Source organism: Liolophura sinensis, chromosome 9, assembly GCF_032854445.1.
Source record: "Liolophura sinensis isolate JHLJ2023 chromosome 9, CUHK_Ljap_v2, whole genome shotgun sequence".
NCBI classification, from domain to species: Eukaryota; Metazoa; Mollusca; class Polyplacophora; order Chitonida; family Chitonidae; genus Liolophura; species Liolophura sinensis.
The window spans coordinates 13,204,636-13,276,724 of NC_088303.1; the positions used below are offsets into that span (position 1 = coordinate 13,204,636).

Genomic DNA, 72,089 nt, shown 5'->3' on the forward strand with positions numbered 1-72,089 from the left:
CCTGATTATTTACAAACTGCACTCGGCCTTCTTCTGGGTTCTCCAGGGGGTCGATTATAGCCTCTGATCGATGAGGTATTTACGATGTGATGGCGATCAATGGTGTCTCGTTTGTCAGGTATCTGGCCAGGCGCGGCTGATTCATACGAGTTCTGTGATATAAGTGAAATATTCGAATGTCAATACATTCGTATACCAGCCATCCACCAAAATGTATGTCAAAAGTCAATAATGGTGAGCCCAATTAACACAAACCACTAAAGAACTAATAAAGTATATAAGTACGAAATTAAGAAGGAATCATGCGAAGAGAAACAGTTAACAGTTCTCAATAATTTTGGAAAGGCCACCAACGCCAGTCAAAAAAATTTATTCAAACAACACCAGGTTGTTGAGAGCTTATATAGATGTATTTTTAATCGTAAGAGTGAACTGTTATTACTATTAAAACAACCCGGCTTTACCAAAATAAAAATACGAGTAGCAATGGTAGATACCTTGAGTTTGGGCCTATGATTATAGTAACTGCCACTGATACTTTTATTGTTACTGTTATTGTGACAAAACTGGTTTATTTTAATGGTAATAGCAGTTCACAATTCGGATAAACGTACAGGTATTTAAGCTCTCAACAGACAGCTGTTGCCTTGTAAATAATCCTGTTCCTGACCAAATACACGTGGAAATATTGATGTTTGCCAACGATGCATTTTAAGTTCTTCCTCGGAGTAAGCAATGGTGATGACCAAAATAAAGGTCGAAATAATGATTTTTGCCAACGATGCAAAGTTCTTTCTCGGAGTGACCTGCGTACTTTACTACGTGATGTTAATCAGTGGATCTCATGGATACGTCAAGACATAAAATCAAACCACCATTATTCTGAAATTGGTTTTAATAACTCCTGTATCTTTGCTATTATTCGTTCACAAGGACTCCTTAAAAACTTAACGTCTTTATTAACTAACGTCTACATGTGTGAAATTCATGATTAAATAACACGTTGAATTATCAGGCAACTCTGTTTGTTGGCTTTAGAATTGATGCCATCCCTAATTGTGTGAGACATATGGATTGGCATACACAGCGTAGATAAAGTTCCCGATGATGCTGGCAATCTTCTGATTACAGAATTGTGATGCGGCCCGAAAACTACATGACGCGGCGGTCTCGCCAAAACTGCAAGTGAAAAACAGTAGAGGCTGTATGAGGTTGTTACTAATTAAGTAGTTAAATGACCACTTACAAGACCATAACTGATGTAAATTGTCAAGAGGCCAGGTTTCACCGGATAGTATCACCATTTTACAGCTATCATATTGTTGTTGCCTCTCTGGTTGTACTCTATGGTGTACAAATGGAATGCTTAGTGCACTTACAGAATCATGGTTTATGAACACATTATACGTATTATAAAATACTTACAACGTAGAGAGTAAAATCGGTTAAAACTAGCGATGACAGTGTGATAATTGGCAAGTGGTCACACGTAACCACTGAAGTATGGCCACTTGTCAATTTAGCAGAGTTAGGGTTTTATTCTGGCGTCCGCGTAAATGCTTAAATAGTAGCAACTCTTACAGGCCTCATATAGCACTATGGCTTAAGCAGAATGAGGTAAACAAATATGTGCAGCGATCTTAATCGCAATATTCTAGAGGTCACTGGTCTAGAATTACTCATTGTTGTGCTGTCAACACATTTAATATAAAATACATTAAAACAATGCAAGGGGATCCGATTTAGTGGACGCTTATTCGACCAGCAGAATCCCGGTTTACGCAGGAATATAATATAAAGGCTACAACAATGATAATAAAACCACAGCAGCATCGCCAGTGTTACCTGGCAAATAGTCACACGTAATCAGTGAAATAAGGTCTGTTGTCAGTTTAACTTAGTTTGGGTCTTATTCTAACTGTTTTTGTGAATTCTTAAATAGTTACATGTCCCGTAGCAAAACTGTGTACAAAATAAAAAGACTCAAGCACAGCGTGTAAAACCGGAACAGCGACGTATGGGGGACCAAATTAACATTTATTCGAAAATTAACGATATCGATAAATAAAATATCAATATCAATAAATATTTATAACTATCGCTAATTCATTTATCGACAGAGACACAGTGGCACGAGTGATACACGTGCTGGTATAAAACCCTGTCCGTATAATACAAATTTTGCAAATTCCATTCGTTTTACTCGATTCTGCTAAAACTTCCAGTTAACATATTACGAGATGTCATCAAGGAGCAGTAATTATAGTAGGGTTATAAAGGCGGAATTATCGATATCACTAAATCGCCATATTTATCTATATGGCTAATTAATTCATTTATTGACATCGCTTATTCATTTATAGATACAGCTATTTTTTTTTATGATTTCCTTTATCCATATCGATAAATGATTTATTGATATCGATAATTCTCGTGTTAATTTGGCTCCTCATACCGACGACGGTGTGAACTGTACACGTCTTCTCTGATCTCTTCATAATGTGCAGAGCGGTTCTCAACATTTTGTTTATAGTACAAACTTATAAGAGCTGTTCTTTTATATTTATATTATATATTTACTAAGTCATTCTAAAATTAAAGTAGTGAAGATATCATAAATATTAAAACATACCTTTTTTTAATCCCAAGTTCTTGTTTATCTGAAATGGTCGAGACTGTAAAGAAGGAGTCTCGTATCTTGTCTGCCTCGTACTGGGCGTTCAGCAGACACTCCTCTATCTCGCTCTTGGCGCTTTCGATACATCCAGCGTTTTTCTCTAAATCTGTGGCCAGGACAAAAAAGATGCACATATAATTAAAGAGGTACAGTATAGAGAGTAAAACCAGACAGTGTGATAGCTGGCAAATGGTCACACGTTACCGCTGAAATCCGGATTTTTGTCACGTACCACACGTAAATCATCTAAGAATATCATTAAAGACGTACAAGGTCGAGAGTAAATCCAGAGCCGTGACGACAGTGTGATAATTGGCAAATGGTCACACGTAACCGGTGAAATCTGGAAGTATCACCTTACACGCTTCCATGCACAATGGCTTGAGGAGAATTAGCTTTAAAAAATTCCAGTGAAGGCAATTACGATGTAAGTAGTTGTGGCTCTTTGGTCTCTTGGAACATAGTAATACCTCTGTGACTTAAACTGCATCATTTCAGACCTTGACATCAAATACGTCTTCTTGGTATTAAAATTGCGCACATTTATGCTTCTTATCTTTTCTTCTGTTGATTGGATATTTCGTAGGCCGCGTGGACCCGAGATTTCTTGGTGATGCTCACAGCAAACGGCTTACTGACAGCTCTGACACATTTGTCGAAGGCAGTTAACTGCATCAACAGAGCGTGCTCTTACGTTGGTTTGAGTACATTCTTGGCCGAACAAAATTCTGCCAAACCTAACGTCAGAGCAATCTTGGAGTAGTTTTACTCTCGTTTTATATTGGCAAGGATAAGGTGAATAGCTCTTTATGATTCAGATACTGCATTCATTTTTAATTGTGTGATCTTCTAGGTGGATTTAGTACACTGCGGGGAACAACCCTTTGTATGTATTTGCTGCATTGTGTTTTCACCTACCTTGGGCCTGGGAACAAAGATAAGTGTAGCCTGGCTTAACGATATTCATCTCTGTCATGAACTCCACCCGGTCATCTGCAGTCCACTGGCCATTACATGGCGACCAGGCTTGTTTAACGCACTCCATGGGATCAGCACTCTGGGGCAAACTTCAGTGAGAGAACAGCCATTTGTTAGATGAGGCCGTATATACCCAACATAGTATGGGAACCCCAGACAGAGTGAAGAGGTGAAATATATTGACTGCCACTTTTAAATGATGTCCACCTTTTATCAACAGAAATGTGAACCTCGTTTCGGTATTTTGCTATATTAGTTAAAAATTAAAATTTTAAGTTCATTGAGTGCTAAAAACCTGTTGTGTATTATAGATTACCTAACTATAAACAGACTTTTAAAAACTTTAATAATAATCAATAATAATATCATTAACTAGCTTGGCTGGATGGACTGACAATGACCTTTTGCATTCATCGGATTTCCATACCTACAGAATTCGACCAAGGCGCGGACGTTGATGAAGGGGTGCCCTGGCTTGTATGAGAGGCCAGTCTGTCGGTAACATTCTCTCAGGTTTTCAGTCAGGCTGTAGCCAGCCGGGCAATCCACACGGTAACCGGAAACTACAACTTTCACAACACAGTTACCCCCCTTAAGTTAACGGCGATAATCCACGATTTCTGGGTCTCCAACCACGTTGATCGAATGGATACAAGCTCGTTGGCAAATATTTATGAAACCATGCGTCGAAACAGACATTCGTAAACAAGCCGTCAACCAATAAGGATGTTCCAGGTCAATAATCGCAAGGCCAATTCCCAAAACGACGTATAACACAAACCACCAAAGAACGAATAAAGTGTATAAAGTACGAAAATAGGACTGAATGATGCAACGAGAGGCAGTCAACAGTTTTCAATGATGTTGGACAGACGCAAGGTATGTTCTAAGCGACTGAGTGAAAGGTATGTTCTAAGCGACTGAGTGAAAGATGTTCAAAGAGGATTTGACCGACACTGAGCTATGTAAAGAGTGCAATTTCTCTTAAATCCTGAGCGTAAAACAACTACAACTAATCGCACAGTAAGGGTATTAGCTGGTTGGGGGAGGTGGTATTTTCTGTCCCTTTCAGGAGAATGAAGAATGAAGGCTTTGAAGGTTACCACCAGGTGTGTATAGCTTGATGGTGGGCTAAATATGCATGTGCATTTTTGGAAACTGTAATATGTAAACGCTAACATTTCTAAGCCGCTATTAATTTTAGGAGAATACAGAATATAAATATAAAATTTACACTAACATGCTGCATATTCGAGGGGTGGGGGTGGGGGGTGGGGGCGCTTTTATCCATGATGTTCTTACTGTCAAATAAAGATGAGAAAACAAAAACGTCGACACAGACCGAACGCAAGATATGCTAGAAATAATTCTTAAATACTAATTAAAGGTGGTAAGGTCTCCAGGTCTCAGAGGGAAGCAGTCATCAGGTTCCAGTGATACGTGAAAGACAGTCGTTATTCTTGGCATTACGACAGGCATGGCTTCAATTGTGACATTGTAAATTATCCTTACTTGGACAGCAATATACCTACGCATACATATTTTGCCTATTAGCATTCGTTAAATACTGTGTGTTATGTGACGATTCAATCAACGTCACACGTCATTATTGCAAAACAAAAGTAGTGTATCAAGGCTATCCCATCAAACACCTTCACTTTTCTTAAGTTTCTTAAGTTTTGCAGTGACTGTAGTTCTCTCATGGGTAAATATGGAGCGTCCGGAATCTCTGGCGCTCTGCTTTATGATTGTGTCTGGCTCCGCATAGCCGTAGCCATAGTGCTGGGGATTGTATATTCATCCTGTTGTATCAGAGCACAACGGAGATACTTATATTATTACTATTGACACGTATACTGGCATGGTACACGATTTGAATACTGATTTCACTCATTCGCCTAGAACATACCTTGAACTCTTCCAACATCAATGAAAACTGTTGAGTACTTCTCTATACTTCACTGTTAGTTCTTTGGTGGTTTGTGTTAGACGACTTGGAGAATTCTTGAAGACTTGGACCTGGAGCATTCATACTGGTTTACGGCTGGCATTCGAATATCTGTTTCAAGGCATAGATCCAATTCAAATTTCTCCTATTCCGTGGAAAATTTTCACGTCGAATACAACCTCTGTTGTGCTTTGATTAGAACTATAAATTCACCAACTTCATGTAACTAGGATGGAGGCCTATACAGCCGTTAGCCGCAGGTTAAGTGCAATTAGATATAGATATGACACAGAGATTCTGAAAGCTAACAAGTGTTGTAAACTCGCTGTAAAATTTTAGAAACATATACTGAAGGCGTTTGATGAAGTATCCTTGACAGGTTTTGAAGCACTGATTTGACAGACAGTTTTTCAGTCAATCATCAATATTGAGCCTATATCCTTGACAGATAGTATTTGAGTCAGTAACATTTGATAAAATATCATCGACACGCTAACTTTATAATTTTTTTTATTGAGATCGTCAAATATCACCAGGAAAGGTATGTACAGGACTCTTTGATGTATTCTTGTTTAGGTAGGAACATGTAAGAACATCATTAAAGTGGTCCAACATGGAGAGTGAAACCAGAGCGGCGAGGACATTTTGATATCTGGCAAATGGTCACACGTAATCCGAGGAATAAGGTCTCTTGTTAATTTACTTCAATAACAACGTGAAAGTAGAAAGTGTTACTTAAGCTTGAAAGGAAACCGTTGTTATATTTGTACTGATACCAATCTTTTCAAATAAAACAGATACATACAAACCTTATCCAAAATTAATAATAATAAGATTCCTATTGTTTAGAAAAAATGGATTTTTCAGATTTTACTCAGGAGTATCTGTAAATATCCAAGACTAATTTCTCACAAAACTAACTGTATTTAACTCTGCACAGTGAATATTTTTTAAATGACAAGCTGTGGCTGTCTAGACCTGTGGCATACCTGTAAGATAGGTGACGGTCATCACCAGCAGGGTGCACGCTGATGTTGAAGTCACGGTCACCATAGTCAGACAGTTCACAATGTGCTGTAGAGTTGGACTAACTCCGCGGCCGTACCTCGGTTTAACTGTGTGTAACCGTGGGAAAATTAGCCAAAATATAACGCAGTAAACATCTATTATGTCCTAATGATATGCTCATTATCTACGTCGAGCAAACAAGAATACAGTAAAACAGATATCACGTGAACTGTGCGTGAATACCCATATACACGTAGGAGACGCCACATATAAAATTGTCCTTCGTGCCCTTGACTGAAAATAGAATAATCTTTTTCTCACATTATGTGGCATATTCACGTTTTCTCACATTATGTGGCATTTTCACGTTTTCTCACATTATATAGCATATTTACATTTTCTCACATTATATAGCATATTTACGTTTTCTCACATTATATAACATATTTACGTTTTCTCACATTATACAGGATATTCACGTTTTCTCACATTATAAAGCATATTCACGTTTTCCACAAAGTAACAGTTAATCCCTTGTTACCATACTTACTTGCTTGTGGCATTTACGGTGTTCACACACATCTCTTTACATCTGTGTCATATCTCCAACCATTTTTCATTTATTCAGTTTGTTGGTGCATAACAGCACATTGACCAGTTGTTGTGTTATATGATGGACGTGAGGTTTATGCATGAAGATACTACGGCAAACTGTACTGCAAAATGTAACACCGTGTGTTTCAGTCCTTAAAATACAAAACAATCACGAATTTGCGACCATAAGGTCTGCCATCAGACTCAGTAGCGCGAGACAAACTCACTTACAACTGTAACATGTCATACAGATAGTTCATGTAGACTGATGGGATATCAGGAATTATCATATCGATGACATGAATGGGGTGCAAGAGTTGAAACTCACGTGTCGAGAGTTGTCAATTCCTGATATCCCATCCCCTAGCATGCACTGTTTATTTTATTGTATCGAAAAAACAGGATACATGCTCAGTTGGTACTTTAAATCGCCCAGTTTGTTGTGACATTACAAGCGAACAGACGTCAGATGTGCATACAGCGGGAGGTAACTGCAGTGGAATAAACGTTCGTGTTGTTCAATATTAGAACTGGATCGTTGGCTATTGCCTCATGAAAGTGGGATGTTACTTGTGAGTTTGACGATGCTTTGAACACTGTAAATCATGTTTTGCAGGATATTATAGGACCATACATTTACCAAGGATTACACTATATGAGGCGTAATAATTGTTGCTGTCTAAAGATTCATCTACAGTTGGTAATTGAGCTTTCATTCCTATGACATTTAGAATGTATAGCAATGCAACAGGATTGGATACACTCGGTCTGGTGATCATTTATAAAAAAAATTATATCGCTACTTTTGATGGTATCAGGGTGAAACATACATCATAACATAAAATGAGCACCTAGGCAGATTGTAATTATAAAACATTTGATTTGTTTTTGAAAAGAGTTGAGAGTCATTTTATCAAAATTGATATTTCACAGAATGTTAATTATCCCCGCTTGTTGCGGTAAATCTGATTTTTTGTATTATTTTGAAAATGTTATCGTGGATTCCAGAGTGCACGAAACGACTCTCGGTTAGTTAAAGCGGTGAAAACAACTGAAACAGAAAATAAAAAGAAACTGATTAAAATATTTGTAATAGGTCAGAACCATTTTCCTGACATTATTATTTCCATTTTTTACAAAGAGTACAAACAAGAAATGCCAACAAATTTCGTCGTTTTGTTCTGTGACAGCGGTTGTGACCAGAAGTATATACGCCTCATTCATACCATGTTTAAGAAATTTACGGTAGTTATGACAGTCAGATTAATGCAAGAGTATGGCTATCTGCATGGTATTTACGCATGACTTATTGTGCTCCAGCATTCCAAAGAAGAGTTGTCTATCAAAGAAGGACTTTCTACCATGCTATTGTCCTGGTTAACAGTACAAGCAATGGTACGGTAATTCTGTACAAAATATCGCACGACAGATGTACGGCTAAAATGTCGTATGTCTCTTTGTGAAACTGGGCCCAGATCCAGGATATCAATATTAATCGTAATGTTAAACTGCAAAAGCTTGTTTCTGACGCCAAAACACTCAGGTGTGATGTGCTGAACAATGGGCGTTGAGAGTAGTTTACTCTCAATACCATCTGTCAGAACAAACTGCAGACAGTAGCAAAACTTACACCACCGTCTCCGCGAATAGACTATATTGTTTCTACAGCAAATTCGTAACCTTGAAATCAAAAGCCACGCTGCCGTGAGATCATATATGAATACCTGAGAAAGACAGTATATTTAGAAAAAACAGAGTACCTCATTGTTTGTCAGGCAGTGGCAATGGGCGTCTAGAGTAATTTGTTTTACAACTGGTGTACCAACATGCCGAAAATTCATTTCATCCACTATGTTACAGCACATTCATCTTCACACCATGTATGTTTGTCCTAAAAGTTTAACAATGGCATCGTTTAAAACCCAATGTTTTCACAGATCCGCTGGTCCTTCTGTTTAGTACCACTAGTCAGTGTGCCTCAGTACTGCTCGTTACGTCAGTGCATCGTTAGATCAGTTCGTACGGCTAATGGCTTATAACCCTGTAATTGCACTGCACAACAACAAGACCTCTTTAAAACCATGGGATCTTTTTTGTTGTTATGGCTGTTTCCTCGGATATGCCAAAGTTGAAAGAATAAGATGGCTCAGTAATGTTTTTTCTAGAGTGAATCAGACATATTGCGCAGAGAGGCGGGCTCATACATTTCCATGGCGTCCACCTCATTACCTGATAATCTTACCTGACCATCGTCTGCGTCCATTTCGGGATTGTAAACTCCAGGCTACTCAAAACACTAAGATTCCCGTCGTCAAATGGCGAACTTTGACGGCTTGTGTTGCTCTTAGCCTGCCTCAATCCTGGTCACATTGTTCCCCGACCCACCGTTGTTGTTGTTGTTGACGACGTCCTTGTGGCACAGTAATAGAGACAGAAAGACGGTCGGTTCGCCAGAGAGCACGCTGACAGTTGACTGACCAGCATGACTGTATTGACTATACGAGAAATACTTTACAATCTAAATGCCCAAACATTTGTGTCTTCTAGAAGATGTAAGATGCCTTTCGAATAATCTTTTCGAAATGCCGTAACATTGTGTGACAAATATAGATCTCAACGACAATCTGAAACGTTATAGGCCTCCGGTTTGTTTACACCCATTCAAGTATTATTTGGTTGAATTATGTTTAGACATTGTCGAAGGGTGCTATAAATCGTGAGTTATATGGCGTCCCTTATCTCACAAGACATGTAAGAGAAGATTTTGGGAGGGCCAACATAATAATTCGCCAGCTTTACAGCAGATTCTCAGTCGTAAAGGCATTAATGACCAGACAGTAATCCCCTGTGAAGATTCGACTAGAGTAACCCTACAGCGTTATATGCGATTAGTCAATTAACTCGGGGCCCAATAATTTTTTTTCACCATGTCACTTTTGTGGCTCCGTATATAATTTACACATTTACACATGAAAGCAAACTGGAGTGCGTGGAAGAGCAAACGGCCCGGAATAGAACGGTGCCAACTGAGAGGTCTACGTTCTTTGCCTGACATTGGAGTCAACAGCAGCGACGAACATATTAAAAGTACGCTGAAAAAATATGTGGAAATATACTAAGTCATCATTCATAAGGAAAAGATCTAGTACCAGAGAGCACGGAACTGACATCAGAGACGTACGATAGGAAGGCGAGAATTTCAAAATCTCAGCACTGTTCTGTAAATTTCCGAATCAGAAGCATAAAACTTGGAAGGGGTCCTTTTGAGAATACAGTACAGTGAATTAACGAAATCACTGTGGAGAACAGGTAGTACTTTTAGAAATAGTTTGAATCCTGTTGTTTTTTTCTTTGGAAACATAATTTTGTTTGAGTAAAGATATACGCCAAATTGTATAAAGAAGTGTTGCCATGAATTATTGTAAAGCTATGCTCATACGTAATATGTGGAAGCTACTTGTGTATCGAAATCATACATGAATCTTGCTTTAGAGCACACATGGTAGTTTATCATTAATTTGTCATGCTATTGTCATGTACAGCATAATTAGATGTATTTGATTGGTGATGTTCGCCGTACTCAAGAATATTTCATTTATTCGACGGCAGCCAACATTGGGTGGGAGGAATCCGGGCAGAACCCGTGAGAAGCCCAGGACCATCCACAGGTTGCTGGAAAACCTGCCCACGTAAAACCGGAGATCAAGCCAGCATGAACTGGACTTGAACTCACAGCGACTACATTACTGAAAGGTTACTGGGTCATGGCGACACACTGACACGCTAACCACTTCGCCCACGAGCGGAGTTACATAAGGCTGAAAATAACATTTGTAATATATTTATTTTTTCATTCGTGTTTAAGGCCGTGCTCAAGAAGTTTTTAGAAAGACACATTTGTGCTATACAGTAATAGCCCCCACTCTGCAGTGATATTTCTGTGTGTGACTCGAGTAGGCTATCATTTTTCTTTTTTTTTTTTTTGACCTAAACATCGCTAACGCGAATGTAGACTATCTTCAGTAAATGATTGGAGCTTTAAATCGCGCGAAAAAGAGGTGTGAAACGGAACTGAAAAAGAAATGGCCTTAGGACTGAGCGCAGCTGTCAATTACAGTATAGTCAGTTAGGCTTATTGAGGTGCAGATTTTCTTGCACTGGGGCCGAATCCTCGAATTACCATACCAGATATTTTCTTGACATATAAATGACACGAAAGCCAATCGATACAACCTCCTACAAAATGGCATCTTCATAGTATTTTGCCACCTTGGTACCAGTCAAATGCAGTATTCTGATGTCTTTTAGTATGTTTCTACCAGTGCAATTTCCATCACCAGTGATCGGTGCTTAATTTCAGATGAAGTTAACCTTAAGTGGTACATTCAAAGGCGAGAAGGTAAGAAATACGAGTAACTACAAAATTGTTACCTTGTAGACGTGTTTGATCGATAATTTAGTGCCCAAATGTCCTGATAAGTTGCACATAAAAGTGGCCCATATCTTTTAAGAGGCTATTCTAGTAATTTTCTCCAATCATTTACCAAGAACAGGCATTGGTATTGCTTTTCAGTAAATAATAGGCTTGTACATGTATTATTTATTGTTTTGAAATGATTTTTAAAAGTTATAATGCGACTCGCTTTATAAATGTTAGGAACTTTATTTTACCAATGCTGAATGGTGACACGTACAAAGGCGGGACTGATATTTTATGAAAAGAAGTTAGATGGACTATTTTTAAATAAAAGGAAACATTCAGTTAGATTTGTTATTTTTGCTAATAATCTGCGGTATAGCCTCATTAAATAGCGCTTTCTGACGATGGTTTGGAGCATCCTTGGTCGAACTCAATTTTGTCACACCGATAATGTTAGGATCATCTCGTTCTGCTGTTTCATCGGCGACGATTAAATGATAGAAAACCAACCTTTCTAAAGCCAATCTTATGCGGATCAGAAGTCAGTATGAGCTGTGTAAAGGCATCACTATCGGAGAGAGAGAACTGGAAAGAAATGTCTTGTACAACTCCCAGACAGTGTTAATCCTCAAACAAGATCACACAAAGAAACACGAATACTCCTATATCAAATCAATACAGAACCGAATACTCTAAACTATGTAGTACAACATATATAGAGTATACAAACCAATGTAAGCAAAAAACAAAATACATAGTCTCTTGGATTCTCAATGGCAAGTCTCAGAATTGGGTAAGAATGTCCAATATTGTGAATTCTTCAAGTGAAAATTAATACTGACATCAGGTTACAGTCGATCTTACCCAAAGGCACTCTGACAATGGATTGTATTAAACCTCTATGCGAGCCACATCCGTTAGAAACTGGTATAACAAACCCTTAATCTTTCAAAATGGACTTTCCCGACAGGCGAAAATGACGACTGTAAACTGCAAACTAACACTCGCGAGCTGGGCTACATAATTACCCTCGAAAAACATACCAGAAACTTCTAGTTTATATGGCCATGTTTACAACAATTACAGCTGATTCTATTAATGACAGCTTATTTACTCTACAGAGACAGCATATATCCACTGTCTATGAGCATCCAGAAAGATCGCAAAAGCTGAGTTTAAACTGTAAGCGGCATCAGATCTAGGTGAAACAATCCTGGGTGAGTTCATTCATAACGCATAACAATGCAATATGCACAATGTATTATATACCGAGTCACAATAGTTGGACAGGCCCGTGAGGCATTGTGCTTTGCTATAGCTCGATAACCACTTGGCCACTTTTCCACTTTATACCTGAGGGTAGAGGGAGATATTTATGAAAGCCCGTAACTAGATCATCATGCACAAACTGTTTTGTCCTGTTTATCTTTTATTTTATTTTTTATGTCAGTATCATAAAGGCTCACAAATATTGATAAATAGTTTAAGCATGGTTTTATTAATTTATTTATTTGATTGTTGTTTCTCACCATCAGCTGTTTTATTTATTTATATATATGCAGTTAATTTGGTTGTTTCTTAGCTCCATACTGAACAATTAGTCACTTACAAGATGGTCGTCAGCTTTATAGGTCGATGAAACCGGAGTGACAAACTTTGCCAGGTTAGGGATTGACTTTTCCACATGTGAGATGTCCACAACATCTGGCCTCAATCACTCACTGACTCAGTGTACAATTGATTTTCAATTTACTTACATGTTAAGGATTGATCTCACAGCACTGTCCCAAATCTCCGAGCCCGGAAAGATTCGGGCATGATAATCCTCGTTCTCTGAGACTACTCCAGTCAAATTCCTGATAGAGGCCGACCGATGAAACCAAACCCATCCAGACAGAGACCGATGGAACTTTGAAGCTTCTGCAAAATGATACCACTAAACAAACAGAAGAAAAAATCGAAAAAAGTCAGCCCAAAGGAGGAGAAGAAAATATATCTAAATATAAGGGGGAGATCACATTCGTAGTTCCCGACCAGAAAACTTTAATTGTTGTGTTTATCCGTATGAATGGTTCTCGAGGATCGCTACATAGCGCGCCAGGCCATACGGGTGTCGTCGGCCACTTTTGGTCACCATAAGGTCCTACGAGCAGTGAGAGGGGGAAATGTAAAAATTTGAGCTGTTGTAAATGACTATTTGTAATGATTATCATAACATTTACGTTTAGTTGTTGACATTGTGGCTCTGACAACGGTTGTGACGAGAGGGTATTTTATATTTCAACGCAGGCCCGCCATGTTTAAGGAGCTGAGCGCCATCCTGATTCTCGGCCTGATTTCTCCAGGTACAAATGCTGTTATTGAGGCATGTCACACCATTTTTTCATAGACTTAACAACACCAAACAGAATATGTCGTAAATATTTTTCATTCGGCATTGGGAATATACTTACGTATTTCAACAATTTCTATTCAGTTGATTTATTCCTGTACTGTCTTGTAAGTTGTCAGGATAAAGTTTGAGTTATGTAACCGTGGGTTTACGACAACAATATAGGTGTCAGCACGATTTTTTACACGCTTCACGTACACAGTGTGCCCTAACAGAACTAACTGCTTCAACACTGCAAAGCTGGGCGTCTTACCATGCCATTCCGCAAAGCCATGAGGTAGTTTTAAGAGTGAGTCGGCTAATGTTGTGAACTATTACATTTATTTATTTATTTATTTATTTATTTATTTATTTATTTATTTATTTATTTATTTATTTATTTATTATGGTGGGTGATAGTTGTGCTCCACCCATACTTGCAATTATACTGAGTTTGCCACCAAATTCACACACACACTCACTATTAGGAAGCGATCCCTGCCTTACTCGTTGAATGATGGACAGAACGTCGGTGGGAAATAATGTCTTCTAAACTTTAGTGAACGAATAAGAACAGTGCATCTGGCAAAAACTGGACCCCAGCCACTTCTACTGCCAGAAAGTCACTGATAGTTGAGTATACGTCACTGATGGTCGTGTATACGTTACTGGTGGTTGTGTATACGACACTGATGGTGTATACATATGGTATATTCATACGTCACTAATGGTTGTCACTAATGGTTGCGGGCTTTATTATAATCTGTAACGTTCAGCTTCAGGAATTAAATAATGCCTATTTCAAATGAAATTTTCAGACATTTGTGCAGTGGCAAATGTAATGAATGGTTATTTCATAAACTGTCCTTCAAACGATTTAAGAAAAGAATTAACAGATTTTCCATTTGATCTTACTACCCAATTCAATCCAATAAAAAGGCATGGTAAGCCATTATTTGATGTAGTTTTCGTTCAGAGAAGTCTTTAGCTAGAAAATTTCTAAAGTTCCATCTTTTCCAGGGGTGGATTAAATTAAATCGAAAGTGAATAAATTAACTGCTCCACCAGTGACAGCACGTCGCATTGCCAGTTATATTTAATACTGGTATTAAAACCAGTCATTTCCGTTACAGTTGTCAATACATCAACAACTCTGCACACTTAACAGTTAACTTTATACAGATAATATGTCAGGGTTCAGACAAGGCTAATCACACAGCATGTCCCAATGAGTCAGAGAGAATTTTCACCAAACATGATGGGGATGCAGATCCATCTTTTCTGAAAATGACTCTCGACCACAATTGTACTTCATGTCTAGCTCATGCTGGCTTCCTTTCCGGCCTTACGTGGGAAGGTCTTGCAGCAACCTGCGGATAGTCATGGGTTTTTCCTGGGCTCTGCCCGGTTCCTACCACCATAATGCTGACCGCCGTCGTACAAGTGAAACATTCTTCAGTACGGCGTAAAACACCAATCAGATAAATAAATAAATTTTTGGTTTTGTTTAAATACCTTCTGATATTTCTTATGGAACTTTTGCAGCAGTTGTCCTGAGAAAAATTAAATGATAGAGTTTCACCGACAAACTTTCACACTTGTGACATTAAAGATGCGTAAACCAAACGGTGTCTAAGCAACTCCATGACATCACTCTGCCTGAGGTGCAGGTTACTGCGTCTGGTACGGGTGCGGTTACCGGCTAGCTCTGTCATGGGTGCGGTTTATCGTGTTTGTCAGGGGCGCGGTTTATCGTGTTTGTCAGGGGTGAGGATTACCGCAGCTGCCAGATGGGCGCTTATCCACTCTGCCTGAGGGGCGGTTACCCACTGTGCCTGAGGTGCGGTTACTCGCTGTGCTTGAGGTGCGGTTGCCCGCTCTGCCTGAATTGTGGTTTACCCAGTCTGCCTGAGGTGCGGTTTACCCTGTCAAAGATAAGGTTTACCAGTTCTGCCTGAGGTACGGATTTCCCGCTCTGCTTGAGGTGCGGATTACAAGTTCCCGTTCTGCCAAAGGAAAGTTTAACCGCTCTGTCAGAGGGAAGATTTCTGGCTCTACCAATTTTCGTTGATTATTATGTTATTAATCAAATAGCCTTGATAGAGCGACTTGATAATGACCCAGGAACCTCTCACCAATGCAGGCGCTGTGAGTTTGTCCAGCTCATGCTGGCTTCCTCTCCGGCCGTACGTCTGCCAGCAACCGTTGATTTCCCCAGGGCTCTGCACGGTTTCCTCCCACCATGATGCTGGTCGTCGTCGTATGAGTGAAATACCAATCAAATAAATAAATCATATAGTCTTGAATAATGGTAGTTGGAATTTGTTTGCAGGACTCGGGTACGGCCGGCAGTGCACTATTTCTGATATGGAATTATTTATTTCATGTTTTGATTCCTTTGGTTTCGCAAATGCAAGTCTGCCTGATTTAGCAACGCTGGTGTCATATTGCAGGTAGCTCAACTGTTTGTTTGTCCGCATCTGTAGTCACACTCTTCTCACACACTGTGTTCTGTCTGTGCCACTGGTATCAACCCCCAAAAATACACGGACCGGTAACTGAAATGTTAAATGCTGAGATATGAAGTCATAATGAAGCGCAGTAATGCTACATGTGTATTATTTGAGCCGTGTGTTTAGTAGAAATTTGTTTAATTTTGTATAATATTACGTGAGCAATAACAGCAGAGCAGTTCATGAGACACGTGTTTAAATACTGAAATACAGACACAAAACAAAACTTGTGAGAAAGAGAGTAATAAATAAATGTAAGAAGTAGGCCCTAAAGGGTTTCCTCCCAACATAATGCCGGTCATCGTATAAGTGAAATGTTCTCTAATAATGAAATAAATAAATATATAAATACAGTGTATATAGATAATTGATTATCGACTTTGTATATCAGGAGAATGTACCAATTGAAAAAAAGAATAATATCCCTTCACTCAAATGCTGCCACCTAAACAAAAAATAAAACAGAGAGTAACTACTTTCAAACGGCATAGAATATCCATAAGATTTATAGTCTGTTTCTTTTAGCCCGTCGCCTATATTCAACCATCTGTAAATCACACTCCTTACCAAAATTGCTTTTATTTATTTATTTATTTATTTATTTATTTATTTTAATTTTATTTGATTGGTGTTTTACGCCGCACTCACGAATATTTCACTCATACCACGGCGGTCAGCATTATTGTGGCAGGAAACCGGGCAGAGCCAGGAGGAAACCCACGACCGTGCAGAGGTTCCAAAATTCAAAAACATCACATGCTTTACACATGGATATTTTGAAAGTTAATATTCTTGCACAGAAAATTAACTTCTAATTCATAGTGTTCAACTACATATGCTCGGTCTTGACTGCAAGAACTCATTGCCTTGGATGACGTCATAAGTAGTCAAACACCTTTTGGCATACTTGATATTGCGCGGAGTAAAATATGTTTTAACGAAGGGCGACAACAGTTACCTAAACCGCCATCGACTTTGATCTACAAAAAGAAAACCTCTTTCTCATATTTGACAAGATTCGCACGTTTTAGTATAGTAAAAATCCATAAATGAAGGGGCCTCCGTGGCTCACCAATGAGGCCGCTGTGAGTTCAAGTCCAGCTCTTACTGGCTTCCTCTCCGGTCGTATGTTGGATGGTCTGGCAGCAACCTGCGGATGGTCGTGGGTTTTCTCCGGGCTCTGCCCGGTTTCCTCCCAAAATAATGCTGGTCGTCGCCATATAAGTGAAATATTCTTGAGTGCGGCGAAAAACACCAATCAAATAAATCAATAAATAAGTCATAAATGAACTTTATTTTATCTCTTGTAGTATATGATCTCACGGCAGTATGATTTTAGAGTTGGATGTTAAAAAATTCTGTTATAAAAAACAAGGAAGTCGATTCGTGGAAACAGTGTAGGCTGTGTCGCTGCGTGTAGTTTGCTCTAACCACGTGCTGGTGCAGATATTGTAAAACAAATTACTCTCCAAGCTCATTGTCCAGTTTGTCCAGCTTGCCACTGATTGTTTTTTAATAACTGTGACATTATGGAGTTTAACATTATGAAATAGACAAAGTATTCAAGCTGCAGTTTGTTCGCAATAATATAGACGTACAACATATCAATGTGTAGGCCTACAGCTTGTGTTGTTACGTGTCACGAAAAGGAATTTTGCTGGCAAGTATGGCTGATTTTACAGACAGATGAATATAGGCGACTGGCTAAAAGAGGTAAACTATAATACACTTAGCTGACGCGGAACAAACAGTTAAGAAAATTTGTTAGGGCATTATTCCATGACCGAATAATGTCTACTAATAAAGTGTAGCATGGCCTCCCTGAGCAGCCATACACGCTGTGCGGCGGCGCTTGAGAGGTGAGTTGGTGTGTGTCTGGAAGAAACCCAGCTGGTTCCACTCCCTGAACAAGTTCAGCTTCCAGTCGATAAAGTTTGAGTAGTTGTCTTAATTCTGGTTCAAATCCGCCATCCGATCTCATCCCAAACACGTTCTGTTGTGTTGTGTTAAGAGAGACACAGGCCCATAACACGATATTGGTGCCGCCCCCAGAAACTCCTCGGTAACATAGCTTGTGTGAGGGGGAGGGGCCTTGTTATCGCATGTTAAATGTGAAGATAACAAAGCATTTTGAGTACATGGACTCTTGAGCATCATTATGAACTTTGTACAACATGTTGACTTTTGTACAGAACAAGTTGTAAATTACTATGGCCATGTTTTTCAGTGAATATATGAGGACATGGACTCCTCGAATACCTGATGTATACAAAACAACTTGTGAAAGATAACGGTAATGTTCGTCAGGGAATATAGCTGTATGTGTTCTTGGGAAAAATTATGTATTTTAGAGAAACCAATCTGGAGAGAGTGAGTGAGTGAGTGAGTGCTTGGGGTTTAGTCTCCTTGTTGCAGGACGGATTTTGACCGCTCTTTTGATCCTGGATCTACCCCTCCCGCGCGGTGAGTTGGTGTGTGTCTGGAAGACACCCAGCTGGTTCCACTCCCTGCACAAGTTCAGCTTCCAGTGGCAAAAGTGGCAGTAGTGGCCTTAATTTTGGTTCAGATACACCACTTGATCTCAGATAACATGTGAAGATAACACAGCATTGGGAAAAATTATGTATTTTAGAGAAACAAATCTGGAGAGAGTGAGTGAGTGAGTGAGTGAGTGCTTGGGGTATAGTCTCCTTGTTGCAGGACAGATTTTGGCCGCTCTTTTATCTAGTGGTACTTCACTGAGACGACTTACCGAAGGCAAGTAAATATACCAAACCGATACAGATTACAACGCAAATTTTGCAGGATCAATATTGGGTACATAACTTGATGAGGGCAGCAACGTGGACTGTTTGCAGTATCTCGTATGCCCTAGCATGGGAAGGTGTTTCTACAATCTCAGAACAACACGTGGCACGAAATGTCCTCATAAACTTGTACGATTATATATCCAAAGTAATAGACAAAGAACACACTAGATGCGAGTTCGAAACCGGCATTTGACAGGGAATTTCGCTGTCACTGCTTGTGGGGCCAACGTGGCAATACGGGGTCACTCTCGTTTGGCCGTTTCCTCAGTGTAACGTTAGTTGAAGACCACTTGTCTTTCGCCAAAAAGGTATGCAAAAAGGTCTTTAACTTGCCAGAGGGAGATGGTTTACCATATGTAAAACAGATCGTTTTTATATAAGTTTAAAATCTTGAATATGGTGTTAAAGAGACAAATTTCCTACGGCGAAACAAGTGTGCTGTTATTTTAAACGTCACCGACATAAAGTTGAGACTTTCACATGCCTGCTGACATGTATCTGGCTTTGAGTGATCAATCGAATGTTCAGTTTCATCCGGGCTTCCCTTCGACCAACAGGGCACTCAAGTCGCTATATTTAGAAACATGGCCGAGCATGGACTTTTTTGTACGGGTTGCCTCCCATTGTAGTGTAAATAACCTGAGATGTTCTGGCTTTGAGTGATCAATCGAATGTTCAGTTTCATCCGGGCTTCCCTTCGACCAACAGGGCACTCAAGTCGCTATATTTAGAAACATGGCCGAGCATGGACTTTTTTGTACGGGTTGCCTCCCATTGTAGTGTAAATAACCTGAGATGTTCTGAGAACTTCACATTTTACTTCCCGTGTCTGTTCTCCATGGTACAAACCAAATCTCTAGCTGAGTTACGTCCCAGTTGACATGTCCGAATCCAGCTGTGCAGAGCCATTGCAAACTTTAATAAGGGTATTTATCTTGGTGTTGAGGGATAAATTCGGTCCGCTTCGTATCAGAAAAATATCCTCGACGGTGTTATCAAATTACAAACGCACCAGTGAACAAAATACCAGTAAATATTTTCCTTTACGTGAAAGGTGCCGTTTAAATAGCCGGGAACAGAACATCGTCCACAGTGTCAGCTGTACGACATTATGCTGCGTAAATTGGGCAGTTGTTTCCAATGTTTCCAGTTGTTTACATTTAAAGCCAATTTTTGTGTTGGAGTGGAGGACCATACGCACCGCTCTTCGGAAGGTACCTGACAGATCTCCTGACTCAAGGCTGCAACCAAACCATCGAGATTTTATTAGACACAATTTTTGGGCGGTGGTGGCATCATATAAGCGAAAGTTCTTGACTATAGTGTTCAGCAATCATCAGTCAGTTAATCAACATATCAGTTCCACGTGTTTGGTGTACATGTACATATACTTCGTTGAGGAGAGTGTTGGGTATAAAACTGTTTTTGGAATACGGTACAAGCAACGGTGTTATAGTTTAAAGGACAATGTAATACTTATACGCCCACTCATTTTGAGCATATACGTTCATTATACGTTTATAGCAATACGTTCCTTATTAACATTTATAACCTCGCATATTTGGATCTCTTTGAGAGGCAAATTATTTCCGATAGCTAGGACTAAGTGACCTGGCCTTTGCACTTACGCTGAATGCGCTCAGCTATGTTTGGTCAACCACAAATTGTTACCACTCTCGCCTGGAAAAGACGTGTTCTATGTTTCTTAGTCAACTGCTTACAACCATGTTGAAGGGAGTGTTGATTATCCTTATACTGGGCCTCGTGTATTCAGTTAAAGACATACAAGCAGGTAAGGTGTTATATAGGTGTAGAAATATTGGAGTCTCGAGTTCGAATTCGAGATAAAACAGTCCTACAATATCATGTGGTCTGCCAGAAATGTTAGGCAGCTATTATTGAGCACATTTACTGTAACTTGAGCGTCTGGAAAAAGTTTCAGAAAAGTTATTTAGAGTAGACGAACGATGGTGAACATTGAAAAGCTGAACGTTTGTGAAGTTTAGAAGTTTTCTGTAAAAAGAGGTGGCCATTGAGCCTCTGGTACACGATGAGACAGGTGATTGGTAAATTAATGTTAACAAATGTTGCCTAACATTTCTTAGAAGTCACATGAAACAGTAAAACAAAACAGTTCAAACTGGAAACTCCCTTATTCTTGAGTTAAATGTTTCTTAGCGGAGAAACTACTTTCGATGAAGTGACAATAGATATCTTAACAATTCATTTAGGCCTGCACAGGCTGCAAGTATCAGCTCATTTCTCAGAGAACGCAAGGTTTAATGGCTTATCGCAGAAGTGTGTTATTCTAAGAATCTGGTCAGATACCTAACCTTTGACACATCACTCACGAACTTTCTCACGTGTGACTTGCACATCATATTGGTGGAAGACAGGTGGCCCTCAACTTGCGCTTGCCTCCCAGCGTCGTCCCTCGCTTGTTGTAATCAAGACCCCACTGTGAGGGAACAAATTTTGTGTCCAAGTCCAGATTTGAAACCGCATATCGTGTTTTAACGACAGAAAGGCATACACTGTAACCACTAGACCAGTGTATTTTGACTTTGTTTTGTCAAGAGGTTATATGACGTTGCTAATGCTTCATATAAAAACGGTTCCATGCAGGAGTATTTTAGCCTCATCTAATATCTCAGATTCCCGGTTGCTTTCCATCATAATGCTGGTCACGGTCGTCAGACATTCTTGAGAACGGTACAGCGTAAAACACCAATCAAATAAATAAGTAAACAAATAATATCTCAGATTAAGCGCAATGTATGATATCAAAGTGGGACAGTCTACGTTATCATTGTGACGGTAGTAGCTCGTCATGTTCAAATGAAGGTGAGAGTTAAACGTATAATAGAAGTGTTCTTTTTTACTTCGTATCACGCAAGAATAAATTATAGTGCAATAAATTGTCCTCTGAATCAGGTTTGTTGTTTTACTTTCCTGCGTAAATCTGAATGTGAATGGAAATCTGTCACTGGGAAAATGTGTATGGATTATCGTAGATTATCTACATTCAATTTATGTACGCTGTGCAATACTTACATTTATCCCATGATTTGCTCGTGTCAGTGATATAACAACAGTAATGTAAATTTTCAGTATTCCACTTTGCCAAACCGAACTTTTGATTGGTCACCCGAACTTTTATTGACAAGCTTATCCAATGAACAACAAAGGGCCAGGCTGGCGTTCACTTACTACATTGTGACAGCGGTTTCTTGGTACCAAGACGTAAATATTTTAGACATTGGATAGGGATTTAAAATTTATCTTCATGAAATGTGAAAGATAGCAAAGGTCGGTGAAAGGAAATGAAGCGTTTGACGCTGTATGCCTAAGAAAAGTTAGGCCTCCTCACAAACACAAGCTCTACAGTCACGAAATTTTAGTTTACTACTTCGTAGAGCACCAAAGAGTGACTGGGGTTCTACTTAGTATTCAACAACTTTTCCATCATATGACGACGAAGGAATATTTAGGTTGTACGTAATGTGCCTTCTTGTTGCAGGACGGATTTCCACCGTTCTTTTATCTAGTGCTGCTTCACCGAGACGACTTACCGAAGGCACGTAAGCCGAGCTATTATACTGATACGGGTCAGCCAGTCGTTGCACTATCCCCTTCATGCTGAACGCCAAGCGAGGAAGTCACAAATTTTCTTTAAAATCTCCGACTCGACCCAGGATTGACCCTGGATCTACCACTACCGAAGTGGACGCTCTACAAACTGTGCTATCCGTGGCGGTGAGCACCAAAGAGTAGTGCATGAACTGGTCTGTAATTGATGTACCTCAAGATTATTGAATTAATCGGTATAGTCCATTCTATTTGCCGAATCGTGCACGATAAATGATCCCACCGTGACCTTTTGATCCAGCATCATGTCTACCATCACACGGAAAATCCAACACAGAACCAAAATCAAGCCCTTTGAAATATCGTATAGACACTGTTTTGTTGCACTCTCCAAGTTCCATGAGTCCAGTAAATAAGTTTTGAGCTGAGTTGTGCGCGCTAAAAGCCTAAATTCGAATATTTAGTTCAGTATGGTTTTCGAAATCACCGACCTGGATACATTTAGGTCACAATTTTGGAACAAACTGCTTCAATAATTGAGAAGTTATGAACGCTGATATTTTCGAAAAATATTAAAGCTCGCGATCTTATCGCAAACTAATGGATTGTGTTATGTTAAAACACAGATTTGCTCAATGTTTGTAGATCTATATTTAGTTAAATGTGTTGTTCGTGTTCATCCGTTTCACACATACAGAGATCAGCACAGATCTCATTTACATACTTGTCAGAAGAAACAGACGTTGTTTTCTCTATCAACCACCTAAAACCGTTTAAAATAAATTATGGGATAAATAGGATATGTAATTCGTGACCCATTATATCAAATTTTTGAACTCGTGGTGCAATTTTAATTTTGTTTAGAATTAACGCCATTCGTTTAATACAGTTGATATAATAGGTCACTCATTATATATCCTCTATTTATACAATTAATATACTATGGCTATAGGAAATGAACTTTAGAAAGTTTTTGGGATAAGACTTGCCGTCAGTTATCTAATATTCTTCATTGTTGGTGTAGTAATATACAGGTGATATAAATAAAATGACTCGAAATAAAAAAAAATGTACCTTGAAAAACACCTTGCTAAAATCTACAACAAACCTCCTTACTGAAATCTACAACAAAACTCTTCCATCTATGTCATGCCGTCATGTCCATAAAGTCATGTAGATTTGAAGTTAAGAATCATTCACAAAGATTCTTCAAATCTTTGCCATTTTGTTTTCAGGATTTCTTAGCGAGCAACGATGTACCTATCGGCTTGAAAGGTTCTTGTCGGATTGTTTTAGTTCCTTTGGCTTCTCAAGTACCAGCAGCTGGACACCTAACTTGGCCGCGCTTATACCATACTGCAGGTAAAGCAACGGTACACTGTGCATAAAGTTTATTCACGTCATGTAAGATGTATGCTTGATAACCAGGTTCAATTTTAATGCATTTTTTCATTTTTCATTTATGTATTTATTTGATTCGCGTTTTACGTCGGACGTCGCAATATTTCACTATTACGACGACAGTCAGCATTATGGAGGGATGAAACCTGGCAAACCCTGGAGAAACCCAAGATCATCCGCAGTTGGCTGCTAGACCTTCTCACATACGGCATTTTTTGTTAAAATAGGTATACAAGTAAACTGCAATCTATATAAGGTCTGCAAATAAAATTTAGGCACAAATTTACAAAATTGTCTAATGGACACGGCAGACACTGAATTATTCGGAACTTTCTTCGCGAAGACTATTACAGCAGAATTAGAAGCAGAAATCGTTTATTACCTGGTGTTTATCATTGAGCCCGTGTTCTTAGCTGCAAAGGTGCATATATCATGAAGCGAGATAGTTATCAAGATGCAAAGCGATATGTGCTTTGTTAACAAACTGTATAATACAAGTCATAATTTGTCTTTCATTTCCAAGCGCTCCAGGTCGCGCAAATGGCGACCACTGCGTGAATGAGTTTCCAGAAACTTGTTCGTTGGCCTTCCTCAGGTCTTCTACGTTCCGAAGACGACAGCAACTTATGTCTCGTGCCTTGGACTACATGTGCTCTAACATAGACGGTAAGGCTGAGAGACTTAATAAGCATATCTGCATTCATTATTCCAGGGAGGCTTCACAGAGTATTCACTTTAGTCATGGAATTCAGGAAATAATTATTACCTCTAACTCACAAAAATGGCTTAAAGGATACATGAAACGTTTGTGTTTTTATTTTTTAATATGCAGTTTACTATATGTATTATTTTACCCCGCTGTTAGTTGCGGGTCGTGTGCAATTATACATATTAAATAGAGATGACCTTTCAAACAACATCGAGTGTGTCACACAACACACCGACCCGTAGGTTTACCCCACCCGAGTAATATCATTTCATGCTGTTTATGTTGACAGATAAAAGAATTTTAGTTCGCTTACTTGTTAGATTTGCTTCTCAATTTAAGTTCGCTTACTTGTTAGATTTGCTTCTCAATTTATATAAAGGTAAACTATCGGAGTTTCCTTCAGTGATAAAAGTGTTACTTCGCACAGTTTATAAATATCGCTTTTGTTTTTACATGTTTTATGTTTAACACTTAGACGCCGTGACGTTAAAAAAGAAATATTTTTTCAAGACGTTCCAATCTGAGCTCAGCAGCTTAAGTATCGGAATTTCCTTCCGTGATAAAAGTGTTATTTCGCACAGTTCATAGATATAAACCAGAATCTCAGCATTATATATGCAGTTTTTGCAACGTTTTCTTCATTTTGTAGGGGTTGAATGGACTTAACACCTTCGTCTTGGTGTTAGCTGTGTAACCCTATACCGCAAAACTTTGTATGGTACCTCGTCATTTTCAGAGAATGTGCGTTCAGCGATACTGAGTTAAGATGGGCTTATACACAACGATTTTGTTTTCGATTTATACGTCCGATTTTCGGTTTGATTAAGTTCAACGGGAACCATTCGATTACCTTTCGATTTTCTTCGCGCAGACACAACGATATTACTTCCGATTTGTCGAATCGTTTCTATGTTTGTCTCGTGTATCTGCATAAACGAAATGGCGTCAAGTGATGTTTACAGCAGCGATGACGAAACTGAGCTCGCCCTCCCGTCAGCAACAGCGGCTACCGTTGTTTTCTCAAAGAGATAAGGAAAGCGAAAATGGGTGAGGGAGCCAAACTTGGGGTATATTCTTGCCTTTTAAAAGATTTAACTTTCGGAGATCCGTCAGCACTCAAAAATTTCCTGAGGATGGATGATGCGTTTGAGAACCCGCTGAGCCCTGTTGGGGATAAGATCCGGAAGGAGGACACCAGAATGAAAGAAACCATTCCACTTGGAGAGCGACTTGCCATCACTCGCAGGATATTGCGGAAGGTATGCTATACCAGGATACACTAAACTTGCTGCAGCATATATCACCAGGATCACAAAAACAACTCAATGAGCAATTTCATTCATCGAATATTGTACTACAATTTTACATGATGAGGTAAAGAACCTAAAATCAAAATCAAACACAAATAAGCCAGCAGAACAAAAAATTGTCTGAGTTCTATTTGTTTTATTACTAATAACATTTCTTCCAAGCTCAAAATACAGCTACAGTTAAGCTAATCTTCAAGGCATCATTCGTAATGTTGAATGTACTTCAGTTTTAAGAAGTAAAGGATATCAATATAGAGGATAATCTGTATTTTATACTTGGAATATTTATCATACATGTACAATATGGAAAACATAGCATTAATGAAGTTGCACAAAAGAACTTCGTTAACATAGGGTCAGCTTGTACAGTTATACAATTCACATAAGCTATTAACAAGAAGACATGTTACCATGTATCTTTACACCTCATATATTAGTACAACTATATTTACGTATAACACATTGAATAAAATCTGTACATGTTCTTGGCAGAAGAACTAAATTAATTTTAGTATTATCGATGAATAAATTCGTTCTGGTATAGTAATAACAATTTAGTCATAACTGACACCTATGCGTTAATTACAATGGAGTATATTTAATTAATCCAATAAAGTAAGAATCGTAAGTTATACAAAGGAAATCCATAAATGCTAAACAAGATTGCATACGCACGTTCACACCATTCAGAAATTGATGATTTGTTTGCATCAAAGTACGCAGACATTGTAAAAACAAAAATAAACATTAGATACAAGTGGACTAAAAAGAATATTTTTATGACCCGTTCAGCATATGAATCATCTTCAGATGTTTTCATTGTATTTAAGGATGTATTTAAGGATGTACCTTCAAAAGAACTAATGTACTTGTGTGGAGTCCTGGACAATACTGTAAGCACCATTGTTCATGATACATGTCGTGTCATCCACAACGTTCTTCAACCCATTCACCTCAAGGTATATATTTATGTATACCACATACATTATACATAACAACAGCTTTTACGTTTTTACATGAAGGTCGTGAATACAGATTTAGATAAAAAAAATATCTGGGGTCTCTCCTGATGTAACTAGAACTGGATAAAATGAAATTCTTAATTATTTAGTTTGTATTGGTACTTGTTATGTAATTTCTTCACTACGCAGTGAGGCCAGGTTGAAGCTGGACCATATTAATTAAGGTTAGAGAGGTCAGTATGTTGCATCAGAAATGGATGAAAATAAACAATTAGCTGTTTTGTTGTTTGCTGGATTATCTTAACATATTTAAAGGTTTGTAGAACAAATCCAGATTGAAGTATATGAAATAATCATTGCCAAAGTCAGTCACTGTATTTAATTAATTTATCAAGTATTTCTTTTTTTTTTTCTTTTTTTTTTTTTGCTATTTTGGCATTACTTGAATCCATTTTAGTCCTTTCTGAGGCAACATACTTTCCGAAAGCCGAAAATGAATTTGTTTGACAGTGTTTTCTGTTTTAAATTGATGAACTAGTTGAAGACATAAGATTAATTGCTTCTTCACTGGTAGTACGTTTGACTTTCTTCTTTGGTGTGTCATCGGTTGCATTCCTAATCGGGGTCTTATTTCTCTCCAAGATGAGCTGATCTTGTACTTCCACTTCAGGCATACTATCAGCTTGCACACATAGGAGTAGTGTATCTATGCCCTGCGATTCCAGACTTTGGTCAAAATGAGGGACCTCTGTAGATAAAGTATCTATACTGGACTCCTGGAATATAAAATATGTATATTGAGCTATTAGGTAAAAAGTATGTTGTCATATAGGGTTAGTATGATAACATAGTGTGTATACAGAGTAGAGGTTAGAAAGCTGTCAACATAACTAATGCACGAATCAAAATTAAAATAATTGTTATCTTTTTTGCCAGGTACCACAGTCAGAGGATGAGTGGTTTAAAGAAGCCCAGGACTTCGAGGAGAAGTGGAATTTTCCCCAATTGCCTCGGTGTCATTGATGGCAAACATGGTGCCATTGTTTTCCCTGAAGGTTCTACGTACTGGAACTATAACAGTTTTATTATTATTATTATTATTATTATTATTATTATTATTATTATTATTATTATTATTATTATTATTATTATTATTATTATTATTATTATAGCTCTTGTAGATGCCAACTATAGGTTTCTAAATTTAAATGTTGGTGCAAATGATAGGGCTGGGGACACTGGTGTTTTTTGTTTGTTTGTTTGTTTTTGTTTTTTTTCTTTTTTGCAATTCCACCCTGTGTGAAGCCTTAGAGAGGAAGACTCTCAAAATTCTAAACTGAAAAAAACCCACCTGGAAGACATAAACAAGCTCCGTATGTTATAGTTGGGGCTGATGCTTTTCCTCTGAGGGATTACTTACTCAAACCGTATCCCTCACATACAGATGTAGGAGGACATTTTAGTGTTAAACAGCAAGAAGAAGAAAGAAAGAAAGAAAATAAGAATTTTCGATATATAGACTCTCACGGACAAGAAGAGTTATCACAAATGCTTTTGGCGTTCGATCGCTTCGGCATTTTTCGAAATGCTATTTACCTAAAGCCCGAAAGAGCAACCGAGGTAACTTCAACTGCCATTTGTCTACAAAAATACCTTTGCAACCGGAAAGATTCTTCATACTACAAGTAGGATGAGTTGGAGGCTGTCACTTCCTCTTCCTTTGTATCACTTGCTAGATATCACGGTAACAGATCTACTACCGCATCCAGGGATCACAGTGTAAACAGTGTATCATTCTGTGAGGAGGGACGAGTTTCATGGCAAAATAAATTACTGTTTAAATAGCTCGGATATATTTTGTTCTTAATGGCTTTATTCTGCCAGCGGTAACGTATTTGCCTGGGACACTTTCTGTCAGTGTTATACTACTTAGTAATTATTATCAGGTACAGGAAAATGGGAGGTGGAGGCAAGAGGGAGTACGTTTACACCTGTGTATCTGTAGGCTTGCGTCAGGCAAAGCCGGTTTTCCGCAAGTTTTTTTAAAATTATTTGCTAATAATTTTAGATGAAGTCCGAGTAATTATTTCTTTCATTAATATTTTGGAGCTTATTTTGTATAGATGTACATTGCATATATTATTGCATAAATATATCAATGTTTTTCAAACAGTGAATTAATACTGCTGGAATAACCTGATTGTTGCTCTATTCTGTCTTTAATGACATGTGAGATTCATGATGAAATAATTTGTTTACATCAGGAGTAATTTTTTGGACAAAAGTTAGGTTTTTCCTATAAATAACAAATACACCAAAGTCGAGAAAGAAATCAACTCAAGCCTGTAACAGACGCTGAAGTACAAACTGTATAGGTGATATTGCAAAATGTGTAATGCGGTGAGTCATGCAACACTTATTTCTTTTTTTAAATCTCAGAATCACATCTCTTCAATAAAATGTAAATTTTATTGAACCTACCATGTTGCTTTTGTCTTTTGTTTGGGCGCAGTGTGGCCTGAGAAACTCCAGGTGTTGGAAGTATTTCCATATGCAAACATGTACATCATCCGATGCAGTGCCACTTTTTTGTGAAGCTCTCACTTTGTTCAGCTCTCTGCCGTATGTTGTGCGTAGTGAATTTATTTTTTTTATCTCATTATAATAATGGATTCGTCTAGAAAAAAGGAAAATAATGCTATAACAGTTTTTGCACAAGAAGTCAGTGCCTGAGACATTTATTTCACTATATATATGATTTATAATGCGTAATTGAGCCATGCACTATGAGCTTGTCACCCAAGATTCAGGGTAGGGTATATCATAGAAATATTAGAATTTTAAATACTGTACGTTAGGTTTTATGATAGTTATGGAAAGGTCAAGTTACCTATAACTTGGTATAAAAAAAGTTGTAATGCTGGTACAGGTTCATAACTACATAATTTGGATATCAGAAGTAAGAAAAAATGTTCCATTGAGTTGACAGCTAGCCCTCGTCTTCACTCAAATTCCAGTTTTCGTTACCACACAATCGAGATCAAAACAGTTATAGTCAAGAAAAATAACAGTTGCGGTGAATATTCGTTGGCCGTTGTGTGTAAGCCCATCTTTACACAACAAACTACGGCTGCGCTACGGCGGTGATAAACCCTTAAACATATAACGAAAGAAAATGATTCTCTGCTTCTTCGGGGACATAAAAATTAGATTAAGCTGCAGCTTTCCAATTAGCCCCATTGTAACCACCGGAAAGTAAGCTTTTTGTCGAATTTTGGGGTGCTAAGCTGGTCCTGCGTTCCCAGTAAGTTCAGTACCATTACGTCATGTCCAAAAACTTCGGAAGAGAGGCTATTAAGAGAAATAAAGTAGGAGACAGAAGAAATTTTACCATTACTTTCTGGAGCATAACTTTTTTGTTTCCCTTAAAACCATAATCTTTTAGAGTTCCTTTTTATGGACCGTTTAATGTTATCGGGAAACGGTGTCATGATTTAGAACAACTTTTCTTTTTCAAAACTTTCTGTATTATTGATTTACCATGTACATCAACATTATTGATAATAAATCGTACATTAGATTGTACATCTAATATCGGTCTGGAAAAGTAATCATCATTTAATGCAAATTGTATTTCATTTACTTGATGTTTATAAAATTATATTAAAAATTTTTCTTTGCAAACTTCGATTAATAGTGTTGGAGAACGACATGGATTGTGTGGTGGGCCAAATGACGGAAATACGTCGCTGTAGCGAGCAATATCCAGCACAAATGGCTTCTATAGATCCGAACATCACCATGGAATACGTTCCAGACAACACGGAAAGGTAAACCTAATTGAATAGCTCGACTAAATAATTTATTTAAGCAAGGAATAAGTTCGTATAGTTTATCGTAAATTATGACGGGGCCTCCGTGGCTCAGTCGGTTAGCGCACTAGCGCAGCGTAATGACCCAGGAGTCTCTCACCAATGCGGTCGCTGTGAGTTCAAGACCAGCTCATGCTGGCTTCCTCTCTGGCCGTAAGTGGGAATGTCTGCTAGCAACCTGCGGATGGTCGTGGGTTTCCCCCAGGCTCTGCCCGGTTACCTCCCACCATAATGCTGGCCGCCGTCGTATAAGTGAAATATTCTTGAGTACGGCGTAAAACACCAATCAAACAAACAAACAAATGTAAATTATGACAAGACTTTGGCTAAAATCTCTAGCGGGTACTTCATCTCTTTTTGCTGTATGTTGAAACACTTGATATATCCGTTACTTTATCACTGAAAAGTTTGCATGTATTTATTTATTTATTTGATTGGTGTTTTACGCCGTACTTAAGAATATTTAACTTATACGACGGCGGCCAGCATTATGGTGAGAGGAAACCGGGCAGAGCACGGGGGTTGCTGGGAGACCTTCCCACTTACGACCGGAGAGGAAGCCAGCATGAGCTGGACTTGAACTCACGGCGACCGCATTGGTGAGGGGCTCCTGTGTCATTACGCTGCGCGAGTGCGCTAATCAACTGAGCCACGGAGGCCCCAGTTTGCATTTAAGACACCGTAGGTTGAAGTATTGTGAGATATTTGAGTGAACAAATAAAATGGGTTTTCTTTCTATTTCAGCCCTGAGCAGATATCTGCAAAGTGTTTTGTTGATACTCTGAAGGATAACTGTTCATCGGCCGTGGCAGAATTGATCGGAAACTTTTTGCACGGAATGGTGGTTTACCCGTACGAGAATTAATTACAAACTTTTTGCCAAACGGCCACTTATTCCCTTAATTGTCCAAGATCTGTTTGCAATAAACACTTAACGTGGTGCATTCTTAGGTAGTGCCTCTTCTGTTACACAATGTCAGTGACTTCAAATTTTCTCATCTTATGGAAGCCGGTAAGGCCATCGTTCCATCGTGATATCGCCGGTGATGGGAGGACGGGATGCGCTGTACCAAACTATACTTCCATCTGCAATTGCATGCACCCCAATATTTCCAATATGGAAATAGGTGAATAAAGTTTAAGTGATGTGACATTTACCATAATTGTTGTGTGACATATTCAATCTCAGGTTTCAATTTCAAACATTTTCACCTTTTTTTTCTCAAACCGGTCTTGAAATAACAAGGTTCGTCATCTCTTCAAAACAGCTGGTTATATTTATAATGAGTCTGATGTTTTTAGTTAAATGCATTTGTGAGGATATTAAGTTGACGTTGCGAGGTCTGAGTTTAGTATTCCACATCATTGTCATTTATATCGATAAGATTTATCTAATTATATACCTTTCTCCTTCGATTTTCTCCACAAACGTCAATTTTTTCCCGAAAATAAAGCTTTATCAGTTTATTTCATGTTTCTCCAACTTTCTCCTATTGAGTGCAGTCTTTAGGATACGTACTGGATGCAGTCTTTGGGATACGTATTGGGTACAGTCTTTGGGATACGTATTGGGTGCAGTCTTTGGGATATGTATTGGGTACAGTCCTTTGGCGTTTGACACATGGATCCCCCTCCCATCCGACCTACGTCTACAAAATACAGGCCTTTCAGAACCATGTAATTGTTTGTAATAAGTCAGACTGATTTAAGTGATGTGATATTTACCATAATTGTTTTGTGACATATTCAGTCTCACGTACACTTTCACAATGTTTTTCTCAAACCGATCTTGAAATAACAAGGTTCGTCATCTCTTCAAAACAGCTGGTTATATTTATACTGAGGCTGATGTTTCCAGTTAAATGCACTTGTGAAGATATTAAGCTGACGTTGCGATTTCTCAGTTTAGTGTTCCATAGCAGTGTCATTTATATTGATAAGATTTCTCTAATTTTATCTCTTTCTCCTTGGAATTTCTCCACAAACCTCAATTTTTTTCGAAAATAACGTTTTATCAATCTATTTCATGTTTCTCTAATTTTTTCCTAATAAGATAGAGCGATGGAGGCTCATTAGATTTACTAACGTTACGAACACTATGCTGAAACCGCGGTCGTCATCCTGCCGTCATAGTTCAAAGTAAGGTAGTAAGCACCTAATCTCTTGTTGAGTTGATTTGTTGAAAATACACTTGCCGTATGTGACGAAAAAAGCGCCAAATTTCATCGTTAAAGCTTTATGCCTGCTCATTAATATTGTGACCTAGTGCTTATACTTCCTTGGTCTACATTTAAAGCCAATTTTTGTGTTGGAGTGGAGAAACATACGCACCGCTCTTCAGAAGGTACCTGACAGATCTCCTGACTCAAGGCTGCAACCAAACCATCGAGACTGGATTAGAAACAATTTTTGGGCGGTGGTGTCATCATATAAGCGAAAGTTCTTGACTATAGTTTTCAGCAATCATCAGTCAGTTAATCAACATATCAGTTCCTCGTGTTTGGTGTACATGTACATATACTTCGTTGAGGGGAGTGCTGAATATAAAACTGTTTTGGAATACGGTACAAGCAACGGTGTTACAACTTTAAAGGGCAGTGTGATATTTATACGTCCACTAGTTATGAGCATATACGTTCATTATCGCCGTTATCATAATACGTTCCTTATTAGCATTATAACTTCGCATATCGGGATCTCTTTGAGAGGCAAATTATTTCCGATAGCTGGGACTAAGTGACCTGGCCTTTACACTTACCGCGAATGCACTCAGCTATGTTTGGTCCACCTCAAGTTGTTACCACTCTCGTGGAAAAGACGTGTTTTATGTTTCTTAGTCGACTTCTTACAACCATGTTGAAGGGAGTGTTGATTATCCTTACACTGGGCCTCGTGTATTCAGTTAAAGACATACAAGCAGGTAAGGTGTTATATAGGTGTAGAAATATTGGAGTCTCGAGTTCGAACTCGAGATGAAACAGTCCTACAATATCATGTGGTCTGCCAGAAATGTTAGGCAGCTATTATTGAGCACATTTACTGTAACTTGAGCGTCTGGAAAAAGTTTCAGAAAAGTTATGTAGAGTAGACGAACGATGGTGAACATTGAAAAGCTGAACGTTTGTGAAGTTTAGAAGTTTTCTGTAAAAAGAGGTGGCCATTGAGCCTCTGAAACACGATGAGACAGGTGATTGGTAAATTAATGTTAACAAATGTTGCCTAATATTTCTTAGAAGTCACACGAAACAGTAGGACGAAATAGTTCAAACTGGAAACTCCTTTACTCTTCAGTTAAATGTTTCTTAGCGGAGAAACTACTTTCGATGAAGCTGACAACAGATATCTTAACAGTTCATTTAGGCCTGCACAGGCTGCAAGTGTCAGCTCATTTCTCAGAGAACGCAAGGTTTATTTGCTTATCGCAGAAGTGTGTTATTCTAAGAATCCGGTCAGATACCTAACCTTTGACAAATTACTCAGGAACTTTCTCACGTGTGACTTGCATATCATATTTGTGGAAGCCATATAAGTGAAATATTCTTGAGTGCGGCGAAAAACACCAATCAAATAAATAAATAAATAACCATTGTCATGGTAGTAGTCATGTTCAAATGAAGGTGGGAGTTATAATCGTATATCAGAAGTGATAACAGAAGCTTTTTTAACTTCGGACTCAAGGAAGAATAAATTATAGTGCAATAAATTGTCCTCTGAATCAGGTTTGTTGTTTTACCTTCCCGTTTAAATCTGAAAGTATTTCTGAATGAAAATCTGTCATTGGAAAAATTTGTATGGATTATCGTAGATTATCTACATTCAATTTATGTACGCTGTGCAATACTTAAATTTATCCCATGATTTGCTCGTGTCGGTGATATAACAACAGTAATGTAAATTTTCAGTATTCCACTTTGCCAAACCGGACATTTGATTGGTCACCCAAACTTTTATTGACAAGCTTGTCCAATGAAAAGGCCAGACTAGCGATCACTTACTACACCGTGACAGCGGTTTCTTGGTACCAAGCCGTTAATATTTTAGACATTGGATAGGGATTTAAAATTTATCTTCATGAAATATGAAAACAGCAATGGTCCGTGAAAGGAAATGAAGCGTTTGAAGCTGTATGCGTAAAAGAAGGTAGGTCTACTCACAAACACAAGTTTACTTTACTACTTTGTGGAGCACCAAAGAGTTGTGTCGTATGTATCAACTGGTAAGCAAGTAATGTACGTTAAGACTATTGAATTATTCGGTATAGTCCATTCTATTTGCCACATCGAACACGATAAATGATCCCACTGTGACCTTTTGATCCAGCATCATGTCTACCATCACACGGAAAGTCCAACACAGAACCAAAATCAAGCCCTTTAGAATATCGTATAGACACTGTTTTGTTGCACTCTCCAAGTTCCACGATGGTTAGTAAGTCCAGCAAATAAGTTTTGAGGTTTTGAAGCCTAGATTTGAATATTTCGTTCAGCGTGGTTTTTGAAATTACCTCTCCTCGCACCCTAAACTTCATCGCGTGACGCCAGTTGTCATAGAGACGTGACGTGGATACATTTAGGTCACAATTTTGAAACACACTGTTTCAATGAGCTATTATGAATGCTGATATTTTCGACAAATATTAAAGCTCGCGATCTTATCGCAAACTAAAGGATTGTGTTATGTTAAAACACAGATTTGCTCAATGTTTTTAAAACTATATTTAGTGAAATGTGTTGTTCAGTTGCATCCGTTTCACGCATATCGAGATCGGCTCAGATCTCATTTACATACTTGTTAGAACAAACAGCCGTTGTCATCTCTATCAACCACCTAAAACCCTTTAAAATAAATTATGGGATAAATAGGATATGCAAATCGTGACCCATTATATCAAATTTATTGAAGTTTATTTAATTTTGTTTAGAATTAACGCCATTCGTTTTATAAAATTGACATAATGGGTTACTCATTGTATATACTCTATTTATACAATTAATATACTATAGACCCTAGCTCTAAGAACTTAACTTTAGAAAGACCGTGGGGTTACACTTGCCGCCAAGGATCTAATATTTTTTATTGTTAGTGTAATAATATACATGTGATATAAATAAAATGATGAAGCTTTTAAAACACCTTACTGAAATCTACAACAAACCTCCTTACTGAAATCTACAACAAACCACCTTACTGAAATCTACAACATACCTGCTTACTGAAATCTACAACAAAACACCTCCATCTATGTCATGCCGTCATGTAGACAAAGTAATGCAGATTTGAAGTGAAGAATCATTCACAAAGATTCTTCTAAGTTTTGCCATTTTGTTTTCAGGGTTTCTTACCGGGCAACAATGTACCCACCGGGATGTAAGGTTCTTTACGGGTTGTTTTGATTCGTTTGGCTTCTATAGTACGAGCAGCTTGACACCCAACGTGACCGCGCTTATACCATACTGCAGGTAAAGCAACGGTACACTATGCATAAAGTTTATTCACGTCATGTAAGATGTATGCTTGACAAGCAGGTTCAATTTTAATGATCTGCAAATAAAATTTAGGCACAAATTTACAAAATTGTCTAATGGACACGGCAGACACTGAATTATTCGGAACTTTCTTCGCGAAAACTATTACAGCAGAATTAGAAGCAGAAATCATTCATTACCTGGTGTTTATCATCGAGCCTGTGTTCTTAGCTGCAAAGGTGCATATATCATAAAGCGAGATAGTTATCAAGATGCAAAGCGATATGTGCTTTGTTAACAAACTGTATAATACAAGTCATAATTTGTCTTTCATTTCCAAGCGCTCCAGGTCGCGCAAATGGCGACCACTGCGTGAATGAGTTTCCAGAAACATGCCCGTTGGCCTTCCTCGGATCTGACGCTCCTACGTTCCGAAGACGACAGCAACTTACATCTCGTGCCTTGGACTACATGTGCTCTAACATAGACGGTAAGGCTGAGAGACTTAATAAGCATATCTGCATTCATTATTCCAGGGAGGCTTCACAGAGTATTCACTTTAGTCATGGAATTCAGGAAATAATTATTACCTCTAACTCACAAAAATGGCTTAAAGGATACATGAAACGTTTGTGTTTTTATTTTTTAATATGGAGTTATTCATATTAAATAGAGATGACCTTTCAAACAACATCGAGTGTGTCACGCAACACACCAACCCGTAGGTTTACCCCACCCGAGTAATATCATTTCATGCTGTTTATGTCGACAGATAAAAGAATTTATTTTATCGTTCGCTTACTTGTTAGATTTGCTTCTTAATTTATGTAAAGGTGAGCTATCGGAATTTCCTTCAGTGGTAAAAGTGTTATTTCGCAGTTTTTACATATCGCTTTTGTTTTTACTTGTTTTTATTTTAAAACGCCATGATGTTAAAAAAGAGACATTTGTTTCAAGACGTTCCAGTTTGAGCTCAGCAGTATGACGTCATAATATATGTACAGTGAACTTTTATGGTTCTACATCAAATAACACATGTAATAATGCATGTATGACACCACGTCATACATACGCAGCTTTGACCTATCTAGGTCAACTGCTATAGCCTAAACTTGCCATTGATTTATCTATTCTTCATGACCTCTGTGGACGGGGTAAAATAATTTTTGCCACATTTTCTTCATTTTTAGAGGGTGTGGTGGGGGGGGGGATATAATAGACTTAACGCCTTCGTCTTGGTGTTTGCTGTGTAACCCGATACCGCTGAACCCTGTTTGGGACCTCGTCAATTCCCGAAAATGCGCCTACGGCGGTATTGGGTTACACAACAAACACCGTGACGACGGTGTTAAACCCTTAATAAAAGAAAAAGATTCTATGCTTCTTCCTGGGAAGTAAAAATTACATTAAGCTACAGTTATCCGATTAGGCCCCATTGTTACTCCCGGAAAGTAAGCGTACGTAGCCACCATTCATGTCGTCATCAATGATAAACAACTCTTTTGCCATATAGCCCGAATTTTGGGCTTCAATAAGTTCAGTACGATTACGTCATTTCCAAAAACTTCGGGAAAGAGGCTATTAAGAGAAATAAAGTAGAAATCAGACGAAATTTTACCATTACTTTTGGAGCATAACTTTCTTTATTTCCCTTAAAAGCATAATCTTTTAGAGTTCCTTTTTATGTACCGTTTAATATTATCAGAAAACGGTGTCAGGATTTAGTACAACTTCTTTTCAAACCTGTTCAGAAATCTTTGTGGTCTGTTAGAGTACCGATATGTTCTTATTAGAAAGTAGGCTTACATTTTCTATATTATCGATTTATTGTACATCAACATTATATTGTTAATAAGTCGTAGATTGTACATCTTATATCTTGACATAATGTCATCCAAAAAAGTTATCATCATTTAATGCAAATTGTATTTCACTTACTTGATCAGATTGTTTCCAAAATTATATTAATTTTTTTTCTTTTCAAACTTCGATTTCCAGTGTTGGAGAACGACATAGACTGTGTGGAGGGCCAAATGACAGAACTGCGTCGCTGTGGCGAGCAAGGCCTTATGCAACATTCAACGCAATTGGCTTCTATAAATCTCAACGTCACCATGAAAAAGCTTCAAGACATCATGAAAAGGTAAGCCTAAATGAATAGCTTGACTGAGTAATTTACTTACCAATTATTACAATTATTTAATTTCGTATAGTTTATCGTAAATTAGAACAAGACGTTGGCTAAAATCTCTAGCGTGTACTTCATCTGTAGGTTGAAACACTTGATATCTCCATTACCTTGTCACTGAAAAGTTTGCATGTGAGACTCCGTAGGTTGTAGTTTTCTGAGATATTTGAATGAATAAATAAAATGTGTTTTCTCTTCGTTTTAGCGCTGGTGAGATATCTGTAAGGTGTTTTGTTGATACTCTGGGGAATACGTGCTCATCGGCCGTGACAGAATTGATTGGAAACTTTTTGTACGGGATGCTGGTTTACCCATACGAGAATTAATTAGAAACTTTTTGGCAGACGGCCATTTATTCCCTTAATTGTCCAAGATCTGTTTGCAATAAACATATAAAGTGGTGCCTCTTCTGTTTTGTTCAGTTATTTTTGACAATGTTTATTTTCGTGAACTAATTCAGGCATTGTATGTTACTGATTACGCCACCGAAACGTTTAGTTGTTATGATTAAGTGTATATCTGATTCCTTCAATGTCTGCAGGGAATTACATGGTAAAACACTAAAAAATTATTCAGATATATTTTCTGTGAATGTATATATGCTTGGAAAACCTTGTCGCATCCTTTCAGATGTGTTCAACGTTGAATGATTCAAATTTTAGTTTGTTATGTATGTATTTGTCTGATTGGTGTATTAAGCCATAGTTAAGAACAATTCATTTATACGACGGTGGCCAGCACTTTGGTCTATGTGTGGGAGTTTGCCGTTGTTGTCTCCGTGAAATATTGTCGACTATTACTACAATCGTCTGTCAAACAGGTGAGTAAATATACCATTCACTTGAAATATACCATCTCAAATGCCATTTGATGTTTGAGTGTTTACACAACTTACAGCCTAATTAAAACTTAAAACAAAAACACTAATTGCATGACGCTGGGATGTAGTTCTTCAAGATGATTTCACAGAAAAATCCATTTTCAAAATGGTCCATTAGCAAAAGAGCAATTTTAATGAAAAACTGAGGTGACTTAACGGAACTTAGATGTGGGCCGAAAAGTCAGCCGTATATTATTCCAATTTAAACGAGTATTTTGTCGGAATTTGTCATTTGTCCTCTTCCATCTTGTTGAACAAGAGCGCCATGTTAGATATATAAACAGTTGCAATGAAAGTGCATCTGATAACTGAACAATAGACGAAACAGTTTGTGTCCGAGTTACTTTGGGCGTGGACGCTTCCCCAGTACATGTATAAAACAATATACATGTATATGCATATCGTCCTATGCATTCCAGAAAAAACAGCATATACTTTTTCTTCTCTTATTGTCAAATGATTTCTGGCATGCAATGATATTTTCATACGAGAACTATAAGCAGTTTATGATGAAGTCGTTTTTGCTTGATATGATTAACTGAATACAGGATTCATGGTCGTGGAAAGGAAAGGGGTTCGGTACCATATATTAGCGACATTAACCGTTGATGACTCTTTAGACGATTGTTTTCTTTGTGTTCTAAACAAAATGCACAAAAGCGGCCTTGTAGAGACCATTCCATACAGCAGGAGTGTCTTTCTAACCATATTCAATTGCACAGCTATCATAAGAGTTGCAGAGCTATATCAAGTTTTTAAAAGAATATTAAATCCTTATTCATTCAATTGGTGATTTCATTTGGTTTGATTTTAAGTTATTACGAGTATATTAGAATCATAGCCATACCCAAATCGATGTTTGTCAGGTACTTGGCGAAAGTTACTGGACTTACTGTTTTTGCCGGAAATTTGGCGAAACTTTTTCAGTATACTGAACTTTCTGTTTTTTACTTCCTTAACTCATAAACCTGATCACCATCACACAAATGAAAAATTCTAGAGTTCGACGTTAAACCTTATTCAACTAAATATATTATTTAATATCCTCAAGTGTTATATTGCCTCAAAACTTGATAGAACAAAACCCTGGAGGTCCGCCTTTATATAAAAACTATATATCAAAGGCATTGTAAATATTTCGGTGATTAAATATGTGAAGCGAAGCGAAATAAAATGCTCACCGAAATACCCAATTTAGTTTTATTTTACCTGGATATAAATTTGTTCAATTCCATACGGCACCTTTAATTCGCTTTATTAGTTGTCAGATATGGGATTACAGTCGATGATACAATTTGCCCTCAGTTCCTGGCTTAAATCTAGTAGCTGACGTATGCTTTGTTTGAATATCAATTTTACCTACCAAACAACTTTTAAATGGTAACCTTTATCATATATGCACATTATAGAAGCGAAATACTAATCACTTGCTCTAAAATCTGAATCTTTATGGCCAGGCATTTACAAGACCGATAAAAGCAGTACAGACTCTCACGAGAGTTTATTGCAGGCTATATACAAGGAAGTGGAGTTTCACTAAGCTTTTCTAGCTCTAACCATGTTCAGTTTGAATGGATTGACGGCACTCCTAATACTAGATCTGACGGGTTTTATTCAAAGACGTGCGTGGTGGTAAGATGAAGCACTGTGTACATGCATGTAACACATATGCATTTTATTATCTGTTACGGGAGAAATTTAGCTGCCTGTGTGACTTAGAGATATATTCAACTTTACATCAGTTGAAGTGTAGTGTTGACTGCTTCGACTGTAGGTTTCTCCTTGTGTGATAGACTTTCTTCCATACAAAACACTGGTAACCACCCCAGAAACGCATACCTTCTAAAGTAAATTACCTGCAATTTGATTTCTGGACACTTGGATTGGCAACACTGTACACTGGAAAGATCACAGCTCTTGAAGGACTTGTTTCGAAACATTTATTTTTGGAGGTGACCCTACAGATTGTTTCACACCCAGGATGAATGCGTTAATATCTTACTGCAGGTAAATCAAACGTATGTTTTTCGTTGTATGGATACAAATAAACAATAACCATTACCTGTCAAGTTTAATGGGCATTGATCTTTACATTCTGTACTATGTAAATGGCAAGAGCATGATTTGATAAGTCTAGAATGTCCTGTGTCTTGTACGTGTAAATGGCAAGAGTATGATTTGATAAGCCTAGAATACCCTCTGTCTTGCGCGTGTACATGGGGAAAGCATGATTTGATAAGTCTAGAATGTCCTGTATCTTGTGCGTGTAAATGGCGAGAGCATGATTTGATAAGCCTAGAATGTCACGTGTCTTTCAAATGCCAAGAACATCCTTAAATATATTTAGAATGCCATGTGTCCTTGAAATGCCAAAAAAGTCTTGACTAAAGTATAAATGACAAGGATATTCATCCCTCTTGTAAATGTTAAGAAATGTGATGTAAATCTCATTTGAAACATCGAGAAGACCCTGTCTTATGTAAACAATGTGTAATGTAAATATCAAGAACATCATTTGATACATCTAGAACGCCCTGTGCCATGTAAGGGCTTGGATACGTGATATGTAAAGAATTCAGAGAACATCATTCGATACATCTAGAACGCCCTGTGCCATGTAAGGGCGTGGACAAGAGCATCATTTGATACATCTATGACTATCTGTGCCACCTACGGGAGTGGACATGAACAGCATTTGATACATCTAGAACGCCCTGTGCCATATTAGGGCGAGGACAAGAACACCATTTGTAAGTGCCTCTGTGCCATGTAAGGGTTTGGACCCCCCCCCCCCCCTCCCTGTGATATGTAGAGAACTCAGAAAACATCATTTGATACATCTCTAGAACGCCCTGTGCCATGTAAGGGCGTGGAACGCCCCTGTGATATGTAGAGAACTCAGAGAACATCATTTGATACATCTATAACTATCTGTGCCATGTAAGGGCGTGGACAAGAACACCATTTGATACATCTAGAACGCTCTGTGCCATGTAAGGTCGTAGATCCTTCTATGATATGTAGAGAACATTCTTTGATATGTAGTTACCACAAACGTCATATGACGTCATTAACAAGAATGTCTTTTGAACAAGAATGTTAAAATCAAACATATCCACTGAATAGTTGAAATGTAAAATGTCTTTTGACATGTAAGCCTCAAAAATGTTCTGAGATGCCCTTGTGTATATCAGGTGGCCATCGCCCATTACCTCATGCATCAGGTCTGCTGCCGTGAGGAAACGCTTTAACCCAACGCTGTTTGTCGTTTGTTATCGTACCTTTTCTTTTTCCCAGCGCTCCAGGTCGAACAAATGGGGAACTCTGTGTGAATGAGTTTTCGGACACTTGCCCCATGTTATTTGTTGCATCCGACTCTTCCATATTCCGCAAACGACACCAATTTGCTTCTCAGACACTGGGCTATGTGTGCTGCAACATCGATGGTAAGGCTAATAGAAGATATGATAACTATATCTGCATTCACCGCAGGGGCGATTCATAGAGAATGTCTTCAACTACCTGAACGAAAACCTTATTATACCAGTTCAACTACGAAATATTGTAACTTCAGGACATCGTTAAATTTTACATTAATCAGGGGGTTTACTACTTATTTTTAATTGAGCTATCACACAAATACCTATTTTATGTAAAACAAATCTTACACTGAGCAATTTGAAGGAAGTGAACATAAAACTAATATATTCCGACACTTAATGTGATCTGGAAACGATGTCATTAATTAATATAAATATTTTTTGATTAGCTAACCAGTTCAGAAAATCTGTTTTCGAAATTATATTTTTGATAAATCTTACAATGTGAAATTCCACTTCCAGTTCTGGAGAACAAAATAGATTGTGTGGAGGGGAGAATGAGAGGTGTGCGCAGATGTATCCAGGACTCTGTCACATCATTCACCATGGAGGTTGCTTCAGCCAACATCGCCATCGGCATAGAATTTCTTCAACACGCCATGCCGAAGTATGCTTAAAAAGTTACCATCTCGGTGAAATACTAACTTAAGAGCTAACTAAAAAATTAATCGCTATACGTTTCGAGAACATTGCCCACCTAAAACAAATCGGTCGAAAACCTCGCAGTGAATGAACGGTTATGGTTTTACGCCTCTTCAGCAATGTTGTAGTCATATTATGGCGAGAACATCTTTTCACCAGGAGACTGTAACGCATTTAAAAAGCAAAGAGTTCTCAATTATTGATTCGTGACAACAGAGAACGACGTGTTATTACGAGTCAATTGCAACGGGCGTATTCGACCGCATTAAACCCAGTTCTAAATAATATGACACCTTTATCCACTCTGGATTGGAACACTATAAATCTGACAGACAAGTCAATAATAATCTGTTGTCATGAAAAACGTTTTCCATACTATACTACAACATATCTGTCGAAAACTGTTTTGTTTTCTAGCAGCATCAAATAACAGCATAAAAATCAAAACCAAAACTATCAGTTATTTCCATAATTACGATAGTTATACACTTCCCCGAGTGATGTATAGACAAGGCCGACATATTGTTAGAAAATGTGCAGGATGCAAACGACCACATGTATGAAAGTCGAATACCACTTATCGAATCCCACGGACAAGGCATTTCCCTGTCCCACGCATATGATGTGTCGTAGCCACTGAAAGGCACCCACCACCCTACTAAACCACCCGCTTCTTGTGCCTGATGGAAATTCGCGAATTAAGTGTTAACACGAACACTATAAATTAGACAAAAACTTTTGTCTTCATTTTTCAGTCATATGACGAAGAAAGAGTACATATAGTGCATGTACGTGTAAAGTGCCTCCTCGTTGCGGGACGGATTTCCACCGCTCTTTCATCCAGTGCTGTAAGTAAGCAACCGCACCCGAGCCATTATACCGATACGGATCAACCAGTCGTTGCACTATCCCCTTAATGCCGAACACCAAGGGAGGAGCCTACAACTTAATTTTTTAAGGTCTTGAGTGTGACCCGAACCAGGATTGACCCTAAATCCACCGTCCCCCCAGGCGGACGCTCTACTAACTGAGCTATCTGGACCGGTCAAAAAGTTTGAAATACCAAACATGACCTTACATTTATATATTTATTTATTTACTCAAGAATATTTCACTTATACGACGGCAGCCAGCCTTACCGGGCAGATCGCGGAGGAAACCGGGCAGATCCCGGAGGAACCCCACGACCATCCGCAGATTGCTGACGGACGCATGACCTAATAGAGTACTTTAATTCACTTTCATCTGGCGTTTTCACAATGAAATGACTGGAATGGCGAGAAACATAAACGTGACAACGACTGCACGTGACAGTTATCGCCTGCTTTGCTCAATGGCTTTTCAAATTACCGAATGATTTCAACTGGTCAATACATTACAGTTTTCTACCATCAGTGCGAAAGTTTCCATCGACTCGCATGTTAAGGCCTTTATTGAACATTGGGGTAAGAGGCGATTTTAAATCTTTTTCTTGGACATACTGTTCTTAAAAAATGGGAGGAATTTGTGATACGTTATAATAGAAATATACAATTTCTAGCTGTGATATCTGTCTGTACAAACCACGGTTATAGTTCAATACGAGGCTACAAGGCAAGAAATCGTTTCTTTGTTTAATAGAGGCATAAGGCAATCAGTTTTTTTAATTTTCTCCGTTTCACCATCGGACGGTACACAATGGGTTGCTTTGTCGATTCTCTACAAGCAAACTGTGGGTCGGACGTGACGAACTTGATCGGAAGCTTTGTAAGACTAATTACAAAACCATTAGTTCAGCATGGTCACTTGTCTAGTTTAATTTGCAGGATTTCTGTGAAATTAACACTTCACTTGCTTTTTCACGATTCAAACTTATTCAATGCACTGGACACTTTGCTGCTTATTACCATTAAAGATGTTTTCCTAATCAGCTGTTTGTTTTCGGCAGCATGAAGTTATATTGGCGTTTTCAGCTGGCACTATTTATTTGATTTATTCATTTGGTCGGTGTTTTAAGCTGTATACTCAAGAGATTTCTTGCAGCTAGTACATTATGGCGAGAGTAAAGTGTACAAAGCCCGGGTGAAAACCCACGACCATCTGCTAGTTGCTTGCAGATCCTCAAATATACAGCTTGAGCGTAAGCAAACATGTGCAGCGTTAGCACCTTTACCCCTCGACCACTGGCATTATTTACAAGTGTTAATATAGCTAATCGCGTTTCGTGCCGATGTATAGCATAAATTCAGCATGTGTAGATCTTCACTACAGACTACTTACCGGCCCGGATAGCACAGTTGGTAGAGCGTCCGCTTCGGGACCGGTAGATCCAGGATCAATCCTTGGTCGAGTCACACCTAAGACTTTAAAAGAGGAAGTTGTAACTTCCTCGCTTGGCGTTCAGCATGAAGGGGATAGTGCAACGACTGGTTGACCCGTATCAGTATAATGGCTCGGGCGGGGCGGCTTACTTGCCTTCGGTAAGTCGTCTCAGTGATGCAGCACTAAATAAAAGAGCGGTGGAAATCCGTCCTGCAACAAGGAGGCACATTACACGTGCATGCACCCTAATGATTCCTTCGTCGTCATATGACTGAAAAATTGTTGAGAACGACGTTAAACCCCAAGCACTCACTCACTCACTACAGACTAAGGCACAAATTCCCTCTCTACAGAAAATGGTAGTACTTTTGTGTCGTACTTCGCATTCGTGAAGAATCGCTAAAAAACTCCTAAATCCGAATCAGTGATAGTTTCCATAAAATTTTAAATTCTGGAATTTATATATACTATAAAACTTATATAAATTTCTTGTAATAAAACCTTTGCTTTGGGATTGCAGACATCAAAACTATTTTTTGTACGAAAATGTTTTTACAAACATGAATGAGTATTTCTGTCTATTAGTTAAAGTGGAAATTTACCTCTAAATGTGAGTCTGTGAGATAGTGAAGTACTCTTTAAATACATCGACAGCTATATAACACAGGAGAGTGTAACCTGTCTGCTCTCAAAATATTAATCTATTAATTTTAACAGGAAGTACATTGTCTGAGTCATGCTGGAATGTATTCTGTCAATGCAGCAGATTATTCTGTTAAATGTAACAAACAGATTCTATTAATTCAAAATAAAGATTCTATTAGGCAAACAGGATATTATGTTGAATATGACAGAATGTTGTGTTGTAATAACAGAATGCATGCTGGCATTACTCAGACAACAGACTTTTGGTTAACATTAACAGATTAAGTTTCTGGGTGTGTGAAATCTGTGTCATCACGATTCAATATACTTTTGCTTTTAGACCATTCTCACGGCGATGGGACATATCACCGTAGACATTTTAGAAGTGCTTTTTTTCTTTCTTTTTTTTTTTTTTTTGGCAAATGATTGGTTGCAAAGGTTTCATGTATGCCCATTTGGAAAAAGCGTTAAATCTCCAAGGCAAAAATTTTGCAAAATAAGGGTATCCAGGAATCATTGGTTGAATTTATGTTTGTATGGCGGCTGAGGAAGGACATTCTTCTTCGTCGAAGTTACTACATACGTGATGTACATGTAAACTCTCCTATGAAGTTTGCTTGAGAATATTTGCTTTTCACTTTGTTTCTCTTTTGATTGTTGTTTAACGTTGGCCAGGATTATGCATGGTAGGAGAAAAAATGGCAGAACCTAATGAAAATCCACGACCATCCGTAGGTTGCTGATAGACCATCCCACGTATACGACCTGAGAGTTAGTTAGCATGAGCTGGACTTAAAACTCCCAGCCACCCCATTTGTGAAATGCTCCTAGGTCATTGGTTATGGGATAGCATCCTAACCACCAGACCACGCGGAGGCCCAATTTTTCATCATTGACAAGATAACTGAAACTTCGCATATAAAGGTTATTTTGATACCCGCACTGTGCATTTCGGCGCACTCTGTAGACATCGTCAGAAATATACCGATAATAAGCTAGGAATGGAAAAGCTATACACACACGATCAGATGTAATGGTAGAGATGAATAAAGGGACAGATAATATGCAGTGCAGTGTGAAAGGTGATTTACAAAGTTGTTAAAAGACTACATGAACAGAGAAGCCAGAACTGCTGAATCCTTACATCCACGCGGAGCTAGCTCTAACATCACCAACACCAGTGGTCGGCGGACTATATTTTCTTTTTTTTTTTTTGATTGATGGTTTACACCGTACTCAGGGCCCAGTTTTACAAAGATGTCGTACATGTACGATAATCACAAATACATGACAATGGTATGGGAACAGTGACGTACAAAATATCGTACGATAAATGTACGATAAAAGAAACGTCGTACGCCGCTTTATGAAAATGACCCCTGAGCCCGGGGAAAACCCACGACAACCCACAGGCTATTGACAAACCTCCTCTCGCACAGCCAGAGAGGAAGCCAGCATGATGTGAACTCGTAGTCACCGCGACCGTATTGGTGAGAGGCTCTTGGGTCATTGCGCCGCGCTGACACTCTAGCCACCGCGGCCACAGACGCCCTGGCTAGCTGTATGTATAGGCCTATCCCGTGGGATGACATTTCTCCAACCTCGTGAGAGCATCGAAAAGTACCTTGTGAAAACAAGAGCGAAAAAAAAACGCGACAATAACTTATCTTTTGTAACAACGAACACCTTGATTAATTTCATAAATTGATCAAGTGTGTCACTGCCAGCTGCGGATGTTTGTAAAGTTACTGTGGAGCTTGGTCACATATGACGCGCAGATATGAATGCTACCGGCAGTATTGGTGGAAGGAAAGTGGTCTTTAACTAAGGTTAGACTGCACAAATATTTACGATGCATACTACAAGGCTAAATTGGCTTCTACGTGCTTCACGACCTGCCTCTGAGTTGCCGTTGCGCAATTTTGGAAGGACGTCAACGATCTGTATTAAGAAGCTTCAGTTATGTCACAGTCCCATTGCTTAGCCAATGTGAAGATGACGTCACCGCAAAATTAAGCGATGCATGATGGGATATGTTTGCTAGTCGTGATTATGAGTTCTCAAGGATGATTCACAAGATTATATGACAGCCGTGACGTTGAATGGGTGATGAAAGCAGAGGAGAACTCAGAGGAAACCACCGCACCTCACCTGTGTACCTCATAAACGTACTGATATAAAAACAAAACCCAAACCTTGTGTGAACTGAGATGTGACAAATTGCAGAGTGTGAACAAATGTGACAAGTATTCAGGTGATAGTCACAACTCTTCCTCTAGATACAACTACCTTTTAAATCGATACTCGTGCAAGGCGTTCCGTGTGTGCGTATACATATTAGGGATGCGACACTGAAAGAGTTAAAGTGGCATGTATAATGTTGGATTGCTATAACAAAATAAGAACAAAACCGTACATTTGATTAAGTCCTGTTATAAAGTTTTGCAAAGATACGATGTGATTCAAGAATTTAAATCTCAGACAGAAAACAGGTTTTATGGACTACACACAGACTACTCAATTACACCAGTTACCAAATCCTCTGATCTTTTCGCAAAGCGCTGATGTGGTTCAGGAATGTTTACTTCTCAGAGGCAACCAGTGTGTCTGTCAGTATCTCTCTGTATATAGCACAACATTGCTCTACAAAAATTTTATCCGCTGTCCACTTTGGCATTTATTTAATATTTGTTATGACTTTGAGAATGAATGCCGTACTCAAAATATGATGGTCGTGTATGTAAGGTTCGCAAGTGCAATGTGCGGTACCTGACAAACTCTCTGACTTAAAGCCGCAGCCGAAAGGCGAGATAGATTCCTGTTTTGACAGATTGATTGACTATTTAACTGATTGGTGTTTTATGGCATACTCAAGAATATTTCACTTATACGACGGCGTCCGTGACGAGATCGACGCTCCGATCGAAAGGCCTATCTCTGCGTTTTAAACCAATGTACCATAGTGTCGGTATTTTCTTTCATTTGCCCATTAATAAGAATATTACCCCATCAATGTTACAAAATCACATTTTATGGAACCAAATTGTTCGAAGTTCATTTGGTTGTCTTAAGTTTTCTTACAAATCTTAAATTAAGCACAGACAAGAAACATGGGCAAGACGGAAGGAAGTGAGACATTTGTGAAATTAGGCAAAAGAGATATGATTCTAACAGATTTTCTTGTATAGTTTAAAGCATAAACATCTCTGCAAATGGACCTTGTTGCCTATATCAGAATGAATGAATAAACTAAACTAAACTAAACTGTACTAAACTCATCTTACACAGACTTTGAAATAAGTTTTGACAGGCTCTCAAGAGACAAATATTTAAGAACTGATTTATTTTACGAATAACACTAATGTTAAACGACACTTCTGAACACGATGCGTCGATTTCGCATCGTGGTATATAGAACAGCTCTCTGGCATCTGGCCCTAAATGTATTTCAAATGAGACTTTGATCTAACTTATATACTTTTACCCCTTTTGTAGGTTATATGTACCTTAGTGTGCTTAAATCGGCAACTGTTCAGTAACAGATTAAAGCCTACATCCACATATGATTAAAACAAATACTTGCCCCTTCATTCATACAGGAAAACTAGTCCGCGTAAACGTTTATAAGCTTTTTATTTGATTTTTGTTCAACGGCACACTCAGATATTTTCCACTTGTACCGTGACTGTCAATTTTTATGGGTGTTACATTTACATCTCACTACCGCACTGTTCACCGTAATCGGTACATGGCATAACACTGCATGTCCCGACACGTATAGCTGGCGTTAATACCACGTGACCTGTCATCGTCCTGGTGACACGCGCTAACAAGTACCCTCCATGATCGACCTGTGTTTTCACTGATTCGCCTACAGTTATGTTCACGGCGGCGTTATAATCACACATAGAGTAGCCAGCTGAGCACTTGTTTCTCACCTGAGTTTGTGAATTCAATGTGTTGATGTCAGTATTACCCTGTGTTGTCTCAGGTAGGTGATATTACAGATCTAAGGACAGGTAACACCTGATCATAACTACCAGGTTTATATGAGCTCAACGTAGGCCCGCTGTCTGGACACAGGTGTTAGTTGTCACGATCATGGAATCGGCCGTGGCAGACCTAAAGGACGGCAGGGTACCCAGTGCTTTGTACTGGTCTATACCTCAAGTCGCTGATTGGATCGATGACCTCGGATTTCCCGCCTACAGGGAATGCTTCACAACAAACCTGATCGATGGTCGAAGACTCATCGCTCTGGAGGCCTCCGCTTTTCCTAAGATCGGGATCACAGACTTTAACCATATCAAATCTATTTCCAAGAGCATCCGTGAGCTGTTATCGTTGGAAGAACCAGATTGGAAGCGAAGCATAAGTTTCCCGCCCCGTGAAGACCTGGGCATGTTCTTAGAAAGAAAGATGACCAAGGGTGCTTCGCGAGACGCCATGACCTACAAAAAATTCCTGCTTGACAAGAACCCAAAATGGCGGCCGCCGTTAGCTAACATGTGCTTGATATTACCGCACGGTAGCCCCGCTCAGAGTTCTCAACAAGCTGTGGATCACTGAAGGTTTCAACCATGAGAAGACTGAATCGTAACACACTTAAATGACTGTCTTTTGAAATCTAAATATCGATGAGATGCATGAAAGATGTTTTCATATGAAAGACTTTTTGTAAAGTCATATATACACATGTATATTAAAGTTATATATATCGAACATATATTGAACAAAATCAGTTTATCACTAATTTTTTAGATACACATGTAAATTTTGACCAGTGGATTAGTATATTCATGTAGCTATATCAAAAGTGAATGGAGACAAATTGGCCTTTGGTGTCGGCTAAAATGTACATTTAAACTTATGCAAAATATCTTTGAAATCAACAGAAACTACGGATAGAGTGATGTTGATACAAATCGGAATGACATTTTGTGTATCACATTGGATTACCATCCGCTTACATGAGGAATTTACCTATTTTATTTCTTTTGTTCCACAACTGGAGATATGAAAAGAAATGTTAACTGCAGCCACTATATTAAAGCAAATTCTGTGTTGTTACATTTTAGTGATTCCACTCTTTTAATGAGCATGCAGACAATTAAAGATGGAGTAGACTCAGGAATTGTCTCTGCCATACATAGAGACAGTGAGTACGAAATGTTAAACTGAACCCACCAGTTTGAGTATGAAATGTTAAACTGAACCTACCAGTATGAGGATGAAATGTTAAACTGAACCCACCAGTATGTCTATGAAATGTTAAACTGAACCTACCAGTATGAGTATGAAATGTTAAACTGAACCCACCAGTATGTCTATGAAATGTTAAACTGAACCTACCAGCATGAGGATGAAATGTTAAACTGAACCCACCAGTATGTCTATGAAATGTTAAACTGAACCTACCAGTATGAGTATGAAATGTTAAACTGAACCCACCAGTATGTCTATGAAATGTTAAACTGAACCTACCAGCATGAGGATGAAATGTTAAACTGAACCCATCAGTATGAGGATGAAATGTTAAACTGAACCCACAAGTTTGAGTATGAAATGTTAAACTGAACCGACCAGTATGAGGATGAAATGTTAAACTGAACCCACCAGTATGACTATGAAATGTTAAATTGAACCTACCAGCATGAGGATGAAATGTTAAACTGAACCCATCAGTATGACTATGAAATGTTAAAATGAACCCACTAGTATGACTATAAAATGTTAACTTGAACCGACCACTTTAAGCTATTATCCTGGCCTCAAGGCGTTTTAAGCAAGTGCTTAAAAAGTCCAGCTGTGAACATGAAAGAGCTCAAATTGTAATTGGCACATTGTTCTAAATAAATAATCAAAAGGGTCGCATTTCAACTTTTTCAAACTTTAGAATCATTTTAACACCGTAAATAGCATAGGTATGTGTCTGATATTTAGTGAATGGCTATAGTTTGAGCCAAATTCAAAGTTAATACAGACAATTTGACTTCATTAACCAATATGGATTCTTTTTGCCATAAGTCTCCGATATATCCTCTTTAATTATTCTGGGTGACTGTAGCGGCCATCGCTGTCTCCTGCACTTAAGACCGTTTACTAAATTGAAAAGCCAGAAATAATAACAATGAATCCATGCCCAAGTCGAATACATTTAAATTTTCTATTCCTAAATATAACCACCTAGTAAGTGAATCCTCAAGTCTGATACAATGCATATGAACAGAGCATTTTCGTTTTGTGCCCTACTAATATTACAGTTATTCAGGGGAGCTAACTCTAAACGCCTACCAGCAGCAGGTTTTAATATAGCAAATTTTCATATTCATATTTGGTTGTCTGCATTTGACTAAGAATACATTGATTGTTTTGTTACATTCTAGTGTCTCTTCAGTACTTCTCTAATCATCACTAAGTCAACTCCTATACAGTTTCTGTGCAATTTCTCTGACGGTGAAATTATGTAGGTCTATAAATGTAAATCTATGAATTTTAATAAGTGCCAACATATCTCTACAATACAAATATGAAGGGAAGATTCCACACCAAATATCATTGCTGTTTTTGATTTCAAATATAAAAGAATACAGCATAAAATGTAAAAGCAGAGTATTGACGATAGTCTCAGGCGGCCAGTGGTCACACATAGCAGGTGAAATCCATCCTGGGGCCAATTCACCTCAGTTACCTGAGTTCATAGTAGCGACGCTCTCTACCGCTTTGGCTGAAGCAAAATGAAGTACAAAATGCAGTGATGTTAAAAACGAATTATGAGACATCAATGATCTAGAATTACTCTAACTCCTGTATCTAAATGTCTAAAAGACATAGAACAGAGCTTGAATTACTTAAGTAATTGAGTAACTCAAGCAACCGTCCTTTAGTCTGAAATCTGGACTTCAATCCCAATTACGGTCCAATATTCGTATATAGGTTTACATGTCCGTTGGATACGCATGTATGTATGCTTGAGGTTTTACGCCGTACTTTAAAATCTTTCACTCATATGACGACGAGGAGTCACAAGCATGCATGTGTACAAATACCTTGCCGTCACTGAAGTATCATGCCAAAGACACCAGGCATGACACCCCATCAAGTCACATTATGTTGACTCCTGGTCAACAAGCTCTTTTACCTTGCCCTAACCTTTGATCGCCATTTGAGACAGCCACAAGTGCCATTTTTAAAGTCCTGGGCGTGACCGGAATCCAATTTGATCCGAGGTCCGCCGACATCGAGACAGAAGCTCTAACCGAAGCTGTCTCATGCCCTTTGGGCACCCAGGAAAACAGAACAGAAAACTGACTGATATTTTATGCAGTACATTCAGTTGCGCTTATCTGGCTGAAGCTTAAGTGTAAACCACTTTATTTCCTGTATATCAAGGCGACCAGGTTTTGGATAGAGAAAACAGAAATGCCGGGAGTAGTAAAATCAACTGAGGCATAACATTTATTTATTTATTTATTTATTTATTTATTTGATTGGTGTTTTACGCCGTACTCAAGAATATTTCACTCATACGACGGCGGCCAGCATTACGGTTAGGGGGAAAGGCCGGTAGAGCCCGGGGAAAACCCACGACCATCCGCAGGTTAGTGAGAGACCTTCCGAGTTACGGCCAGAATTACCCTGGGCTAGCGCGCGAACCAACTGAGCCACGGATTCGTTGACTTGTGTGATCATGATTTGCTGGAGACCCATTATAATACTAAGCGTCTTTTGCAGACAATGAGCCAGTCAAGTGATATCGAAGAGCGTCACGTGAAACTGTAAGACTGATAACAGCGCTGAGAATTGTCGCCAGTTAAGTAGTGCGTACATTCAAACCAACAAATTACTCAATGGAAGCAAGGCATAGAATTGCTTTATTTATCTTTGATATATATGTATAGGATGTATGATATATATATAGGATATAGGATATTTGATATACATGTATAGGATGTATGATATATATAGGATATAGGATCTTTGATATATATGATATATGTAAATATACATTATGTCTTAAGCGCCAAGAAGTATTCATTAGGAAAGGATAAGTTTCTGCCTGGCAGTCAGATGTTGCTGCTGCAGTGATTGAAAATGGAAGACAATCACTTTCTGCTTATTATACGTTTTTGGAAAAATTGAATTCAAATTAAAGGACTGTCCTCGCAATCAAACTCAAAGCACTCTTTTGTGTCGCGAAGATAGTGCTGCTATTTTATGTATATTAATAATTGGTGGATGTGTGCTTAGAGTGCTTGCCATTCATTCACCAGGTCATCCCAGAAAAGAGTTTAATTGCTTTCTCGGGCAGGGAATTTTCTCCACCTTCAAATGTTCCTACGACTATGGTGGCAGTGATGGTGGTATTTTTGTAGTCTTATGAGATGCCCTAAAGATACCTCTTGATTTACACCAATGTGTGAAAATAGTTAACTAGTAACTTAACAGTGAGCGCTTGTTTATTTCAAATCATATTTTAGGGGCATGGTGACACGGCAATAAAGCTGAAATGTTCTTATTTCCGACTTAATATTTTCATTGTTACATTTTCTCATATGAATGTTTCCAGTTGCGGCAACACGAGACGAAAACTGCACAATACATGTCGGCTCAGTGACCGCACCCTCACGGTTGCATATAGAGAACTGAGTCTGTGGTATGTTTCCTGCCACAGAGTTTATACCGTTACGTTTCGGGCGGAGCAAAGCATTGTTCATTTTTCTAATTCACTTACAACAGCCTTTGATAAGTTTACTGTACATCCCTGCCATTCTTGCATGCGCATCTTATTGGTTAGTAATATCCCATTCGCTGTCATGGTAATGATTGAAATCTGATATTTTCTGCCCTCTGCACACGTGGAATGCGTTCTACACAGGAGGTCACAGTGACATTAGAATTAAACAAGTATTGTGGGTTTATACACTAAAAGTATACGTGTTTCCGCTGATACCACATGCGGACAATTGCTCATGTATATGTGCTTCTAATTAGAGTCATTGGAACTTCATAGTTTTGTTGACACTTAATGATGTTTCGTGTATACTGCGCAGTATATCATGATGTTTCTTACTGCGCTGCACAGGGGCCTTCATGGTCGAGGGTTAAAAGTTCCTACTCCAACCCATGTTGACTTCCATTCCGGGAGGTCTTGCTGCAGCCTGCGGATGGTCGTGAGTTTCCCGCGGGCTCTGCCCGGTTTTCTCCCACCATAGTGCTGGCCACCACAGTAGAAGTGAAATATTCTAGAGTACAGCGTAAAACACCAATCAAATAGATACATAAATAAATATAATGCTGTATGATGTTTTTCGTTTCGGTGTATTCTGCTTGGTGATGTAATGTTTATGCACGGCGGGGTAGGTATCATGATGGATGCACGGCGGGGTAGGTATCATGATGGATGCACTGTGGGGTAGGTATCATGATGCATGCACTGTTGGGTAGGTATTATGATGCATGCACTGTGGGGTAGGTATCATGATGGATGCACTGTGGGGTAGGTATCATGATGGATGCACTGTGGGGTAGGTATCATGATGGATGTACTGTGGGGTAGGTATCATGATGTATGCACTGTGGGGTATGTATCATGATGGATGTACTGTGGGGTAGGTATCATGATGGATGTACTGCGGGGTAGGTATCATGATGGATGCACTGTGGGGTAGGTATCATGATGGATGCACTGTGGGGTAGGTATCATGATGGATGCACTGTGGGGTAGGTATCATGATAGATGTACTGCGGGGTAGGTATCATGATGGATGCACTGCGGGGTAGGTATCATGATGGATGCACTGTGGGGTAGGTATCATGATGGATGCACTGCGGGGTAGGTATCATGATGCATGCACTGCGGGGTAGGTATCATGATGGATGCACTGTGGGGTAGGTATCATGATGGATGCACTGTGGGGTAGGTATCATGATGGATGCACTGTGTTGTTGGTATCATGATGGATGCACTGTGTTGTAGGTATCATGATGGATGTACTGCGGGGTAGGTATCATGATGGATGCACTGTGGGGTAGGTATCATGATGGATGTACTGCGGGGTAGGTATCATGATGGATGCACTGTGGGGTAGGTATCATGATGGATGTACTGCGGGGTAGGTATCATGATGGATGCACTGCGGGGTAGGTATCATGATGGATGCACTGTGTGGTAGGTATCATGATGGATGCACTGTGTTGTAGGTATCATGATGGATGCACTGTGTGGTAGGCATTATGATGGATGCACTGTGTGGTAGGTATCATGATGGATGCACTGTGTTGTAGGTATCATGATGGATGTACTGCGGGGTAGGTATCATGATGGATGCACTGCGGGGTAGGTATCATGATGGATGCACTGTGTGGTAGGTATCATGATGGATGCACTGTGTTGTAGGTATCATGATGGATGCACTGTGTGGTAGGCATTATGATGGATGCACTGTGTGGTAGGTATCATGATGGATGCACTATGGGGTAGGTATCATGATGGATGTACTGCGGGGTAGGTATCATGATGAATGCACTGCGGGGTAGGTATCATGATGGATGCACTGTGTGGTAGGTATTATGATGGATGCACTGTGTGGTAGGTATTATGATGGATGCACTGCGGGGTAGGTATCATGATGGATGCACTGTGTTGTAGGTATCATGATGGATGCACTGTGTGGTAGGTCTCATGACAGATGCACTGTGGGGTAGGTATCATGATGGATGTACTGCGGGGTAGGTATCATGATGCATGCACTGTGGGTAGGTATCATGATGGATGCACTGTGGGGTAGGTATCATGATGGATGCACTGTGGGGTAGATTTCATGATTTATACTGCGCACTATCATGCTTATTAGACGCATAGTGCGCGGTGTCATAATGTTTGTATTCTGTGTGTTACCATATGATGTTTAGACATATGCATTGTGCGATAAAATACTGGAGCTCCTGATACACAAAATACCTGCAATACATATTACTCTTACTACTCTTACAGCCAACACCTACAAAAGTGTTACAAAGAACACTTTAATAATGTGAGCATTCTCCGAGACCTTTAAATGTTAAAAACGGCACTTTTATTTTAAGCCTGCATCAGTGCAGTTATGACAAACATAACAGAGAAAAGTACATTTTGTTTATCATCCAGATCTCGATTGAAAAGAAGTCCAGAGCCACACCCCATGGGCTAGTGGTGTACCAAAACCTCCCATGTTTCTGTATTTGATTGTTGTTAATATTAACGCCAGACTCAAGAAGTTTTCACTTATACCTTTGCTATCAGTTCTCCGGGAGGAGTGTCTGGATTAAAACAACGATCTTTGGTAAGTTACGGATAAAATGACCCCACATTTGACTTGCAGTTATGCGTACGAGGATAAGGGATCTTGCGCCAGCGATGGTGCCAGTGTCATGAAGCGTACTTCATGAAGTGTTAAGCATCCCTTAGCTAAGTGCGCTTTATATATCTACAGCATAAGTTGTCATGGTTATTAAGGGCTTACTTAACTAAGTGCGATTCATGAAACGGGCCCCTGACTGCGAAAACGGCCACTCAAGCGTCACCGATCACCAAGGCACCAAAGGCAGTGAGATTGTGGCATCCTACAAATTTCCTGTCCAAAGCCGGTTTTGAACGAGTACCTCATTTATCCTAGAGATTTATGAACATCAGATCAAAGCCCGCCCAGTCAGCTTTTAGGTGCAGTGTATTTACTACACATATTAACCAGAGCCTGACATCGTAACCTAGAACATCGGTAATACAACTTACGTGATTCCACGCAGTGGTAAGAACCAGCTCGTATAGTCTTATCTGAAGAATCTGGACGTTTTCGTCTATTTTTGTCTACCTTGTTTTCCCGCTCGTGTTTTCTGTTATGTTATTTCCTGTCCCGGTCACAATGAGTCAGCATATAAACAATAACGCTGGGTATTTGCCCGGGACATAGCTGACCCGGTTATACATATTATAAATACGACAGTAAATGGGTAACTTCCACCGTGACTGCCCGGATGCTCATTAGCTGTACTTGTGTAGGTCACACCTGTTCGGCCAGGACTCGTGATCTCTGCCCAGGTATATACACATATTATCAGCGGATTCGTGCATATATGTAAGAGATCGGAGAGTCGTCCACAGCGAGTACCAACCCAAACATACCCATTCGCAGTCCGGCCTACTTCGACATTCCATCCGAGAGCCATATACATGTATGTTATTTTGCTTATCTTGAGTGTAGAGCTTAGCCGGCTGATTCATTCACCAAAGCAACAAGTGAAACCGGCTGCTACACACATGCGCATTCCTGCGTGTCGGCTGACATTTGTGCCTTTGAGGTATATGAATTAATATGTGAAAAATACACTATGCTGTCAATAATGTGGTATCACACGTAGTATCAAATAATGGTTAATATACCTGAATGTGAAGAAAAGTAAAACTAGAAGAAAAAGGAAAAACAATGCAAATTTTTGATTGAGGTTTTTTTTTATCTTTTTTTTTTATAAAACGTTGTATAAAAGATCAAATATGAACGAAAAACAACAGAATGAAGGTCGAGATATTTTAGATAAAGTTCCGTAGTACGATACACTGAGTTTTGTATCACATGTGAAAGACAACAATGTTCAAGATAGCAGTCTAGAAGCACTTCCTGTGGACAATGCTGGGTCCGGACTCATCATACTCCTCTTTGCTGATCCACATCTGTTGGAAGGTGGACAGAGACGCCAGAATAGAACCACCGATCCAGACAGAGTATTTCCTCTCAGGCGGGGCGATGATCTTGATCTTCATTGTGGGTGGAGCTAAAGCGGATATTTCTTTCTGCATACGGTCAGCAATACCGGGGTACATGGTGGTGCCGCCAGACAAAACTGTATTAGCATACAAGTCTTTACGAATATCTACGTCGCACTTCATGATTGAATTATATGTTGTTTCGTGAATACCAGAAGATTCCATACCCAAGAAAGCGGGCTGAAACATTGCTTCTGGACACCTGAATCTCTCGTTGCCAATGGTGATGACCTGACCGTCGGGTAATTCGTAGCTCTTCTCCAGTGATGAAGACGAGGCTGCGGTCTGCATTTCCTGTTCAAAGTCGAGGGCGACGTAGCACAACTTTTCTTTAATATCTCTCACAATTTCTCTCTCGGCTGTGGTTGTGAATGAGTAACCACGCTCGGTCAAGATTTTCATGAGGTAGTCTGTAAGATCTCGGCCAGCAAGATCAAGACGAATGATGGCATGGGGCAGAGCGTAACCCTCGTAGATGGGGACGGTATGGGACACCCCATCACCAGAGTCCAACACAATACCTGTGGTACGACCAGAAGCATACAGAGAAAGGACAGCCTGGATAGCCACATACATAGCTGGAGAGTTGAAGGTTTCGAACATTATTTGTGTCATCTTTTCCCTGTTGGCCTTGGGGTTGAGAGGAGCCTCCGTCAGAAGGACGGGGTGCTCTTCTGGGGCCACACGCAGCTCGTTGTAGAAGGTGTGATGCCAGATCTTCTCCATGTCGTCCCAGTTTGTGACGATACCGTGTTCAATGGGGTATTTCAGGGTGAGGATACCTCTCTTACTCTGGGCCTCGTCTCCCACATAGCTGTCTTTCTGTCCCATACCAACCATCACACCCTAGAAAGTAGCATAGAAGACGATTTTAAGCCCAAATACAAGTTATATTTTTTGGCTGATACACACGACATTTTAGCTTCAGCGGTGTATCTTTAAAACCCCATGCTGTACACTTGAATACAAAAACCTGCCAAGTAAAACTTGGTAAGGCTTTGTGTATTTGGAATTGTCAGATAAGAGCGGTCAGCCCCCACGCCGTATAAACTCAATACATGGTTAATACACTTCCCAATAAACTCATTTACAGGTAACATTTTATTACGAAGGGTTTAAATGGAAGTAGTTCACACAGGTGCATATGGTAATTAAGTTCCCAGCTCCTCAGTTGCGCTGAAGAGCCTAATATACGTTTGAAAGCACAAGTTTGTTGTTATTGAATGGGCATGGATACGAACGATTGGACATTTTCGTGGGTATTATAATGAGCTTTGGCAATGTGTGAATTGGTAGTTTTGATATGAATAAAAGATTTCTTACCTGATGTCTAGGTCTGCCCACAATGGAAGGGAAGACAGCACGTGGAGCGTCGTCCCCGGCGAAACCGGCTTTACACATACCAGAGCCATTGTCGATAACCAGGGCGGCAACCTCATCGTCAGACATGTTGAGTGTTGTTCTGTTTTCCGGCCTGTAAAGAGTGCCTAGGTGAACGTGTTGTTCCTTCGCGCTTGAAAAGCAGTCTGTAAACACGCCCGGTCCGGTTCCCGCTTATAAACTGTTTTATCTTCCTTATGGGTGGCACAAACACTTCAGCACTCACAGCCCACAGGCTGACATACACGTTACCATATATGGTAAGGTTTTCAGACACCAGGCTTCGTGCGACTATTATGCTGTCATAGATTCTCCATATATGGGCATCTGATTTATACATCCTTGTTCATATAGCGAGACTGTGATTATAATGCCCGAGGCGAGACCCGGCAAAATGACACCGGGGTTCAGTAGTGTGCAGGGATATAGACCCGAACAATGTACCGTGTAACACGAGCTATTGACGACTGACTGCACAGCGATATAGCGTGCATTTCGTAGGGCATTTACTATACCCGGACATGGTCGACACGGCGGCGACTCCGGACTGGTATACAGGCTTTAATAATGCTGGAAAGCAGACATAATATGTGTGCCAACCCTTGTCATGTTTGTGAAGCATTTGTCGCGATCCAGTTTAGTGCCAAGGCTTATCTTATAGTTCTCGTTTTCTTATGTAAGCCTTTCTGTTAATCGACCAAGGACGATATCGCTATCATGTATGCATATGTAATGGGGGCCTATATGAATCACCAGACAATATTGGGGGAAGGGTGTGGTAGGCGTGGCGAGAGGTCGGGGAGACAGGTCACACAGATCAAGCGGCAGTCACCCCACCTTCGCTCATGTGACCTCACGGGACGTGGACAACGATGTATGCATCCAACAGTAAAATATTTCTGCTTACTTTCATCGGTGGCTTGGCCAGGCAATATCAAAACAACAGCATCTGGCGCCTGGGAATGAAAACAAGGTTTTTCTTTGTTAATAATGGTCTCATTGTTTCACATGATCGCACGTTTTGTCAGTAGCCTACATACAATCATTTAAATGCTCTATGCATCTCCAAAAGTTGTACAGCAACATGTATATACGCTACTCTCACGCGACATAAAGCAAGTTCTGAATGCTTTGTTAATGCAAGCCGTCTGTAACGATAACGAAACTTTTGTGAGAGGTTCTTTGATGATGTAGGTTTCTCACTCTTTAAAGGCTGAAATTTACTTGTTTTTGTATGAGTTACCCCTGTATGAATACATTTGTATTTTTGAATCCGTGTCTTCGTGAGACATGACAAAAGAATATGTTTTCCGATTAGACACGACATTTACAAGATACCACTATATTTAGCATACAACTCGTGTCTACAATAATAGTTTAAAGCGCTGCATTTTTGCAAATGTGCTCTTTGTTATATTCTACGACGACTAACAACCTTATAAGGTAGTTGCTGTTAGAACATGGACACTCTTAATCCTTAAAGTCCTAAAAATAATTGTTATACCTATGCAAGGGCATTTCACTTATATGAAAGTTCAAATCACGTCTAAAGTGACGGAAACCGGACAGAGCCTTCAGTGAACCACCTCTCCTAATCATACACCGGTACCTAACAATATCCCGAATTAAAAGCATCAGGCGATCAGGTAGGATCTGGATTTGAACATTCGACCTCATTAATCAAAATCCAGTTGTCTATCGACAGAACGCACGGTACCCATTGGACAACGACTGTTTAAGCCTAAATGAATATCCTCCTGTAAAATGCGTATCGTTGGGTTTTACTCAGCTTGTTTGGAACCACCCTATGCAAGTTTCAACACACTGTAACAAATATTAGATAGTTCAGTTGACTCGGAATCTGTCTTACAAAGTAAGTATTAAACACACAAGTTTTTATGTTGAGATGTGCATGGTATGCACTTACCCATGAGAAATTCATTTTGAGGGCTTGTGGACACGCTTTGAGTTAACAACAAATATACAGTAAAAGTGGGAGAGAATGAGCGGATGTCCATGTCCCACGCACCTCAATTCGCATTAGTTTTAGCATATATGGATCTATCTGCAATCGCATAAGAGCAAATTGCATGAATGTACACAATCATATACTACACCTATATGACTTAAAATGTGCATGCATTTACATCTATCTGCATTCATACCTCCGTGTATATTCACCATCGCATGTATATACATCTGCACAAATTTACACCAGCACATTAGTTTTCTTTCTGTCAGTTTTTCTTCACTAAAAAAATTGATTGTCATTGTATCTAAGTGAAAAATTCTTGAGTGTTGTGTTTAACAACAATCAAACATATCAAAAAAATATTTGCACCTGTATGTATTTATACGTGTATATATTTACACCTGTGTGTCTTAACACCTGTATACATATGCACATGTATGTATTTACACCTGTGTGTATTTATACCTGTAAGTATTCACACCTCGATGTATTTACATCTCTGTGTATTTACACGAAACCTTCAGCACAGCTAAATATATCCGATTATTTTCTACGTGAAATATTCCAGGAGGGTATACAATTGATCCTCCCCCTATAGTGTGTGATAGTCCCTTGAGATCTCGGCTGTGACGTCCCGTCTTCAATAACCTGGACTATATTTTTTATAACATTCGTTCAACTTATGTGTCGTATATTATTTCATCAATCGTCAGTACATAGAGTAACAAGATATGAAAGAATTGACATTCTGTTTTCATCATGGAGACAACTAAAGTTTCGGAATCGCTAGTATAGCTTCTGGGTCTACTCTTATCAAACGTCGAGAGGCTTTATCTGACATTGTTGGCCAAATAACCGCATCTGGCACCTTGCGTTTACCAAGGATAGTTTAAATCACTGAATTTTCAGTGAATGTCACACCTGTAGTATTTAGTGTTAAACTAATTCGAAAGTTAAAATGTGATCTGCTTTATAAATTTTAGAAACTTTATTACCGATTTTGAACGAGGCTGATATTTCTTGAAAGATAAAATTCGATGGGATTTACCCTTATCGACTTTTTGCCGAAAAAATTTTCGGTATAGCCTCCTAGGACTTGAGCCAGAATTCAAACATGTTTTGCTCTAAGAAGTTTAAAATTTGTACACTGTTCTCAGCAGCACGATGTACCCTCCACAATCTGGGTTCACACCTAATGACTCTTTGTCGTCGTATGACTGAAAAATCGTAGTGTACGACGTAAAAACCCAAGCGTACGTACAAAATTCGAGATCTTTCCTTTTCTGAGTTTGGCATTTTTTAAACACTTTTAATTTATTAGTTTAGTCTTAAGTTGCTTAATAAATACGGACGCTGGCTTATAGCTCATTTTCTTTTCCACGACACAAGGCATATGTTAAATATTTATACCAGTAGCTTGTAATGGATTCAGAAGGTAATTATACTCATGTGTCGTGGTATTAATTATCGATTTAGAGAAAAACGAGAACCAGATGAGATTAAATTCGATCACTTGTTTCAGTCATAAAATCAACCGTAGTGATTTCTTGAAAGTGCCGGAAGGTGTAGCCACGTATACATTCAGTATACATGTCCGCCGTCATTTGCTCAGTCAGTCTCACTGTAATCACGGACTATCATATCATCTGCTAAAATCAATCTATAAATCACCCACGTCTTGTTCTCCAGTGACCCATGATAAACATGTTTACCTTCTGTCTAAATTAGACTACTTGGCATGTGCGGGCGTGCTCTAATATTCTTGTGTTTTGCTGGCAGACGGCCAGAGAGGAAGCCAGCATGAGCTGGACTTGAACTCAGAGCGACCGCATTGGTGAGAGGCTCCTGGGTCATTATGATGCGCTAGCGCGCTAACCACTGAGCCACTTAGTCCCCTAGCGTGTTAGTGGAGCGAATGACCCAGGACCCTCTTGCCAATGCCGTCGCTGTGAGTTCAAGTCCAGCCCATGCTGGTTTCCTCTCCGGTCGTTCTTGGGAAAGCCTTGCAGCAAATGCCTTACAAACCTCCCGACTTCGACGTCGGGACACATCGAGAGCTGGATTCGAACACGCCACCTTGTTAGCCGAGAGCCTGCATGAATGGCGAACTCGCTGAGGATCTTAGTAAAATTCATCATATAAAATTATTACAAAGTTTGAACATGTTCCCTTGTCTTGTCCGATGTTATGATCTGCAACACAGTTTTTACCTTGACTTGAAATACTGATGTAATTGCAAACATACTGGTCGGGTTGAAAGAACCACTACTGGATTGAGAAGACGGCTGGATATATCATATAATAACACAATCTTGACTTGAAAACATTGATGACTCTGTGTTTTGGTACACATATTCAGTAAAATTCTGTCCATCTTCTTCATTAAATTCTGACCGATTTGCTTTAAGTTACTATCATTTACTATTCCCGCGCCACTACCGCTCCGCCTCTGCTTTTCCGCTCTACCACCCACCCCTGTTTGTAAGATGATCTGTGTATTTCGTGTGCCCCACTCCCAACCATGTTCGTAAGATGGTTTGTGTATTTTAAGTGTCCCTGTCTTAATTGTTTTGTGGTTCTTTAGATGCTCTAGCAAATAACGTAAAAAGATGTTTTATTGCACGAAACACAAACAGTATTATTTGTTTGTGCGCATGCGCAGATTACGATAAGCTACATTCTATGACACTATAACGCTATTGTAAATGGAGTAAAATGTGTTTTAGATTAACTCATTTTCATTCTGTGGTACAGCGTCACTCTTACTGTGTCATGCCGCAAGCATATGTACGAAGAGATAGAATTACCTTTATATTTCTGGGCCTGCATCCGCTGTGGTATTCCTATTACATGGTTCCAATCCCAAGCCCTCACACCAGCAATTTGTCTGTACTAACATACATGTAACACCCTACTGGTTATTCGGCGATATACTTTGTTACGGAATCTGATGAGATTTCTCCATCGTTTGATGACAGCTTTGCTATTTATCGGTAAATATGCTTTGAACCACGCTAAAACGAATCACCATGCAGAGTGAAAAGACAAACAATTATCTGTCATTCTGAAGTAGGCTACGTAAGAGAAAATATAAAAAAACAGCATTAAATCTGGTCAACTGGAGATTTACAAATGTTGGGTTGCCCACATTGCGCCATTATCATGGCACCTACTTAAGAGTAAAGATGATTTTGTGCTTAGCGCATTTTGATTTTGTTGTAAGTGTTTATCCATGTTGTTTATGTTTTTCCCCTTTTGTACATTTTTGCGGATATTTTACTTCTGATTTCGATACTATGGACTTTCGGTAATCTATTACTGCTTTACGTTCGGCTCGGGAAGTTTCTCTCATAAGTAAATATGCCGAGCTGTGGTGGTTATCACTTTTCAAGTGATATCCTCACAAGTATTATCCTGTACAGTTACCAGGCAATTTGACTAGCAAATTATTAAACTATGGTACATACTACCATGTTAAAATGGAAAACTGTTGTTATTAAACTCACTGATATTTCCTTGAATATTTCGTTATTTCCTGAATTGATAAGCTGTTTTATTTGATGAGTTCGTGATAAGATCTATACCAGTACTAGGGACAGGACGTTGTAATGGCTAATAACGTCAGAGAGTTCAGAAAATTGTATACGGGTACATCTGTTTTACACCGTGAAGCTATACATCCTTTATATATACTTATATACTTGTGCCATAGCTATCGTCAGCAGGTTCAACGTGCTATTATGGATGGTTTGACGCAATGTAAAGTGTTTGGTATCGTTTCACGCTAATATGATACGGTGTAACTGATACCAAGGTCAGTGAGACACCAAGGCCATTGACTTCATGGACAATATTACATGATTAAAGTTCGATTAACCAGATGCACGTTTTTTGTGGAATGGAAAAGTTTATTGTTGGCTTGGTTTAACTGTCAAACTGGATGAGTTTAACTGTTTCATAAAGTGTTCGTAAATGGTTAAAAAGCTATACATAAGCCCCACTGACCCAGTAGTTTGTCTTCAAGTCTCTCGTTTGAGGAGGCCACTTGTCGTTTAGCAAGTAATGGAATTCATCTTTTGCACCTTTAGCTCTCGGCATTTTCCAAGTATCTGCGTTCAGCTTTCTCGGATATGAACCATAATCATGCGCACCATCTTCGAGGTCACAAGACTTGAATCTTACTGCGCCCGATGTTTATCTGATCTGTCCACGGATGAATGGTTGATATATGTCACTCGATGCCTTATATAGATAGAACAGAATAGATGGAAATAATAGGAGTCTGTCTACAAACCTGTTGTAGGGGGTAAACTCTTGTTAACCTTTGTGATGTATTCCTTGTCATTGTAATTTGTAGTTATGAGGAAACCTACAAACAGAAACCCGAGTATTTCCAGAAAAGCGAGTTCTGAGAGATTAGATTCCACATGATGATCCCTAACACGTCTCCACTGTACATCTGTTGAGTGTATATATATATATATATATCTTTTTTTACTCTTTTTCAAGACTTGTCCCGCAATGATCAAAGGTCTTTAATTTATAGACAATTCCAATAAAGCGATGACTGAGGTAAAAATTTATTCGATTCATTTTTCTAATGCTCTGGACAATATGTTACCTTTAAGAAACGCCAATTATCCTATAACGCACTTTTGATATGATACGGTCTGGCTTATTTCAAAGATTATAGCTGCCTGCATCACCGCTTAGATGGTGAAACGGAAGAAACTTTTCCTATTTTGGTTTTATTTTCAAAATGCAATCTGATAAACCTGCTAATGGTCGTGGGTTTCCTCACCCTGCTCTGCCAGCTTTCCGCTTTCCTCCCACTATAATGTTGGTCGCCATAGTATAACTGAAATATACAACACAAATGAAATACTTCAGTCTAATAAACAGGTTTAATGTAATTTGTTTGTGTGTACATATGGAAATGTTGGCCTATTATTGTTGTTGTCATATCACGGCTTAAATATACCCATATATGGCTTTAATTGCAGATAAGAGAGGATGTAGTTCCATATAGGGAAGAAATCTAATGCCGTTGTTTGTCCAAAGTCACATGACCTCGGGGCGACTTCACGTGCGAGTGGCTATTTATGGCATGTATGAGAGGACCAGTGGATTGCAACCTTTGATAAATCTGTATGTTGCCTCCAGAACGTAAAACACTTACTGGGTCTTAGTTTTTCACTGACACATATCTCATATATGTAGTCTCCAGGAGAGCCATGGAGACGCCAGTACACGTCATCGTTATTCATGTATGTAAAATCAATGAGAAACTCTGACGGTTGATTAAAAGCCACGGTTTTGTTTTCACACTGCGCAGCAGTTCAGCTCTTGGCAGTAGAAAAGACTTTAAACATAGAATTTTTATATTCCTAGAAGCCAGTGTGAAGCCATGTACCATGCTGTACTACAATATCTAAATTTGAAAATGACTCAAAAAGTACAGCTATACATGTGCATGTTGACTCAGATTGCCCAAATGACCACAAGAGTGGCATCGACCGCTTGTCGTCACCAAGGATCCAGCTGCAGTGAGAGCAGGGGATACAAATTCACTGCCCAATCAAGCAAGCCATTAATTAATAAGTTTTGCTCTGTCAGAGCTGACATCGGGTGACGTTGGTCAATGTAATACATGCTCAAATAAGAGAAGATGGCAGAGAAGTTTGTCACACACGAACATGGTCCACCACGCAGACACTTGTCGTTCAAAACAGTGGCAAGCAAAACATAACTTTAATGATTGGACCTGCTTCCAAAACACTTACCGTTGATTATTAATTCCTGCTGTTAACAGAAACATGTTTTGGAAAACAGGCTATTTTATCATGTCCAAACAAATAATGCTGTGCAGGCCTGTAGATTATCTAATTAGATTGCACCATTGACGAGGTGAACAGAATATTTGCATAACAAAACCTTATTTCAGAAAGAATTTTCTAACTTTCAAACTTGCTTCATTTATCACTATGTTATACTATTGAAGGTATTCACTTACTCGAGTTATAGTTTCCAAACTGGAAAAATCAGTTTCAAGAAAAAAAGGACCTGTTCTATACATGGAATAATCCGCTTCCTGAAGACTGGCCGCTGAAATGGTGTGCGGCTATGTAATTTAGACTTAGTCCATATAAATACGTTAACAGTATCTATCACTTGTACTCTATCTCAGTAAATTATCAGGTTTTCATGAATTCATTATAGATAATCTCCAAGAATAAACTTAAGTGGCCTATTCACGCAGCAGGCCACGTGTATAGTCTATAAATAGATAAAAGCATGTTAGTAATTAGTAAACCACTTTTCAAGTTAACATTAAATCACCACGGTGCCTTTTATACGCTTTCCTGTCACATTATAAAACCGTAAGGGAAACCTATGAACACTAAGGTATACCAGATAGTTGAACGTTGTACATGAAGTACTAGTATACTCAACCACCATCACCACCCCAACTCCCCCGACCCCGACCACAACCACCAGACAAACACACGTCTCTGTATACTTAACAATATCTAATATTGGAAAATGAAATCCACATTTTCTTATCTATTTGAACAGTTCAGTTACATAACATCTGTTACATAATAATACAACCATATAAAGTAACAATTGCATTCCTGCTATTTCCGGTTCTCCCATTTCAATGGCTTTTCGCTTCAATGGTTTCGTGGCCTGTTCAGCAATATTGCCGCCATATTGTGGAAACTTTTAGAAAATGTAATCTCTATATTTTCACCAACATGGCGATCTGTTTACAGATGTAAGAAGCCCACTACAGTCTAAGAGAAACCAACGTATTTCGTCAGGTATCTCAAAAACCTCCAGACTTCATCCTGCAGCCGAAACGGCGGGAAGTGGATTCGAACTCTCGATCTCATCTTTCTCCAGGACAAACCACAAGGCTTTTTCCAGGCCCTTTGCAGATAAGATCTCGTAATATTTACTTTCAGCTCTGAGTCGTTATTTACTCATCCTTATTTGGGCAGGTGGCATTTTACTGATACATGATGAAAGCGTCAGTAAAATATGGCGCTGCTCAGGTATATAGTGTATGTATATTAGATCTGATTTAGTGAGTCACAGCTGGGGTTAGATTTGTAGGTAAACAATGATCGCAGTACATGTACCAATATGGTCAAAAAGTTATAGTGAAGGATTTAGTAAGCGGTCAATATATGCCAGGCCTAGGGTAGTGAGTAAGATCTATATTAAGCTGTGGTGCATAGAATATTGCAAATCCATAATCAATGATAAATGTAAAGTTAAGATGAGCGTTATTATACATGTATATGGTTCTACGCATGACTTTCTTAACTATATATGTAATGTAGAATGGCTGAAGAATAATGAGTTAATTACAATTTGTATAAGCCTTACGCCCCATTAGATTCCCCGGGGGTATATGTTCACGCATACGTAGTACACAAGGGTAGGACGAGATGAGGGTGAGGGGTGAGGTGTACTCTGAATAATTCACAGTTCTATGAAATATTTATCTGCCCAATCAGGTAAAACTTGGCCATACATACCACAATCCACACGTTACAGGTGTAAAGTGAACGAGGTCAACCTGTCATAATTACAGGTGTGTTATAGAGTAACCCGTCATCCTGCCACGGGGGCTATGTTATGCCCATATATGGTCATATCTTCGTCTTTCCCTCGTAAGGCCACGTCATATGCTCTCGATCCGCTCCATTAACCTGAGCGGCACATAAAAGCGGGCTACCGCCCTACACCTGAGCATACCTGGATATCTTACCGAACAGAACACACCTGCTGTGAGACTGGAACTACCTGGCCTATTTGCCTGATACAAATTTAAGAAACTACAAAATGTCTGACGATGATGTTGCCGCCCTGGTTATCGACAATGGCTCTGGTATGTGTAAAGCCGGTTTCGCCGGGGACGACGCTCCACGTGCTGTCTTCCCATCCATCGTCGGCAGACCAAGGCATCAGGTAATATTAGATTTCACTTTATTTTATCACCTTAAACTTCAAACATTCTATATCGTAGACCCGTTCGTAACATACCTCGTTAGTACCGTTTTTAAAACCTACGCATCCAAGGTTTCAATATTTTCTTTCACTCAAGACAGATTAGCACAATAGCATGACGTCACCTATGCCACCCCAATACCCACTGCCTGGGATTCAGGCAATAATAATTTAATTAAAGGAGAAGAAAACTTAAATATCAATCAAATAACATTGAAAAGAGTATGCATTTCCTCGCATGTGCATGCCATAAAAAACATTCTAATATGTACCTCTAGTTGATAAATTATAAATACAGTCCGCGCCAACATCTGCTGTGGGCGACTCCATTTTGCCTAAGAACTAGTCCTGGAGTCTTCTGTGTTAGGAGGAGAATTGCTGTCGGAAACGGCCGAAGTGCAGTTCGTACATTTCCAGTAGAACTCTTCTTCCCCGAAGGTAGCGAACAGTACAGTTCGTTTTCCGCTTGACGATCGGGAAACTGGAATGTTGGACGTAGGTTCCGAGTTTACACGAACAAGCCGACAATTTTAAAGACTCGCATTGGCTGAGAGGCAACGCACCCCCAGCATAAATTACAGGATATTAAAGATGGAGGACGCGATGGACTCAGCGATTTATGCCAGCTTTGCCGTATTCAGGCTTTACGTGTATGGCGCGGAAAAATGGCAAAATTATGCAGCAGGCACCACCAGATAGAAGAAAATGTGCTCTTTTCAGCCTATGGTGTCATGTTTTTAAGTTTTCTTCTCCTTTAATCTAACTCTGCGGTGTTTTACTCGGACCAGTTACGATAACAAAAGATTAAATGTTCTTGTATCATACGCATTTTTATGAACAAAATTATTACATGAATGTGTTCCATCTTGCTTAAATAGGGTGTGATGGTTGGTATGGGACAGAAAGACAGCTATGTGGGAGACGAGGCCCAGAGTAAGAGAGGTATCCTCACCCTGAAATACCCCATTGAACACGGTATCGTCACAAACTGGGACGACATGGAGAAGATCTGGCATCACACCTTCTACAACGAGCTGCGTGTGGCCCCAGAAGAGCACCCCGTCCTTCTGACGGAGGCCCCCCTCAACCCCAAAGCCAACAGAGAAAAGATGACACAAATCATGTTTGAAACCTTCAACTCCCCAGCAATGTATGTGGCTATCCAGGCTGTCCTTTCTCTGTATGCTTCTGGTCGTACCACAGGTATTGTGTTGGACTCTGGTGATGGTGTGACCCACACTGTCCCCATCTACG

General features: G+C 39.1%; 6 protein-coding genes across 6 annotated transcripts in view; 4 read left to right on the forward strand and 2 right to left on the reverse strand.

Moving 5' to 3' along the window:
• Positions 1-478: 478 nt before the first annotated feature.
• Positions 479-6,881, reverse strand: LOC135475405 (uncharacterized). Its single transcript, XM_064755290.1, has 5 exons — positions 6,593-6,881; positions 4,083-4,224; positions 3,596-3,744; positions 2,633-2,783; positions 479-1,179 (listed from the first exon to the last, which is right to left on the reverse strand). The coding sequence occupies exons 1-5, from the start codon at positions 6,654-6,656 to the stop codon at positions 1,053-1,055; spliced, it is 633 nt and encodes a 210-aa protein (XP_064611360.1). The 5' UTR covers positions 6,657-6,881; the 3' UTR covers positions 479-1,052.
• Positions 6,882-20,996: 14,115 nt separating this feature from the next.
• Positions 20,997-32,780, forward strand: LOC135475510 (uncharacterized). The gene is made up of 5 exons (XM_064755438.1): positions 20,997-21,111; positions 24,143-24,269; positions 24,832-24,974; positions 30,987-31,119; positions 31,906-32,780. The coding sequence occupies exons 1-5, from the start codon at positions 21,018-21,020 to the stop codon at positions 32,024-32,026; spliced, it is 618 nt and encodes a 205-aa protein (XP_064611508.1). The 5' UTR covers positions 20,997-21,017; the 3' UTR covers positions 32,027-32,780.
• Positions 32,781-33,936: 1,156 nt separating this feature from the next.
• LOC135475617 (uncharacterized) lies at positions 33,937-39,213 on the forward strand. The gene is made up of 5 exons (XM_064755547.1): positions 33,937-34,081; positions 36,494-36,620; positions 36,968-37,116; positions 38,625-38,769; positions 39,020-39,213. Exons 1-5 carry the CDS (start codon positions 33,937-33,939, stop codon positions 39,138-39,140), a joined length of 687 nt encoding a protein of 228 aa, XP_064611617.1. The 3' UTR covers positions 39,141-39,213.
• Positions 39,214-50,763: 11,550 nt separating this feature from the next.
• Positions 50,764-51,231, forward strand: LOC135475618 (sterile alpha motif domain-containing protein 15-like). Its single transcript, XM_064755548.1, has one exon. The coding sequence runs from the start codon at positions 50,764-50,766 to the stop codon at positions 51,229-51,231; it is 468 nt and encodes a 155-aa protein (XP_064611618.1).
• Positions 51,232-59,119: 7,888 nt separating this feature from the next.
• On the reverse strand, positions 59,120-60,993 carry LOC135475091 (actin, non-muscle 6.2-like). Its single transcript, XM_064754833.1, has 2 exons — positions 60,788-60,993; positions 59,120-60,310 (listed from the first exon to the last, which is right to left on the reverse strand). Exons 1-2 carry the CDS (start codon positions 60,911-60,913, stop codon positions 59,306-59,308), a joined length of 1,131 nt encoding a protein of 376 aa, XP_064610903.1. The 5' UTR covers positions 60,914-60,993; the 3' UTR covers positions 59,120-59,305.
• Positions 60,994-70,566: 9,573 nt separating this feature from the next.
• LOC135475978 (actin, cytoplasmic) overlaps positions 70,567-72,089 on the forward strand; it is a 2,325-nt gene continuing 802 nt past the window's right edge. The window contains exons 1-2 of the mRNA XM_064755958.1: positions 70,567-70,796; positions 71,714-72,089. The exon at positions 71,714-72,089 is cut by the window's right edge and continues 802 nt beyond it. Coding sequence (XP_064612028.1) covers positions 70,671-70,796; positions 71,714-72,089 — 502 coding nt within the window. The 5' untranslated portion in view covers positions 70,567-70,670. The remainder of the gene's footprint in view (positions 70,797-71,713) is intronic.

Excerpts from the sequence above, each read along its gene's own strand:
- LOC135475091 (XM_064754833.1), bottom strand. The coding sequence starts at position 60,913 with ATGTCTGACGATGAGGTTGCCGCCCTGGTTATCGACAATGGCTCTGGT. Across the intron at positions 60,311-60,787 it reads TGGGCAGACCTAGACATCAG|GGTGTGATGGTTGGTATGGG; the intron begins GTAAGAAATCTT and ends GCTACTTTCTAG.
- LOC135475510 (XM_064755438.1), top strand. The coding sequence starts at position 21,018 with ATGTTTCTTAGTCAACTGCTTACAACCATGTTGAAGGGAGTGTTGATT. Across the intron at positions 24,975-30,986 it reads CATGTGCTCTAACATAGACG|TGTTGGAGAACGACATGGAT; the intron begins GTAAGGCTGAGA and ends TTCGATTAATAG. Across the intron at positions 31,120-31,905 it reads GTTCCAGACAACACGGAAAG|CCCTGAGCAGATATCTGCAA; the intron begins GTAAACCTAATT and ends TTTCTATTTCAG.
- LOC135475618 (XM_064755548.1), top strand. The coding sequence starts at position 50,764 with ATGGAATCGGCCGTGGCAGACCTAAAGGACGGCAGGGTACCCAGTGCT.
- LOC135475405 (XM_064755290.1), bottom strand. The coding sequence starts at position 6,656 with ATGGTGACCGTGACTTCAACATCAGCGTGCACCCTGCTGGTGATGACC. Across the intron at positions 4,225-6,592 it reads GACCGTCACCTATCTTACAG|TTGTAGTTTCCGGTTACCGT; the intron begins GTATGCCACAGG and ends GTGTTGTGAAAG. Across the intron at positions 3,745-4,082 it reads GCCTTGGTCGAATTCTGTAG|TTTGCCCCAGAGTGCTGATC; the intron begins GTATGGAAATCC and ends CTCTCACTGAAG.
- LOC135475617 (XM_064755547.1), top strand. The coding sequence starts at position 33,937 with ATGTTTGGTCCACCTCAAGTTGTTACCACTCTCGTGGAAAAGACGTGT. Across the intron at positions 36,621-36,967 it reads GCGCTTATACCATACTGCAG|CGCTCCAGGTCGCGCAAATG; the intron begins GTAAAGCAACGG and ends TTCATTTCCAAG. Across the intron at positions 38,770-39,019 it reads CTTCAAGACATCATGAAAAG|CGCTGGTGAGATATCTGTAA; the intron begins GTAAGCCTAAAT and ends TCTTCGTTTTAG.